Source organism: Lactuca virosa, chromosome 1 (assembly GCF_052849685.1).
Source record: "Lactuca virosa cultivar CGN04683 chromosome 1, Lactuca_virosa_CGN04683_v6, whole genome shotgun sequence".
Classification (NCBI taxonomy): Eukaryota; Viridiplantae; Streptophyta; class Magnoliopsida; order Asterales; family Asteraceae; genus Lactuca; species Lactuca virosa.
In genome coordinates, this window is record NC_136426.1 from 26,493,172 (window position 1) to 26,565,260 (window position 72,089).

A 72,089-nucleotide genomic window follows, 5' to 3' on the forward strand; every position below is an offset into this window, starting at 1 on the left:
TGTCATTCTAAAAATGACTTCGGGGAAAGAAGTGAAGCTTAGGGATGTATTGTATGTTCCTGAACTTCGTAAGAATCTAGTGTCGGGTGGTTTGTTGAACCAATTTGGTTTTAAGCTAGTGTTTGAGTCGGACAAGTTTGTTTTGTCCAAGAATGGTATGTTTGTGGGAAAAGGATATGCCTTGAATGGCATGTTCAAATTGAATGTAATGGTGACAAACAAAATGAATAATGAAAGTTCTAGTTCTGCTTATTTGCTTGAGTGTTCAAATGTTTGGCATGGTCGCTTAGGACATGTAAATTACAATTCAATTAAGCGATTAATTAAACTAGAATACATACCAAAACTTAATATTGACTCAAATCACAAATGCCCCACATGTGTTGAAGCCAAACAAACTAGATTGTCTTTCCAAACAATCAAAAGAAACACCGAACCTCTTGATTTAATTCACACTGATGTGTGTGATCTAAAGTCAATTCCTACTCAAGGTGGGAACAAATACTTCATTACATTCATCGATGATAGCACGAAATATTGCTACATATATTTACTTAAGAGTAAAGATGAAGCAATAGACAAGTTTGTCTTGTACAAAAATGAAGTTGAGAATCAACTCAACAAGAGAATTAAAGTGGTTAGAAGTGATAGGGGTGGGGAATATGTTTCTCCATATGCTGATTTTTGTGCTAAAAATGGAATTCGTCATGAATTCACATCACCCTATTCACCTCAATCCAATGGGATTGCTGAAAGAAAGAACCGTACCTTGAAAGAAATGGTCAATGCCATGATAATTAGTTCGGGTGTAAACCAGTCAATGTGGGGGGAAGCTATTTTGTCGGCTAACTATCTTTTAAATAAGATATCTCGCAAAGAAAAGAATGAAACACCGTATGAACTTTGGATGGGAAGAAAGCCATCGTATAAGTACTTACGAGTGTGGGGGTGCCTAGCTAAAGTTGTAGTGCCACCACCTAAGGTACAAAAGTTAGGGCCTAAAACAGTGGATTGTGTATTCATTGGGTATGCACAAAGTAGTAGTGCTTATCGGTTTCTTGTGCATGATTCTAAGAATCCTGAAATACACAAGAATACCATAATGGAATCAAGGAATGCTTCATTCTTTGAAGATGTGTTTCCCTGTTTGAACAAGGAAGTTGAAAGCCCATCTTTACCAAACAACGAAGCTGTTCGAGAGGAAGAACAAGCTCAATCCGAGGAGGAAGAGATAGAACCCAGAAGAAGTAAGAGGGCTAGAGTTGAAAAATCATTTGGTGATGATTTCTTCACCTATGTGGTGGAAAGTGAACCTAAAACCTACCAAGAGGCGGTAACTTCTTCTGAGGGACCTCAATGGAAAGAAGCCATCAAAAATGAGGTAGAATCTATCTTACAAAATCACACATGGGAACTAGTGGATCTACCTCCAGGTAGCAAGCCACTAGGTTACCGTTGGATTTTTAAGAGAAAGATGAAACCTGATGGCAGTATTGATAAATACAAGGCAAGACTAGTAATCAAAGGTTATAGACAAAAGGAAGGTCTAGACTACTTTGATACCTATTCGCCGGTAACGCGGATAACATCCATTAGATTAGTTCTTGCCATTGCAGCTATCAGAAACTTGCAAGTTCATCAAATGGATGTAAAAACGGCTTTCCTAAATGGGGAGTTGGAAAAAGAAATTTATATGGAGAAACCTGAGGGCTTCATTGCCTCGGGACAAGAGAACAAGGTTTGTAAACTTGTTAAGTCTCTATATGGATTAAAACAAGCTCCTAAACAATGGCATCAAAAGTTTGATCAAGTCATGATGGAAAGTGGCTTTAGAATCAATGAGTGTGATAAGTGTATCTATGTGAAAAACACCACTCATGGTTATGTCATCTTGTGTTTGTATGTCGATGATATGCTTATCATTGGTAGTGATGACAAGATAATAAGATCCACGAAGGATATGTTGAAATCCAGGTTCGACATGAAAGATATGGGTTTAGCAGATGTGATTCTTGGAGTGAAGATCACAATAACCCAAAGTGGTTTGATTTTAAGTCAAACACACTATGTGGATAAAATTCTTGAAAAATTTGCTAAGGGAGACACTAGCATAGCTAGAACTCCAATTGACACTAGTCAACATCTACGTAAAAATAGAGGTGATAGTGTTAATCAAGTGGAATATTCAAGAATTATTGGCAGTCTGATGTATCTAATGAGTTGTACCAGACCTGACTTAGCATATGCTGTGAGCAGACTAAGTAGATACACTAGTAAACCCAGTTCTGAACACTGGAAGAGTATTACTAGGTTGCTGAGGTATGTGAGATACACGCGAGAATATGGACTGCATTATGGCAGACATCCAGCAGTTATCGAAGGATACACAGATGTAAATTGGATATCTGACATAAAAGATTCCAGATCTACAAGTGGATATGTGTTTACACTTGGAGGTGCTGCTGTAGCATGGAAATCATCCAAGCAAACAGTTATATCTAGATCCACGATGGAATCTGAATTTATCGCCTTAGATATTTGTGCTGAAGAGGCGGAGTGGCTACGTCAATTCGTAGAGGACATTCCCGAATGGCCTAAGCCGGTAACGGCCATATGTATACATTGTGATAACCAATCGGCAATTGGTAGAGCTCAAAGTACAATGTATAATGGGAAATCAAGGCACATTAGACGTAGACATAAAACGATACGACAACTAATCTCTACGGGGGTTATCACGGTTGACTGGGTGAAGTCAAAGGATAACATTGCGGATCCGCTTACAAAAGGCTTAAGTAGAGATGTAGTTTATAAGTCGTCACGAGGAATGGGACTAAAGCCCATGAATGAATAAATTAATACAAAGGAAACCTTACCCAGAAGACTGGAGATCCCAAGATTTGGGTTCAAAAGGATAACCTAACTGTATGAGTGAGGCATGTCACTGCGGGGAGTTAACATGACTTCCTAGTCCATTCCTATATGTAGTGATAAAATTAGGCTAAACATATGGTTTTTAATGATTCTTGGAATCACCTATGTGAGAGAGAAGTGGGGTCGCTTCGAGGGGAATTATAGGGGCACAATTCCTAAAGCTCTTGCAGAACCAGGCTAGTGTTTATGACCAAAACGAACACGTCTATGAGGATATGACCTTGTCAGGGAGAATCCTGTGAGATTTACATTGTCGTCTACATAAATGGCAGCTTAGTTCAAAGACATCGAGATCTACTAACTGCTAGGAGATTAAGTGTAACTTCTTAAGGGAGGGTTCAAAGGGTAATACCTACCTATCCTATGCAGGATTCAACTGTTGAAAATTTCGTTTGGAAATTGGATGTGCAGAGATCGATCTCCATTCATGTGGGGGATTGTTGGAAATTTAGTATAAATTTGGACATATATAAATATATACATATGTTGTATATATAACGAACTCTAAGTGGGTTTGTGTTCTCCTCCATGAGGACTTCGAAACGATATATTATATGTCCAAAATAGAGTATAAGTGAATGAGATATCGATACTCAAAGATGGGTATTTGAGAATAAGTTTAGCAAAAGAGAGGAATGTGGGAATGAGTCCCACATTGGTAGAGAGACCAAACTCAACAAGGTTTATAAGCTTCATTGCATGGAAGGCTTACAAGCTTGTGTCTATGGTTATGCTACAATTCCTACCCGCGCGCAGGGGGGGTGCAAATCTTGGTTCCGTAGACCAAAAACACCGAACTCGTGCATGGGCGCGACCTGCGGACACGAATGCAGCTCCGAAAACTCGGGCGCGCGCTACCCTCGTTTTTGCTAAACTTGACAGTTTTGGTCCCTATTTTTGAATTCTGTAACAGATGCATTAATTGCGTAATTAATGACATTTATTGCCATTAAATGCTCAATCAATTAGTGATTTGTTTCCGTTTCAAGATTCAACTATAAAAGAAGACCTTGGCCGTCTCATTCAAACACACGGATGAAAATACTCTTCTTCTTCCTCCTTCTCTGTACTCCTGCTTCCGGCGATTCTTTCAGGCAAGTCGTCATATCCGGCAGTACACAATACTGCTAAGGTTGTTGTACCCTGGGAACAGACGGCGAATCTGTTTAAGGGAATCGAGTCCAACTCGAGCCTCAGCCACATCGTTTGCTGCTAATCTTTTCATTACAGGAACCATTCTTAAGAGGAAAACGAAGACCCTATATTAACATGCCACACTAAAAACACTACTTAATAACAAAAAATAATAATAATATGTGTACACCTTGACTCCGATCAACAACAAACACAACAGTTAATAAAGAAAGATAATAATGTTTTAAATAATTAACAAAAAAAACATAAAACCATTTCTAATAAAACATAATTTATCATGAATGCTTCAGAGATTTGATTACAAGAAGATGCCTTACTTATTTTTTGTAATCCAACAAAACCAAAGCCTTATTTGCATTGGTGGTCATAATGCAATAAGCATCGTTAGTCCAATATTAACTGCAATAAAAAACAAAACATTAATTCTACACCAAATAACATGAACATGTCAAAAAGTAATCACATCCATCTAAATTTATCTTTAAGAGAAATTTTATAAAACAACAAAATATTTGCAGATAAATTCAGAAAAAGTAATCTAAATTCGTTCCTTTTTATTCCTGATGAGCCACACATAGTAATAAGAAATATAACATGCTAACTTTTTACAAGTCATAACCTTATCTGTACTTCCACTTCATCTTCAAAGATACCTCTTCGTTGGTGATAACTGAACTCTAAAAAGAGATGAAATACAATAGTAGGTTTTTCAATTCCTTGAACACGCTTTGCGTGCCAAATAAACTTAAAATAAACAATAATAAATATTAACACAAAGGTCTTGAATCGAGCCTGATAATCCTATTAGACATAAAACCCAAGAAAGAATACCTCTTAGGTATTGCTCTCTAAATAACTCTGAAGATCAAAACATCATGTGATAAGGTATGTCCACGATGCAATAAGGTAGTTTTTACTAATCATATTTTTAAACATTTATATTCAAACTTAACTTTAAGATATGTATTAGAGACTCTCACATGTCCTCGATAAGGTATGTCCAGGATAATATACCCATTAATCTAAGCTGCAATACATCTATAGCAAAATCTTGAAGTTCCACATTTATTCCCAATCCCTTAATCCATTATTCTGTGAATAAAGAACTTCAGAACACACTGTTAGAACACACTGTTAAGGTCAAAGCTTTTTTCTAGCAAGAAGATATTAGCATTACATTAGCCTGAAGGAAAAAAGAAAAATGCTATTTTTTATAGTAATTATTTATGAAGGTGGAGTGAGAAATTCATGCTTGAAGTGGCTAAAACACGCCTTTAATAGTTTAAATAGTAATTTTTCCGAAAAATTGAATTTTATTGTACAATGCATTTGGTCGAACAGTTAGTGGGCATGAATTATGCACCGTTAGAAACAAAGATACATTACCTTCAACCCCATTCATTTGTTGCTTTTGTTTTGTCTTTTTCAATAGTCGTACGATGGTTGAGAAGGAAAGCAAATTAGAAGTAAGAGAGAGAGAGAGAGAAGGACATGACACAGACGGCAAAAGAAGGACATGTGACGGTGGAAGAGATGAGGTGATATTGGCTGCGGTGTTTTGGGTAATGGTTTAGATTAGCAGAGGCAGTGCTGGGTGTGTAGGTAAGGTGGTGGTTCCGTTAAATTTATAGGGTTTTCATTAAGATGGGATAGAGTAAATTGATGGGTGTAGAAGGGAAGTTGGTGGGCGTAGTGAAGACAAAAACGAAGATTATAGGCAGATGGTTGTTGATAACTTGATTTCAATCGTGATTTATTGATATTGGATTGAATTCGTTGAAGATAAATCATTCTTGATTTTGTGGTATAGATTGAAGATGTCCAATTTTAGAGATTGGAAAATAAGCATTAATAGGAATGATTGCTGATTATTTGGGATTCCGACTGATCTGATTATGAGTAAAGTGAGCGGGAAATCAATAAACAGTGTGAACCAAAAACTGCCACTTGTCAAACATAAGGTATAAAAAGATGCTATGTGGCAATTTTAGGATTCATTTATTAGAGAGGTATATATATATATATATATATATATATATATATATATATATATATATATATATATATATATATATATATATATATATATATATATAGGGGATAGTGAATATACATTACAGCCCCACCTAAGCTTAGGTACTAAACCTCTAAAATATATCGTTTTAACTAAGTAATTATACTCGATTTGGTTTTCACTTGGTAAATATATCGTCCCCAATAACAATTTTTCCCTCCATTATCGTTTTACCATCTTTGTTTTCTTTCCTCCATTATCGTTTATTACTTCACCCTAGTGAACATTATTGTTTTCCATCGTCACGAAGGAGGAAGATAATCAATGTTCTTGCTTCCTTATCAAAACTATTGTGTACATCATGAAACCACATCTTCAAGTGTTAATCGTGAATCCCCTAATCATAATCTTTATATAGTAAAACAATGTATTTTCATGAGGTTTAATACCTAAGCTTAGGTGGAGCTGTAATGTATATTCACTTTTCCCATATATATATATATATATATATATATATATATATATATATATATATATATATATATATATATATATATATATACTAGGTTACAACCCGTGGAAACCACGGGTAAGAAAGGAAAACAATATTGATAATAAAGAATGATAATGAAAAACATAAAATTTATAAAATTTTATTAAATTAATAAGATATAAGTTTTGGTTAGACATTTAATAAAATGATGATTATATAGAACATAATATAAATTTAAATAGCGTGTAAAAAAATTAAACATAAAAAAGTTTTCAAATAAACCAAAATCTCCATTAAATATTCAAAAATTACAAAGAAACAATAAATAAATTCATATTGAGAAATAAAACCAACACATAGAAAACTTGAAACAAAATTTGAACCACTAAAGTAGTCCAAGAAAAAATACGTCAACGTAAAATAGAAGTTCATAAGCAAAATATAATATAGGCTAAAAGAAACACAAACATATGATATAACCATTTTTTTAACTCCAAGAGAGTCGATGACTTCACACTGTCCCAGCCACATCCAAATATTATTCTCAATAGGATTTATAAGACCTGTCGAACAATAAGCAATCAATTATAATTATGGTTGTTATAAAAATGTTATAAGAGGGCTTTTGACAAAGTTGTAACAACATACTTATAATTGCCTGAAAATAAAAGAGAGAACCGGTCATTTGTGGCCCTTTTGATGTAGTTTTGTACAATCTACTGTTGTTCCTTTCAATTTTTGGCTGAAAATACAAGTATTAGTATAACACATGATTTAAGCTAAGAAAAATAGTAAAAATTATGAAACAAAGCTTTAAAAGAAATAAAAATAATCTATATGTTTCTGCCATCGTGTACAAATTATGAGAATTTGCCGATGGAATGGTTAAAAACTGCAGCAAGGTCATACATAAACAATTATTTAGTGGTAATTTAATTCATTCGGAAGAAAGAAAGAACTTTACCTATAAAAGAGTTTATTATTTTCAGAAACATCGTTGTCATGACAACATACTATAACAATAGATCATTAGTTTATATTCAAGAAGGGTTCATCAAATCAAACATAAGAGCATCCCATGTAAATGATAAAAGAATCTTCCCCTTTTGATTCTTATATTATGTTTTTAATGATCAAATGCAAATGATACGTTTCAGAGCTTCTTTTTTTCTTTATTTTATTCTCCTTTCAACCATTTGGTATAACAACCAAGCAACATGTATAGGATGACACATCAGCTTGTTCTTATAATGAAGAACCCAGACACACACAAAAATACAAACACACTCAATAAAATAAGGTACAATAACAATTTAAGACCAAAGATCCTAGTCTATCATACTGGAATTAGAACTAAAGATCTTGTCGAGAAAAGTATGATGTGGTTCTAACTACATACGCAATTGTAGCAAAAAAAAGTCCCAAATAAAGTTTTTGATGCGGAAGATGATGATCATAGAAATAAGAAAAAGTTTGGAATATTTTTCCCGTTTGAAAATAAGAATACAATCAGATTTCAAATCTCTTACCTCAAACTCTCAAATTCAACAGGGAAGGCACCAAATGCTTATCTATAACTTTCAACAAACAACACCAACCTAGCTAAAGATAAGACCTGAAAAGAAAACCATTACAAGTAATTAATCAAAAAAGAAACACATTACACAAACAGAGGGCCTTCTTATAGAATTCAATCCCAGTCAACTTGAAAAGAAAGCAAGAACCTTGTTTACCGACACAATCAGATGACCATTTTGCCCATATAAGACTTAAGAAAGAAAAAAAGAAACAGTTCCTTAGTTAAAATTTTCTTATTAAATGGTCTAAAATTCTCCCTAATCAAATCAATAAAATCTACTTCGAAGTATGAAGCTATTGCTCCAAATGAAACACAAATTGTCAATATTTAAAGAAAATTACAAAAATGGTCCCTATGATTTTTCTTTTTTACCAAGTTTGGTAAAAAATAAGAACCTTTTTCAATTATTATTCTTAATTCAAGTTTTCATATTGATTTTGGTTCCTAGAATCTTAAAATAAGGAACAAAACCCTAAAATAAGGCTAAATTCAAGTGGTCCAAGTGAATAAAATCGATATGATAAGGACCAAAAATGAAACCTGTTTTATTTTGGAATATGCAAAGTAAAAATGAAGAATCAAAAGGACCATTTTTGTAGTTTACTCTAATCTTAAGAGAATTAGTAGCATGATCTACAATCTCATCAAAATTGTCCCATTGAAATTGAGAAAGATAATGATTATAATTACACCAGTAAGAAAGACATATTTCTGGTGTTCAATATGCTTTTGGACCTTCAATTCCGCAATGAAAACGTTGTTATTGCTCTCTTCGACAACTCAATATAGGCTCCTAGTAAGAAAAAGAAAAATGAAACAGAAAATACATTTTAAAAAGATATAAAGCACATTCTTTTGGTAAATCAACTCATTCTTTTATTAAATCAACTGCAATACATTCTTCTATCTTACATTGAAAAATGAAAACCATGTTTCTAAAACCACCAAAAAAAACACAAAAGCCATTTTGATATGATTATCATCCCTTTATTGTTGCACAATCTTGGAATCTTTGGATGAGCCCTAACAAAATATATCAGAAAATCAAGATGCTCAAAATTTTCCATTGTCAAAACCTAGAAACATTAAAACATCATCAAAATTTCAAATCAAAATAACAAATAAGATAGAGGATTTAAGATGTAGTAACCATGAATTAAGATGTAGTAACCATGAACTAAGAGCTCCTATAAATAGAACTATAAATTCAAGGGAGGATTTTATATGTGGAAAAAAACCTGCAAATCGAACAGTTAACAAAACAACATATGCAAACCCAAATCGTTCCCAAAATCAATTCTTAATATCCTTAGCACTGAATCGGCGTATTCAAAATCCTTCAACAAAATGGTTAGAAATCGAGAGCTGTTCAAAACCACAGAACATGCAATTTGAAGTGATACTCAGACTTAGAAAATAATTTTAATAACGTACCTTGTAACCCACCGATTAGACATCGAGCGGATAGTAGACTATTAAAGTAGTTAGCGATAATGGTAATTAGGGTTTGAGAAAGAGATTAAAGATTGAGCAAGATAGTGGTGGTGAAGACCGTGCGATTTTGTGGGGATTCAAAATTTGGTAGATCAAGACATATCAAATTGAAATCGATTGATGACCATAAGGTTATGGTTTCCTTGATCTTATGCAATTCTGGTGGCGATGATGATTCTAGAGATGATGGGAGGCAGTAGGTTTTACGCAAGAAGTTTGGAGAGATTGACGAAAATCAGTTCTTGAAATTCAAACAATATAAACACGAATTTAAAGGATGGAGGGAAAATTTGGAAGTTCACTTTGTAAATTTCTAAACGAAGAAGATGACACGTGGACAGTAGGGATTCTTTTATTAGGTTAGATATATATATATATATATATATATATATATATATATATATATATATATATATATATATATATATATAGGCTTAGGTTATTCTATTCAAAGTAATTATTGTGTTATTGTATGCATAAATATGGGCCAATCAATTTTACTTATTTTAAGAAAGTGATTAATATATATTATTGAATTAAATATAATTGAAAAATATCATCTTAATTAATTAAAGGGTAAATTAGTCAAATAATATAGATTTAATAAAGGAAAATTGCATTTTTTAAGGGATCATAGATTCTATTAATTTTAAAAATCCGATTTTACGAATTATAATTCTTTTAATTCGGACATTCTGACAAAATATATTTATGAGTATATTCAAAAATAAAAATATTCTTGAACCATAAATAAAAAAAATATTCTTGAACCATAAATAATAAAAATATTCTTGAACCTATTTCTTGATCATGAATTTAAAAACTTCTTGTAGAATAACAAATTCTTGAACAATCAATTGAAGAATAAAAACAAAAAATACATTATTTCTTAGAGAATACGGGTAACAATTGTTAAGAATTACATTTATTGTTAAAGAATAAAACTAAAAAAACTTTCAAATCGGGAAAGAAAACATCAAAATCTAACAACAACTAAAACATTCAAAAAGAATAATGTTGCTTAGAATCACTTTCACTTTTATGGTCCGTTGTTCAAGCATCAACTTCTGTGATTCCAACAGAATTGGAATTCGTGATTCAATTCCAACAGAATTAGAATTCGTGATTCCATTCCAATAGAATTGGAATCTCACCAATATCATCCATTGAATCATCTACATAAACATAGTTGATACCTTTTCAGAATTCAACATTGTCAAGATCCTGCACTGTCCACATAAATGAAGTGTTAAATCAGAAAAAAAAAACATAAATTGAAATATGAATCAATTCATAAAATGCAGCCAAAAATCAAGTTAAAATCAAAACAAATCCTAAATTGTACACTAAAAATCTTGTCAAAATCAAATCGAATCTGAGGCGATCAGATTTTATATATAATTCGAAGTTAAATGTGCAATGAAAGACCTCCCCTCACCTATTTTTCTCTCGGTGAAGACAGAGAAGCCGCATCTCTCCTTCCTGAGGATCATTTTCGTTGCTCTCTTGTTCCTTCATTAATTGATGCTAGAAACTCCTCATTGGTGGTGTTGTTTTCTCTAACTGAACAAGGAGGCAGTAGCCTCGTGATTTATTCCCTCACATGTTCCTGTCGATCACCACATGGACAACCTTTCTCACCTCTAGTGGTTGCCTCTCCACCTGTCAAATATCGAAACCAAGCACCTTACCTTCCATTGATTCATGTCAAAAAAAAGAAGAAAAATCAGAAGCAACATGGAGGCTGCCGGAGAAGCCCCCATCCGCTCACCTCTTTCCACCATCGACGAGCAACAGACCTTTTTCCCTCACACTTTTCCCTTCCTTCCCCATCAACCATCGCTTCTGCCTACCTCCTCCCAAACCTTCTTCTGACCTCCTCCTCTTCTTACCTCACAGTCGGACAAGAGGGAACAAAAGCTCGTTGCTTCTTCCCTTCGTTGCTTCAGTCACGTCGACCCCGGAGACGCTTCCTTAGCCTGCAATCGATCGACATCCATTGGACCTTGCAACCGCTTCGTGCTTTCCTTCTCACCTTCATCGATGTACAAATACATGTGTCAACGCCCATGAAATCAGAAATCAAGAAATCGGACTTTCTTTCCCCTTCTTTCTTCATTCGAGCCCTAACTATGTGTGGGTGTGGGTGTATCGTTACTCTTAAATCAGAATTGCAGAAGAACATGTAGAGGCGATAATGGCTTGGTATTTTTTTGAAGACGGCGAAGAGATAAAGGGAATAATAGTTGGTGTTCAGTCAAAATCCAAACTTTGGAACGTGGTGGCTGAAAGCTTTCGATCGAATCCTACGGGGGGTTTTTCAAAGTGACATCGGTGGTAATTAAAAGGGGATAAATTAGGTTAAAATCAACTAGCATAATTATAGGAAAGTATTTGGGGAAGTTGTTTATAAAATTACCTAATTACCCTTATTTATTTATTTAATTATTTATTTATATTTTAAATTTTGATTGGCCCACATTTATGGATACAATAACACAATAAATACTTTAAACACCTGAACCTAGCTCTCTCTCTATATATATATATATATATATATATATATATATATATATATATATATATATATAGAGAGAGAGAGAGAGAGAGAGAGAGAGAGCTAGGTTCAGGTGTTTAAAGTATTTATTGTGTTATTGTATGCATTAATGTGGGCCAATTATTTCAAAAACTTAAATAAGGATATGTAATCTCACCTATTAATTAATTTTTGTTAACTAAATAAAAATTTAATTAATCCCTAAAATATTGGATTGCTTTCCTATAAATCCCTTCAAATTCGTTCAAGACGCAGACCCTAAAATCCTTTGAAGGCTCCTGCTTCACTCACCTGTCCATCCAACCGACGACTTAGCACTACCGTTGTACCACTGGAAGTTGTTGTCGCTCCTTCGCCGGTGTCGCACACCATCTGCCGACCATTCTTGCATCTCCATTTGACCCTATTCTCCTCATTGCTGCTCCTGCTTCACACCCCATCCCACCCAAATCTGGTAACATATCACCGCCCTCGCAACACCGGAAGCTGCCTTCTCTCCTCCTCAACGGTGTTGGGACCATCGTTTGGGTTCAGAGGCGGAATGGGTCGTGGTAGCCGGGTAAGATCCTGGGCCCCGATGAGCTCTCTGCTTCTCCTCTCATGTCTACCCAATCTGGAACTCCTGTCAAACTTCGTGGGTGGGAAGATGTCACTGTATAAGTCCTCTAATTCACTTCCTCGATTTCATTCTTATGCTTTATGTATCTCGGGTATATTTGCTGGAATGCTGAAAGAACAAAGACAATTGGTGCGGTTTTCATTTGTTGAGGAAGTAAAAAAGAATGATTGGGTTAAGAAATCTTAAAGAACACAAAAATAATTCTATGATAATATTGCACACCAGGTGTTTGTAGAAATGTCTGAAATAGAAATTGATGTTCAAATTCTTGGAGAACACAAAAATAATTTATGAGTTCGTTATTTGTGTTACTTGATTTTAACATGTAGTATGAGTTCTCTATGAATTACTAAAATTTGTTTTATTTTTGTCGTATAAAAACATTCTCACATAGTTTATTCTTACATAATTCAATTTCACGACAGTTATTCAAGCCCTATTATCTTCACTTGTTTTACAAACATAAAATATTCATTTAAATTACAGTAAGGTGTATTCGGGATTTTGCATTTTCAAAATAGATTATGAGTTTTGATTTGCTACTATAATAATAACTAATAAGTATTCTTCATAAGGCCTAATTGTCAAATTAGATACGTTGCTATTTTATTATTTAAAACAAATATATTCATCATTTTGGAAGTGTTTGCTTGTAATTTGTGAATTTGGTTTTAAGGATTGTCATACGATTTCATGGTAGTTATTCTTATAAAATGCTCAATTTCATAGCAGTTATTCTCATAGAATGCGTGAAGGAGACATGTTGATCAAGGGCGTGAACGTTGGATGATGGCACGTAAGATGAAGATGAATAATGCTCAATGGTCTTCACAAAAGCAAGCATTATTCATCGTTATATTCTGGCAGAATAGTCCATAATAAAATGATCAAGTGCATTCGTTCAAGAATTCTATATTTAAGAATTCTATGCATTTTAAAATCTTTATTTATTTTTTATGACATTCTGTTAGAATATGTGTAATTGTATTAAAATGTACAAGACTATTACTCTATAAGAATATGTATGAATCTATATTTACATTCATTGTCTATGAATATATATGAGAATCATGTTATTTTAAACTGATGGTTCAAAACTATTGTTTGTCTTCAAAATATTCATTCATTCAAAACATTTATTTTGTCACAATAGATAATCTGACATTCTCATAGAATATCATTCTAACAGAATTATCTTAGAATTATAATCTAATTAGTTAAAAAAATCAAAATTCAAAATCAAGAAAATCAAATATCTCTGAAAATTTGAAACTTTTTATTAATTAAAATTGTGTTTCCTAATTAGTAAATTTTTGGTAAATTAAGAAAGTGAATGTTACCTATTTATTAAATGGAAAACTTTTTCTTTTTCCTTTTTAATTTCTTTAACCACAATAATCACTTTCTTAATTTACCAAAAATGATTGGCCCACATTTATGCATACAATAACATAATAATTACTTTGAATAGAATAACCTAAACCTATATATATATATATATATATATATATATATATATATATATATATATATATATATATATATATATATATATATGATTCATGAAACTTTATTATTATTATTATTTTTGTTTTAAATAGAAACTTTCAAGTTCGTACTTATAAACAAACTTTTCTGTATTTGATAGCTTTTTTAAAAGCTAAAAACTATTAAAAAAATCATTGCAAAAAACATATCTTCTAATTAAAAAAAGGGAAAATGACTTATTAAGGTAATTAACTTTTCGGTATGTTTACATCTGGGTAACTATCTTTTTTTGTACACATTTAGGTAACAAACTTGTTGGAAGTGTTCACATATGACCATTATGACCTGCTATAACAGGTTAAATCCTAGATGTGAACACTTTCAACAAGTTTGTTATTTATATGTGTACAAAAAAAATAGTTACCCAAATATGAACAAAACGAAAAGTAAAAGTAAATTACACAAATGGTCCCTGTGGTTTGGGGGAATTTGTGTTTTTGGTCCCTAACTTATTTTTCTAACTCGGATGGTCCCTACGGTTTATTTTTGTTACGCGTTTAGTAGACCCCACATATCTGTATCTCCTCACCATCCCGTCTCTCATCCTCCTCAACTTTTATTTATTTTCCATCTTTAGTGATATCGACGTCTTCATCATCCCTTTTTTTTTGTCCTTCAACTTCGTCAAATCAACACCACAACCCACTAAAGATGAAGAGACAGTAAGGACCATCCGAATTAAAATTCTCAAATGTTGAAGTACCAAAAAAAGAAGGAAGGTGAAGACGTTGATGTTACTAAAGATGGAAAATTAATTAAAAAAATAAACAGTAGGGACCATCTGAATTAAATTTCTCAAATGTGGTTTGAGGTTTATGGTGAGGAGATACAGATATGTGAGGTCTATTAATTTTTTTGAATATATAAAAAATAAATACATAAATAAGAAAAATAATTAAAAAATAAGTTAATAACGGCACAATAGTCTTTTTAGGTAAGACAGAGACCAAACGCATAACAAAAATAAATAATTGGGACCATCCGAGTTAAAAAAATAAGTTAGGGACCAAAAACACAAATTCCCCCAAACCACAGGGACCATTCGTGTAATTTACTTTTACTTTTCGTTTTGTTCATATTTGGGTAACTATTTTTTTTGTACACATCTAGGTAAAGAACTTGTTGAAACTGTTCACATCTAGGATTAAACCTGCTATAGCAGGTCATAATGGTCATATGTGAACACTTCCAACAAGTTTGTTACTTAGATATGTACAAAAAAAAGATAGTTACCCAGATGTGAACATACCCAAAAGTTAATTACCTTAATAAGTCATTTTCCCTTAAAAAAAAACCCAATACCGTCTTATCTTTCTAAAATATAAATAATCTTTAAGACTTTAACGATAACTAAACGTGGGCCTAGGAGCCATTTTCACGAAAATAACCAAAAATAAAACCTTATATTACAAATTAAATATATTTTTAAGAAAAAAAAACAGCCAAAATCCTTAATTACATATTAGTATTTAGTCAAAAATTAGCGTTTATCCCAATCTAGTCATCAAAACCGTAAGCGAATGAAATAGTCTACTCTTTCGCCGAAATTGTCTACTCTTTCGCATATGTATATAAGGAAAAAAAATCATTTTTGAAAAACAAAATCGTAGACCATTTATGGCCTGCGGTTTCCTCTCGATGGTCTGTTTCCCAAACCGTAGACTAAAAATGGTCTACCGTTTCGGCCAAAAAGCTACTGTTTCGTTTATTTTTTATTTTTATTTTTTTTGTTGGTATTTAACTAGTATTCGTAGTTATTTTTTCTTATTACTTGTGTGGATGGTTATCAATATACAACATTTGCAAAACAACACTTTTTATATCAATTCATTGAAATTATTAATTATGTATATATATGATTACTAGGTGTGAGTTTATTTAAAAAAAATTAAATATGAAATTTTAACAATTTGAGAAGTTTGAATTTATAAGAAAAATGAGAAAAAAATTTAAATTATTAAAATTAATGAGGCTTTAATACATTGAATACGTTATATATATAAACTTTTTCTAATAAGTATCTTACATATATATTATCTTACATATTAAATGTGAAATTTTAATTTAATAAAATTAAAAATACAATAAAATGACAAGTGGAAAATAGAAAAATCAAAAATTTTAGAAAATGACATGTGTCCAAGTGAAGGAGAAGAGGACATGTGGCAAAAAAATTTTGATTTATTAGGGAGGATATGCATATTATTTCTTTCTAACTTTAGTGTGTGGTTGAATTTAACAATTCATCGAAAAGGTTAACATCATTGTTTATAACCCAATATTTGATAAGATGTCAAGATGAATCAACCACACACTAAAGTTAGAAAGAAATAATATACATATATACATACCACACTAGGCGAATCCCCGCGCGTTGCGCGAGAATAGAATTATATAGTTAAAATAATAACTTTTACCAAATTATTATTTAATATTTCTACTTTGAAACAAAATGTTAGTAGTAAAGCAAACATATAGTTAACATATTAGTTTCATTAAACATTATAGTTTAATTTTTAAGTCATTGTGATATATACAATTATTTGATAATTTTATAAACCGTTTAAAATTGTGTAAATTATATATCAAATGAATGATAATATAACGGGTAACAAAATGTATGAACAAAAATATGAACTGCAACTTTTAGTAACATAAAAATAGAAAAACATATATTATAACATTTGTATTAAAAAAGATATATATACAAAGAATAATAAAAAATATGAAAAATAAACACTATAACTTTTAATAACATAAAAACACTAAAACATCTATTATAAAATTTATATTAACTCTTCATATTTAAATCATAAATCTCTTCAAATACATTAATGTTTTTAATGAGCAAAACTTTACAACCTTATAAAAGAAAGGAAAATAAAAAGTTATTAGTGATTACTAATTAATAATCATAAGTTAAAAACTCTTGAGTTGTAACTAATAAATATACATAAATTAGAAAACTCTTGAGTTGTAGTGTGAGTTTCAAATGAATGCGGTACTTGAAAATGTGTATTTATTATTATTATTATTATTATTATTATTATTATTATTATTATTATATTCGTCTAAATAATTGGTTTTGATGCATCATTTTAATCCCTTCAATTATTAAACATAAAGATATTTAATTATAAATTTATAACATACATAGGTGCATATACATGTTAAACAAATCACATATAATATATATATATATATATATATATATATATATATATATATATATATATATATATATATATATATATATATTCGTAAATGTCATATGTAATTCTTGTCGTAGTAATATGGATAAATTACTTTCATATGAAGAACATATCATGATAAGTCTATCGTAATTACATATCAAATGTTAAAAATTATGTTATCTTTTAAATATTGTCTTTTAAATATGTTGTGTAGGATAACCCAACAAAAAAATAATAGAAAATAAACATAATCAAAATAGAAAAACTACAATCAAATAAATAAGAGCATTGAGTGGTTAAATATATAAATAAAGATGTTACATAAACATACATTTAAATCAAAAGAAAAAACTAACATTCGTCAACTTTGTTCACTAACCTGCAATCAAAATGTTTTTCTTGAAAAAGAAGAATCAGAAAGATATTCCAAGAAAAACATTGATGTTTGGAGAGTCACATTCAAGATTGAGTAATATACACAAAGCACATATAAAGATTAAATGAGAAACTGAATATAAAGAAAGAATAGAAAAGCTTTATTTGTTTTGGTTAAAAAAATCATATTACAATTACCATCGATGCGACATAACCCATTTCTTCTAATCATCATATTTTGATCGTGAATTCTTCAACTATAAAAAAACTTTTGAATTATAATATCTTCAACCAAATGACGATTTTTTGTAAGAAAAATGTACTAATATAACTACATATATAATAAGAGAATGCAAAAAAAGTATTGGAAATTTATAAATACTATAATGGTTTTAATTAAGGAATATAAAAAGTTATGTAGGTTTCAAATCAATATGGTTTGAGAAAACAAAATATCTCTAAACATATGATTTTGAATGGTATGGTTTGAGAAAACAAAATATCTCTAAACATATGATTTTGAATTGTCTTATTTATATTACTGGAAAAAAATATAACACGATCAAATTATGAGTAAAAAATGATACATTCATCCACAACCTTGACTTGTAGAGCTCTTTTAGGGACTCCATCACTGCAAATACGTTGTAAAAGAATTGTGCCTACTGGAAAATTTTCTTTTCATTTTCTTATGACATCCTTCTTACATGTAAGATTTTATATAACACGAAAGACACAAAAAATTGACATTTTTATAGTAAACTTTTCACTAAATGCTAATTAAACATAATATAAGTTATAAAACTTTTGAATGTTAAATCATAATTAAAAAACTTTTGAGTTGCATTAGTTAAAAAATGGGGTTTCAAATGAATGTGGTTTGAGGAAGTTAAAAAATGGGGTTTCAAATGAATGAGATTCAAGAAAAAATGCTAGCTTTATAAGTATGTATGATATGATAATTAATAATTTCAATGAATTGATATAAAAAGTGTTGTATTGAAAAAATAACATATTGATAACGATCCAAATAGTAGACTATTTTAAATCTACAGTTTTGTTTTACAAAAATGATTTATTTTCCTTATATACATATACGAAAGAGTAGACTATTTCGGCGAAAAAGTAGACCATTTCATTGCTCATAAAGCTTTGATGGCTAGTTTTGGATAAGTACTAATTTTTGGCTAGTTTTGTTATTTTCTCTATTTTTAACTTCTATCCTAAATTAAACTGATCATTTAATTTGTGAAAACACACTAGCTAATTAGACGACATGGTTTTCTTTTTCTAATAAAACATGTTAAAACTTTCCTCTCTCGTTTGATTTTATTTGGTCCATGGTACCTTCATCAATATCTCTTGTCCAAGGTTCAAAACCTAATTTTTGAGTTTTTAGTTGTCTATAAAGTAGAAATTAAAGTGGTACAGTTCAATACAATAAGTTGATTAATTATATTTCAAGTTTAAAATTGATTATATACAATTTGAAATAGGATTAATGACTTGTTAGAGTAACGAACTTTATTCCTTATACATATTTGGTCATTATTTTTTTTTCTTTATTAGTCTTACCATTGAATTTTTTTACATTGTTCACAAAATAGCATTGACCTGCTAACTGATCTTTTTTTTATACAAAGGGAAGGAACAAGGTTAACGGGGTTTTAATTCGTGTTGACTATATGTAGATGTCTCCCAAAAAAAAAAAAATACTCATCACTATAGGCTATATCACACATCCAAGGTAATACTTAAATTCCTAAATTTCCCAAGAATATAGGTCTAGCTTTCTAATAGTGATAAGGAAAATGAGTCTAAGAAAGAAAAAAGTAAGAGTATTCAACTATTACTGCAACAAAAGACCAAGGTTTTATATCTCTATATCCACATGGTGGTTCTGTAAACAATTTTTTTTTTTTTTTTTTGAAAAGGTAAATGTCACCCATTCCACAGAGCCTCCACCAATAAATTTGTTCCACAGATAAATCATAAATCATAATGTATTCTCATAAGTCTGTTCACTTACTGTTAAGGCATGTACTAAAATAGCACCACCCAAAATGTGATTTTGACCTTACTTATTCCGTGCTACAAAAGACTCCACGCTTTCCAACCATCGAATATACTCATTCTTACTTTTGTGTTGCATACATTTATGCAAGAAGAGAGCTAGTTCATCATTTATGCCCCTTATCTCCAGGAAATCATACAGTGAAGTTTGCAGTTCATCATCCAAATCACTGAAAGTTACCAAATTATAAATATGTTCAGAATCATAAATAACATTGAACCCCAGTTTGTTTGTTCCTCAATATCACGTTGAGAACAGTGTAAATAAAGCATCCCAGAACTGAAAGCAAAATAACAAAGATTTGGAACTTACTTGAAGGGAGGACCCAAGTAGGGTTTACCAGTCATTCCATCTTGGTCACGCATAAAAACTTTCTCAATCTCAATGCTGTCAGGCCATACATTGCACACAAACTCCAAAATACCATTTTCTTCATCCTTAAAGATGTCAATCACCATTGAAATGTAAAGCTCTAGATCGTTCTCTGTTGTAACACTACCTTCTTTTTCAGCAGGAGTAGAAACTCGGAACATGGTTACCTCTACTTTAATCTCTTCATCCTCTCCAAATTTCTTGTTCAATCTGATCCATTGCTCTCCTGGCCTCTCATCAACCGCAAAATATTTGAAATTTGGAACAAGCTGTACAAAATATGCACTAATAAGTCTGTAAACCAGGATCTACAGTTCTAGTTCAAAACATCTCACATGATGTAAGATGCTTTCAGGAAAAAAAAAAAAAAAAAAACAATCACAAATAATTACTACTCCTACATTCTTTCCGATTCAATAGCACTGCTCAAATATACCAAAGTCGCTATATTCCTAATGTCTAATTTCCTCTAATTAATGATTCTCAATCATTGAGGGCAGAATCGAGATATATGTTCGATGGGAGGAAGGATATTAATTAGGGTTTGTGTATGATATGATTTTTTTTTTCTTTTTATTGGAACGAGAAGAATGATACGAATTCCAATACCAAAGAGGAAACACGAAAATGAAAAGGGGGAAATTAGGGAAACATGAATACCTTGGTACGAGGAGATCGATCGAGTTCATATTGGATATCGTTGCGGATGAGTCTACGTATTCGGTCTTCGAAAGCTGATTTCCGCATCACTGATACGTTCCTTCTCGATTGTTGTGGGACGTAGTCTACATAGTTTTTTTCGTTTGAAGAACGACGGGCAAAAGGGTGTGCCATTAGGGTTATGTGACGATAAGAAGAGTGTTGAGGGAAGAAGGATGTTGGTCTTCTTCCGACGCGACCGACCAGCCGGAGTAACATTGTTGTGTGTGTTTGAACGGAAGTCTGCCCGGGAATCGTGTTTTTGTGCGGAGTTAGTCGCCGGTGATGTTCAAGTGCGGTGACAGGATTTAAGGAGGGTTTTGGACGACGAGTTCAGCATCCTAAAACCAACAGTCTTACTTTATGTTTATTCATCGTTCAAAGTCGATTTTATGTTTAATAAGGGTCTGTTTTGACTGGGTGCTGATCCGGTTCGGTCACACGTTTTCGGTTGACTCGGTCTACGTTTTCGGCTGACTCGGTCTGATCAAAGTGTTTGATTTGTATAGATTGGACATTTGACCCGGTCACGGTCCATAAAATTGGTCTAACTCGGTCTAGTAAAAAACTAACGTTGACCTAGACTTTAATTTCATTTGCCCTTCTCTTCATTTGTGTCGCTCCTCCCTCCTCTGAACCGACGTCGTTGTAAACCTCGATAATTTCCAAAGTATTTATAATAATTCGGGTTAATTATTTGTTATGATTTAGACCTTGATCCATTGGATCCTTTCTTATTGGGCTTAGGGGTGCAGTACGCGAGGCGTATCACCCTATGTACGTTGGGCGTACCGGTGAGGAATGAATGCGGGTGCCATACATGTACGCGCAGCGTACGTGGCCAGTCCCCAAAACCCTAATATTTAGGGTTTGAGCATTATTTAAAAAACATTATGACCTAAGGATCTTCTTTACCAGCCTCCACGAAACCCTAACCCCATTGTTGAGTGTTCTTGAGCTTGAAAGGTCTTTTGAGTGCATTTTGATGTGTTTTGTCTCATTTTCAAGAAAGAGAAGGTTGGAGCAAGGTGATGGTTCAAGGAGAAGCTTGTAGATCCGGATCTTCTGCTTCATTTCTAGCTTAAGCAAGGTATAAAGTCTTGATCTTGATCTTTAGAAGCTTAGATCTCCATGTTTTAGCTTTTGGACCCTTTTGGTCCCATAGATGAGCTCTTGTGGATTACTTTTGTTTCTAAAGCTTAGAGTTGATACTCTTGGTGTTCTTTGGGTCCTAGAGTCATAAGGTTGCAACCTTTGAAGCTTTAATCCAACCATGCATGAGTAATGGCCATTTCCATGGAAGTAGATTGTCATATTTCGAGTTTGGGCCCATTTGGGGCATGCAAAGCCACCAAGATGTCGACTTTATGGGTTAATATGTTGTATATGATTCAGATCTGTGTCTAGGACTCCTGGACTTAAGTGGTTAAGGACTTAATGGAGAAAAGGCTTAATGGGTGAGTGCGTTGGGCGTACAAGCTCGTACGCGCAGCGTACAAGCCATGCTGCGTGTACGCGTAGCGTACAGCCGAGTAAGCCCCGCGTACTCTGGCAGTTGGGCTTGGCGTTGTTTGGACCTCAGGTTGGGCCATTTTCTTGGAACTTGTTGCTTTGGGCTATAGTGGGCCATCTGAAATCAAGTTTTTGGACTATGGATATGATTGGGCTTTAGGGTAAGGCCCATTTTGAGGGTTTTGGGCCTAATTTGGAAAATTGGTCCATAAGTGGGCCATTAGTGGGCCTTGGAAGATTATTTAGTGTTGGGCCTTTTATATGGTGGAGTTGGGCCTTAGTAATGGATTAAATTAGGACAAGGGTAAAAAGGTCATTTTACCCAAGAATGGATTATTGGATATTAATTGGAACCCAAGTATTGATTGGGTGTTATCTTGAACTGATAGCTCGAGGAGTCGTCAGGGCAGCAACTAAAGATTTCTTTTTGTGAGATTCAACATTTGAGGTGAGTTTCCTCACTGGGCTATAGCGGGTCTAAGACACCAATGCCGACCCTTATTGGTTATGCTAGGATGCTAGGAGTTTGTGTGACCCTTGCATGTGTTATATGTGCTATGTATACCGAGCGGGGCTCGATGCCAGGCGAGGCCTGAAGACTGGAACATATGCTAGAGTTTATGATCATTATGTGTATTAGCATGATTATGTGATATTGATTGTATGTGTATAGCGGGCGAGGCCCAATGATAGGCGAGGCCTGAGAATAACATATATGTAAACCGAGCGGGGCTCGATGTCGTGCGAGGCCCGATGTCGGGCGGGGGCCCAGTATGTGATTTATTACGTATTGGTATGGGGTAGTTTGGGAAACTCACTAAGCTTGTGCTTACTGTTTTCAGTTTATGTTTCAGGTACTTCCGGTTGCAAAGCGAAGAGCTCGGGATGAATGCATCGCACACACTATTAGGATTTCGCATATGATGTTTTACTCTGATTTTATATGATACTTGATACATTGGTTATTTGAGATGTATGGATGATATTTGGAAATACTATTTTATCTATTTTTTTTTAAATGAAAATTTTGGGACCATATTTTGGGATGTTACAGTCGTCATCTATGTGTGTGCTGGCTCTGTATAGAAAACGGTGTCACCATCTTCCTCCTTCCCTTAATAAGCAACAACATGTCATCTTCTATTCTTCCTGATTTCATCTTCGATTTTTGAAGCAGCAACAAGAGGTAAGTTAAGGGTATCGTCCTTGATTTTGCTTTAATCAATCAATTCCTTGGTTTTGTTTAAATACTCCTTTGAATTATGTTCTTAATCAATAATTTTATTCTGTGGGTGCGTTTGACGATATTGCCCCTAGGATTCTTTCTTGTCATTAGGGGTGTTCATGGATGGTTAATCGAATCGAAAACATATTTCAGAAGGTTAACCAAGACTATCTGTTCGTTCATTTCTTGAACCTAAACCTAAACCGGAAAATCAGGTTAACTAGTATTCTGTTAACCAATTAACCATTACAAATTAATAAAAATATGTTAAGATTACCGAACCCCATAACAAATTTCCTAAAAAATAATGAATGAGAATGAATAATTCATATAACTTGTTTAATTATATTGTTGCTTCTATTAATAATTAAATTAATAATGAATTATCAAATATCCATGGAATACGGAAAATAATGTCAACAAATAAAAAAAATATTTTTTTAATTAATATATAAAAGATAGTCAAATATTTAATTATTTATGTGAAATGGTGGTGAAATGCAAATGACAATTTTAATCTATATCAACCTATGTATATTTATTACAAATGTTAATGATGATAATTATTGGTTTAAAATGGAAAATGTAAATAATATGATGATTATTAATTGTAATTGGAAATTTCTAAGAAATAATTTGATATTAACTTAAACGACTAAACATAAACGATATTTAAAAAAAATAAAAAAATAAAATTTCGACTTTTCGGTTAACCGTTCGTAGCAAAAAACATGAACCGTAACCGAAGATTTTACTGGTTCCGTTATCCAAACTGAAAAATTCAAAATTATCGATTTGGTTAACCTGAAAATCGGTACGGTTTTTAGGTTTTAAGGTTTGGTTTTTCGGTTTTCGGATATTTTGAACACTCATACCTATAATAATCTTATGTATGTGAGGAAGCTTATTGATATTTGCAGCTTTATGTCATCTGATGTGGGTAGGTTTGTTTATGATGTTGGGATAATGATCTATAGAGCTGGTATAGGAAGGACTTGAATTAATTGCTACAAAAATGACTTGGATTAATTAATTGCAATGTACATGATTAGAGAAATGCTTATTTCGGGTCATAAAGCAAATTCCATAACTTAAAATATTTTGTTAAGTTCGTTTTGTAATAATGTAGAGGATATAATCCATTGTGAACAGATTCATTGCTCAATCGTAAACCAAGGGTTAGATTCAAATGTTTATTTAGCAGTGAGGCCATCAGATAATAAGACCAACCTTATAAGCAGAAAAACTAATGTATTATTATTGATTCATCCTAACATGTGTTCCGTATTTACTTCCATTATGTAATGTCCGTGTTTCTAGGCTAGGCATTAATATTGACATTATAGTCTAGGTTAACCTTTGTAACTCATTTTGAAGAAATGAAAAGGAATTATGTGAATTATGTGTTTTATGCTTAATTATTAGGGTTTAATTAATTAAGAATAAAAATGAGCGTCAAAAATAAATATTAGATAAAACCGATATTCATTAAGAAACTTGTAGTGAGTGTGACAAGGATTACAGATATATAAAGAATGCCGAAATCCGAGTTATAACGAAGAAGTTATGATCTGTCGAAGTTTCGCGACAAAACCGACACGGTGCCGAATGTCGTAAAAAGTGAGTTTTCGATAAACTACTTTTTGGCCTTAGTGATCTAAACGAAACTCGTAGTGTTCGTTAAACCGAGAGTAGGTATAAAAAAACGCCCAAATCTGACTTCGTATGAGCAAGTTATGATTTTTCGAAGTTTCAGCTTAGCAGTAGACAGCTAAAAACTCGAATTTTAGATCAATTTTTAACGGATTTCCTGTCCCGGTCTTTTAAAAATAATTATATAAAAAATAAAGTCAAAATTAGCCGACGAAGTCTAAACGAAAGTTGTAGAGCGTAATTTTACCTACGCGTGCATATAAAGAACGTCAAAAACGGAGCTCGTATGCGAAAGTTATGGATTTTAGAAGTTTTGGCGCGAAAACCGAAAAATTTCGCATAGGTGGCTTCGGCCACGTCACCTTCGCTTAGAACATGCCACATGTCCGAAATATGGCTGAGTCATCCGAGCTGCTGAGTCATCCGAAGTGGTCCACTAGGAGTCCGACACATGTCCCATTCCTCGTGTCTGAGTCTCGCAGGAGGAGCCACGTCCGAAGCCTCGGACTAGACCGCGGTCCAAGCAGAGGCCGACACCGAGCCCCTTGCACGCGCAGCCCATGTGCGAGCCACCTGCGCACCCTCGCCCAGCAGCTGCCACGCACCCTCGCCTGCTGACTCCTCCCTTCTAAGCCGACCTTCGGACCCCTATAAATAAGAGGGCATGCGAGCCTTCTCGGCTACATTTGGGAAATTGCCACTTTTAGCCCATTTTCTTCATATTTTCTTCATTTTAACATCCCCCAAAGCCCCGGTATCGATTATAACCCCCGGAATACGCCACGAAGAGCCCGAGAAGCCCGAAAAATTTATCTTTTCGGTTTCGAAGCCCGACCCTCGTAGAGCCCGGTTTCTAAATAAAACTCCCGGTTTTATTAGAAACGAACGTTTTAGGAAACGAATTGCTGCCCGATTATCATCAAATCAAGTGAGTATATAGTCACTTTCACTTTACACATAGATACGAAGTATTTACCTTAAAATACGTGGTATATGTAAATATATTAATTGTTTATTTGAGGTGACTGTTGAGTCGATGTTTTATACAAGCTTTAAACTGTATATGTATTTTTATCTACAAATATGTTGGGTAAAACATGGGTAGATAGTTGATGTGTGATGAAATAAAGTGATGAGAGGCCTCGATGTGATTTGTGATCCAGTCATCTAGCGTAGTTTGGATGACGACCACGAACTTTCTAGACAGTCCAGTGGAAACGCTAGCAGGCCCGCAACCTGTAGGTGTTAATGAACTTGGGCGTTCATTCGTTGTACTCCATCCCCCTCATGGTTGCCTTTAGGACATGTATGGCTGAGGAAACCCCTTAGCAGTAGTGTCCATCCCGATGATATTCTTTAGGCTAGGTCCCTTGTGATAAGTGTTTAGGGACGTAAAGTGAGGATAACGGGAAATGGATAATCAGGGTTATTGTTGATTGATGAACTTAATAAGTTTATTATTACTGTGGGTTGAAAACCCTATATGCTCACCATGCTCCCAAGCCTGACCCACTCAGCTTTTTATGTTACAGGTAGTGGACCCCGAGCATAGTCGGAGGACGATGAGAGATTTTTGGATTATAGGCCAGTAGTTGTAAATAACTTTTGAAAGGCTTATATTGTCTTGTTTATGCTTTTGATCTGTATCGGAACATGACATCCCGAGGTTTTGATATGAAATGAAATTATATATTTCTTTAAGAAAGGTTTTGACAAACTTTTATCATATTTTGTATTGGGGACCAATTCCGCAACATCTTTTAAAAAGATTTCTCTGATTTTATTTTAAAAAGCATAAATTAAATCGGTCTTTTCTGGCCGAGAAATTAGGGGATGTCACACATTATGAGTCAACATGCACAAGAAGTATTATATTTTACTACCCTACTAATTGATTTAACCTGCAGTTTGTATTATTCATGACAAATACTTTATTGTGACAACACTTAATAAGAAAAAACTTCTAAATTGATGTTGCAGGGAAAGATTATTCGTTCAAGAAGCATGAGTCCCACCGCCACACTAGAAGTATTAAAAAATGGTAATATGGTTATTTTCATCATTTATGACAGTCAATCAGATGTAAAATCAAATAATCAAGTTTAATTTAGAAGTAGACTTAGCTTCTAACTCAATCAACTCTGACTCAATCAGCAATTATCAAATAACCCCAAAATTTATATAGAGAATTTGATTTTGATATTGTGTTATTTTCTTTTCAATTCGGGTATGTTTTTTTTCAATTTGTTTTAATATTGACAATTTATCCGGTCACCCAGTGGTCAGATGATGTGGCAGCTGACATGACATGTTGACGTGTCATTCTTTTGGTGACATCACATTATGGATGTCAAAACTGAATAAAAAATTGTAGTGACTTTTGTGATAGTTATCTCAATTTTAGTGACCTCTATGTAATTTGGTATTATCATTTTCAAAATTAAACTTTTGCACTCATATATTAAACCTTATATAACTTTTTAAAATATAAACTGAACTAATGCGTTTTGAGACTATCAAACACGACCAATAAAGTGTGAACAAAAAGATAGCCTTAGTTTATATATTCACAAGTAATCAAATCTTTAACCTTGATATTCATTGTAACATCCCAAAAATCATGGAAAAAAATTTATTTTTCAAATAAAGTAAAATCATTATCCCAATCAAAACTCAAGTCATAAAACCAAGTATCAGATACAATTATACCAAAATCATAGTATCATAAAATCTCAAAGCATATCACTGAAGGATGTGTACGATCACGCATTCGCCTTACCCTTGTCCTTAGACGAACCTGAAACCATAACAATCAAATTGTAAGCCAAAGCTTAGTGAGTTCCTCCAAAGTACCATACACAACCAAACAGATAACAACATGAATATATGAGCCTTCAGCCTGACTGTACCGTCTCGCAGGGCCTACAGCCTATATGGACTGCTGTTCGGGCCTTCGGTCTGACTAGACCACCTTGTAGGCCTTCAGTCTATCCGGACCGCCCCGGGTATATTAGTCTTCAACACAAAACAGGACTGCCTCAACCCAACAAACCATAACATGTCGACATATAAAATAACAATCAATAATCAACAAACACAGGTAATCATACAGATCTACCAGTCTAACACATATCTATTGAACACACGTAATCACACAGATCTACCATTCTAACACATATCCAGTGAACAAAGGTAATCATACAGATCTATTAGTTTATCATATAACCAACATAACATCATCCAATATACCAGGATACATAATCCAGTAGGCCGACATTGGTGCCTTCAACCCATAAGTACAGTGAAGAAAAACTCACCTCAGTGATAGAAAGATAGTAGAATTGAAATATGCTCCAACTACCGGCTCTACGGGTCACCTGTACAACACCCAGGGACCAAGCCTCAATCTGCTACTCAAAATATGCCAAATGACCTAAAGTCAAACTTGGTCAAAGTCAACAGTCAACGGTCAAAGTCAAAAGTCACTCCAGCTGATCGCCATGTCATAGCCACCCTTGGCCACGTCGTAGCCACTAAGTGACAAAACAGACGAGTCTTAGACCAGTCTCCACGCCGTGGAGACCTAGGTCACGTCGTGGGTACTAGGTTCCCAACAGCTTAATGGGTTAAGCGGTCTTCTTCAATTCTAAGGGCTCCAAAACTCAGATCTTGTCCATACCATGCTCTAAGTGGATAAAGTTTCCAACTTTATCCCTTTAGACTCCCCAAGAGGTAAGGGTTTCACTTGTAGGTCCAAAAAGGGCAAAACACAACTTGGTTTAATTCATTAAGCACTTAATCTTGAAGGCTTCTAGTTCAACATTTCCATAAATGTTTCTAGCATCATAAAACAACATAAAAACCCTTACTATCCATACATTGAAACATCCCAAAAATACGGTCGAAAAATTTTATTTTTTAATCATTGATAAAACCATAGTTCTCTAAACATCATATAAACCATAGATTACGTATCTCAAAATATCATAAGTATCTGTCTAACATATCAGAGTAAAAACATCCCAGGCTAAACAAATGGTGTGTGCACCACAATCATCACGAGCTCTTCCCCTTGCTATCGGAAGTACCTGAAACCAAAACTGTAAACTGAAAGCACGAAGCTTAGTGAGTCTCCTCAAACTACCACATACCATACACATAACATGTAACTAGGAGATACGACCCCCGCCCACACTCAATGAGATAAGGCCTCGCCCACACTTAGCTACTATGAGATACGGGCCCCGCCCACACTCAGCTAGTCATGAAAATACCTTACAAGTATCGCACAGACAACAAGTATAACTAAGCATATAAATCTATACCATATCATGCCATCTATGAGATACGGCCCCTGCCCACACTCAGCTACTAAACATATCACATATACGGGCCGACCTTGGTGCCGTAGACCCGTTCCTACTAAAGCAAACTCACCTCGCAAAGCTGACTGTGAAATCTCGCGGTGGGGAATCTTTGACAGCTGCTACAACGACTCTACTTAATCAAAATCTGATAATCCTTATTAGGGTAAAATGACCATTTTACCCCTGTTCAAGGTCAACATTCTGGTCCAAGTCAACACTCTGGGTTGACTCAACTCGCCGAGTTGACTCATCAACTCGCCGAGTTCTATAAATCAAAAACCCTGAAGTCGCGATCCAACTCGTCGAGTCATCCCCCTGACTCGGTGAGTTCCCCGGCTACTCATAGTCGTGATTTGGCGAATCAACTCGTCGAGTCCCTTCACTGACTCGTCGAGTTCTAACTTAAACTGAATCGGGACAACACGACTCAACTCGTCGAGTCCTACTATGGACTCGCCGAGTTCCTCATTTTGTTTGGGCCATCTTAAGGGATTAAGCCCCTACTCTTCAGATCCAAGCTTCTTGTTCCTCCTATGCACTGAATATGTCCTTTTAGGGGTAAGGTTTCCAACTTTACCCGTTAATAGCCCTTCCTAAAGGGTTTAGCTAAAACCCTAATTCTCTAGGACATAGATCTTGATCCAAAAGCCATGACTCTCCAAAATAAAGCATACAAGCATATATCAAGGCCTTAGACATCATTTGAACACATAAAGCTCCTAACTTTCCTTCCATGCATGCCCTTTTGGGGCTTAAAAGGCCATAATACCACCTTAAAGCTTACATGGGGCTTCCATTGTCATAAAGTTTGCACCTTTATGCCATGAAACCCCTTCTAGACCCTAGATCTGGAAGGTAGAACACTTGGGACGTCCATTTGCCAAGGACTAAGCTTCTTGGACCAAAAACCCCATAAAATGGTAAAGAAGAGATCTAACAAGCTACCAAGCAAGGTTGAGACTTGATTACCAGAAAATGAAGAGGATGAGATGTTACTTTTGGTTCTACAATCTTCTCCTGGAATCCTCTAGCTTCTTCTTCTTCTACAAGCTTCAAATCACACAAAGTTCACTCAAGAATGGCTCACAAGTTCACACAAAGGTCTAGGGTTTCGTGGATTAGGGTTTGGGACTTGGAGGCTGGAAATGAGGCCAGCAAGTGGGGATTAAGATGCTTAAATAGGGTGCAAAACCCCAAAATCAGGGTTTCATTCTGGCAGACCTACTCGTCGATTCGAGGCTCTCAACTCGTCAAGTAGGCGACTTAAAATCCCGCGGCCAAACTCGTTTCTACTCGACGAGTATGGGGATCCCAACTCGTCGAGTAGCCCTTCAAAAGTGAATAAATTATAATTAAATGCGTACCAGGAATCAGGCGTTACATACATGCATGTCTAATGCATGTCTTGGGCTCTTATTAGGTCAAAATGAGGATTTTTGACCAAAAATCCATGCATCATACCAAAACTCACTACAAATCCAGATCCAAAACACCCTAAATAACCTCGAGATTCATAAAGTCGTAAAATTTATGAGATCTCACTACTCCAACAATCAAGAACATGAAAATTTAGGGACAAAACTCAAGATCTAGCAACCTATCATGATAAAAATTGAGTATTGGACACTTACAAAGGTCCAGAAGAATGCTACCATAAAGGAGGAGGTCTTGCTTGTTGGATCTTAACTCACTTCTTCTTCTCTCTTCATTTAATGGCTTCAAAGAACACCAAAACAAGGCTTAAACAAATGAGGAGGGGATTAGGGTTTTCTCATATCTTAAAGAGGCTGATGAAGGTTGAGGTTGAGCAAACCCTAGCCTCATCATTCCTTTAAATAGGGAGCAAAACCCGGAAATAGGGTTTTGGTCATTTGCTAGCGGCCACGCCGTGGCCATATGTTGTCACACCATGGCGGCTTAAAATGAACTTGTGATGCTTCTTGATTTTCCACGTCGTGTTGCCTCCCCCACGCCGTGGCAAACCTTAAAATGCCGAAAATTGTAATTTGAATTACCTCGGGATCCAGGTGTTAAATTCATGCATCTCATCATAATATTATCACTACAAAATGGCTTAAGGTCTTTCAAATCTTTTGCCATAACCATATATTCTAGACTTGTACAATAATTTTATGCATTTCATGGGAAAATCCATTGCCTTTATATATTTCACATGAGATCCTTGATAGGCTACACTATGCACATTTTTGAACGGGTTGAATAACCTGGATCGTGTGGCTAAATAAGTCGTGTATCTAAACTTAATCACATCATCTCTCTTCCCCACAACAAGCTCATGGATTAGTCTAGCGATAGCATCCGAACCAAATAGCATATAACCCAAATTCAAACCTCTATGAAAGTCTAAAAACTTATTTGTCCAATCTACATTTTTAAAATATGTATATGGTTTAAAATATGATTGCAGAAGTTTAATTTTGAAAGTGATAATACGAAATTGCATAAAAGTCATTGTGTTTTTGGATAATTATCACAAAAAGCACTACATTTTATTTTATTTTTTTCAATTTTGACACCCAGAATATGATGTCACATTGAAATAAATTGGAAAAAGAAATGTAGGAAAAAAATAACGCAGTGTCAAAATTGAATTTTCGTGTAAAATTAATGACTTTTGTGGAATTTGTCCTTATTTATTTAGGTAATCAACTAATTCTTTTTATCATTTTGGTTATGAAATTAATATTTACTCTACTAAAATTATCATTACGTAGAAAAATTTAACTGTTCTTTCTATCTATTTTTCAAGATTTAAGTTGTGACATCCTCAAATTTATGGCCATTTTAAAACATTTTATTTATGTTTATTTAAAACAGAGTTTATTTATAAATACGAAATTTGGTCCCGTAAAAGTAATTCTGAAGAAATATATTTCATTGATTTATAAAAGCTTGGGATGTCATAATTGATACAAAATTTAAGCATAAACAGACCCTACACTATCTTAGGCTATCAGTCTATATCTCCTTGAATCTTTCAGCATTCATGTACCTTTGTCCCGTTACCTGTGATACAAGGAAACTGAGTGGGTCAGGTTGGGAAACCTGGTAAGTATATAGGGTTTTTAACCCACAATAATATAGTTAATTTTGTTTAATGTATTTATTTTGTATCAAACAATCAACCCGATTACCCATCCTAGTATCTCCTATCTTAAGTACCATCATTGTAATTATCGTGGTTGCCATTTATATTCTATTAGATAACTACATCGTTAGTACAACAGTATTGGTTCCTACATCGTTAGTACAATAGTATTAGTTCCTACATCGTTAGTACAATAGTACTAATTTCTACATCATTAGTACAATAGTACTAGTTCCTACATCGTTAGTATAGTAATACTATTAAAGTCGTGACATCCTATCGCCATTTTCCTCTTTCATCGTACTATAGAATCTTATCGTTTTTACCTTTCTTTACCTTCATTACCCAATATATTATATTCATAAAAAATACATATACGGTATAAATCATATAAATTTATCTTTATAACATTTCATCTAACATACAACATCTCTGCACATAAGCACATATAGAATTCAATTATCTAAACACTTCATATCTATGTGTAAGATGAAAGTAACTATGCACTCGCTTGATAAAAGTAGATGCCTCGGAATTTGAGTAGAACTTCATATTGGTACTTATCTTTTCCTTTGACGTGACATAGGTTCACATTACTAAGTCTTAGTTTTATGTTCCTAACGACTAATGATAGTCTAGATTCCTCACTAATGCCAATGTCTATATCAAGATCTATCAAGTAAGGAACAACCAGGTAGGATCATATCAGAGGTAGGGACCGTTTGGTATATAGGGTATACTGTTTGGAAATCTCACTTTAAACACTTCATTAAATTCAGCTTAGACATCATCCTCATAAGAAGATAAATCAGTATAATGACTTGGAATCACATATAAATATTAATTATAGGCTCATAATAACAACTATGACTTTAATTAAAAGTTACACTTTAATAAAATAAGTGTAGCTTAACTTACAGAGCTTTGAGCGAAAACCGAGAATTATGTGGGCAAAACTCTAATCTAGGAGCTTCTATTCCCCGGCTATTTGACACCGCAGGATTTCGCCGAAGTGGTCGGGAACTAGAGAGCAATGAGCTAGAGATACAAGAGAAGTTTAGAGAGAATTTGGATGAAAGGGTGAGAAATGAGGCTGCAAAACGCAATTTATATAGGGCTGAAAGGCAGAAGCGTGCCAACCACTCTGTCGGGGGCGTCGTACAAATTGTCGGAGTGCTGACATGGCGTCATCTGGGTGGTGACACGTGTCAAAATTCTATGGTGGGTCAGAAGCGTGTCGCGCCTCTTATCTGTGCGCGTGACTGCGTGCGAAAAATCTTATTTTCTAAAGAATTCATATCATCTTCATATGAGCTCCATTTTTGACGTATGTTATATCCATACATATCTATCGACAAAATCTACAACTTTCATTTAAACTCCGTCGGCTAATTTGACTTTATTTTTAAAGTTATATTTTTAACAGGCTTAGACTGTTAAAGACTGTATAAAAATCATAACTTTCTCATACAATATCCGTTCTCGACTGTCTTTATATCGACACATAGGTAATAACGAGATCTTTTACTCTTGTTAAGATCGTTTTTCCTAACAATCGACCGATCTTAATTTAAGTTTATGTGTCGCATACTGCTGTGTTGAAACTTTGAAAAAATCATAACTTCTTCCTACGAAGTTAGATTTCAGGGTTCTTTATATATACAGAATCTTTGTTACGTATACTATAACTTTCATCAAAATTATTTGTCCTAAATAACATTCTATCAAAAGTCGTTTTATTGCTTATTAAACCTTGACTGTCCAACCCGAAGTTGTGGGCGTTACATAAATAAAAATCAAAGCATGAATAGAAATAACAGTAATTTCATAGAGGTCATTCATAATACTTACGAAAGCACAAAAATAATATACATTTAAGGCATTTTCGAAGGTACAAGATCAATTTTGCATATTTGGTGAGACTCACGTTTCTTGATGTATAAAAACCTTCATATTCTTTTTTTTTTTCATTTTTAAAGGATATTTTAGTGAAAACTCTTGAAAAATTCAAAAACATAAATTAAAAAAACAAAAACAATGCACTTGTTTTGTTATGAAATTGGATAGTGAATATTCCAACAACATTCCTTTACAAAGAGTCAACCAGTGTATTGTGACGTCTAAATCATCTATTTATATAGAAATCTAGTGTGATATCAATGAACAAAACACATTGAAATATACATACACTTTGTCCTAAGCATTTCTACAGTAATACGGTTTGTCACTGGCCAATACACAAGTTAGATATCAAATATACATTCATTCACGATGACCTTCATGAAACACAATATACATGCATCAACCACCTTTCTTCAATCCTTCTTGTCTTAGACATGTTTGTAAGCTTCATAAGTCCCTTTTTACAACTTAAAGCATGCCCAACGGGCTTGGTATCAACAGTTTACCCAACATCTACTCAAACTTGGCTTTACTTGTATGAAGTGTGACATGTCCTTTTTCATATACAGACGACAGACGTAGTTCAAAACTTGTTTATCTCCTCATATGGCAACGACATCGTTTTCACAGCCTCATCACAAACCCTTAAAGACAAGATCATCGATGCTCTCTAGATATAATTTGAAATGACAGATTTAATGTCCGTTGCTTACTTCTTAGATATCTTGGTTACTCGTATGGCCAAAAGCATGTTTCTTAGTAAACACAAGTATGCTGAAGATATAAAAGAATAGGCCAAAATGCAAAAAATACAAACATGTTGCCATCCTGATAGACACTAACTCCAAACTAAGTGTGAATATTAGAGATTCGATGGATGATATGTCCATCTATCAGAGTTTAGTTGGCGCTTTAGAATACCTCATCCTCACTAGACCGTACATACCCTATGTGATACAACAAATCTACTTGTTTATATATACACGCCCTACATGAACAACATTATCATGTATTAAAACGTAGTATTAAGTACCTTAAGGGAACACTTGAACTCCGCTTACATGTTTACCCATCCATCCATACTTAACTAATTATATGATTGACCAACGCTAGTGAGGTGGCTGCCTCAACACCCGACGATCTATTTCTGGATATTGTGTCTTCTTGGGTGATAACTTTATCATGTGATCAGCCAAAATGTCAACATAGCCCCCGCAATGGGAGCCCAATGGTTGAAGAGTGGAATTACATACAGGGGGGCCTAGGGTTCAAACCATGACACAACCAAAATATTACTAGTATCTTATTATTGACCTCTCACGTCGGTCTTGGGACGGGGTGACGTGGGCCGCTCAAATGATGTGTTTTACTTTTTTTTCAAAATGTCAACCTTCCCTCTCACAGTGTAGTGTCAAATCCAAGTACCGAGGGTGGAAATGTAGTCCCCAAAACTTATTGGCAAATAAACCTTGTCCTCAAACCACACATTCCTTTACAAAGAGCCAATTGGTGTACTGTGATAACTTCTCAACCATCTTTTTGTTTGGAAATCTTGTCTAATACCATTGAACAAAACGCATTGAAATTGACATACATTTTGTTCGCAAAAGGTAGCTCTCGGTTATGTTCGAGTGTTACATATACCTTCCATATACTCATATGTTGATATCTTCACTAATGGTCTACCACGACAATTTTTTCTTGAACTTTAATTTGAACATTTTAAACCCTGGGGGTGTATTGGGGGAAGATATTGATTTGTTATGATTATTATTTGTAGATAATCATCCCTCAATTATCGGGGTTCGAATTGTACTCTCTTATATATCTTGTGTTATCAATGAAAACAGGCAACCGTTTATACCAATTATTAATTTGATGTACATAAATGATAAATAAATAAAGTTACTCCAGACCATATTAGTGTGAAGGTGTATGTTGACGTCTTGGGCTATGATATCTTGTGAGACACGGTAAAAGCGGTACATCATAATTCAGATGTCATATTCATGAAGTACTTGTTTGGCCTACAAATGATGGATGAGAGCACAACATAATGACAATACTGAATTATCTTTCTGCTCCTCACCAATTCAATGGTCATGCATGGGTCACTCCCATGTTGTTCAATGCTATGTAGTAAATAGTAATACTCTTTTGAGGTATTAGTTGAAAATGTATAACTAAACTTAAGGAACTTCATCTATACTCCATTTAATTAAGGTTGTAAACGAACCGAACGAATACGAACGGGGCTTGTTCATGTTCGTTCGTTTAAGTTATCCGAACAAATAAACGAACACGAACGGATAAACGAACGAGTTTCCTTGTTCGTGTTCGTTCGTTTAATAAATTACATGGTTCATGTTCGTGAACATGCTAAACGAACATAAACAAACGACCATAAATAAACAAAGATAAAAAAACATAATTGAAGATATATGAACATAAATTAACATATAATATACTAATGTAATCAAACACAATTAGGCATATGTGAATATAAAATGAACTTATATGAACGAATGTAAACGAAAAACATAAACGAACGTTCACGAACATAATTGAACGAACGAGACCATTGTTCATGTTCGTTCGTTTAACTAAACGAACGATAATTTGTGTTCATGTTCGTTCGTTTATTAAATAAACGAACATAAACGAACTTCCCGCCGAACGGTTCACGAACAGTTCGTTGAACGTTCAGTTCGTTTACAGCCCTACATTTAATATTATGTCAACTTCAAATCTTTATATAAATTGGTATTTGGAAAAATTTAGTGTGTTACAGTCACGTCCACAAAAACTTCCTCCAACAGTAACATGTACATACTGTAATATATATAGAGAGAGGAATGATGGAAGGTGAGTCTGCATTAAATACCCAAAATAAATATATAATCAAAATGCTACTAAATAGAGGTTGGACGACGAGGAAAGATTATGATCCATCAACTCTCTTTTCTACACCCAATCCCATTGAGCCGTGTTTAATGGACCATCAAGCTTACTTAACGGCAAACTGTCATTGATTTAGTGTCATTGATTTAGTCCCCTAAACATCCTCCAAAGGTTCAAGTTTTTGCACCTTTAAAAAATCATTTTCTAGTGTTCCAGTGTCAAGAATCGTCTCCGTTTGCTAGCTGTTTCTTTTCCCTGCACAAACATAATTACAGTTGGATTTACAGTCTATCGCGTGATAGGACAGTGTACAGAACAAAACAGTTTGTGCTGTGTCTGACATGACATGCATTGGACCAAGACCAGGACCGATATCAAGGGACAAAAATTTGTCCTGCTCAAAAAGGTGGAACAAGATGGGACAGCAAAAAACGTAAATGCTGTTTGTCAAAAATAGCCCTAGAAAGCTCCATGAGTTTTTACCTCTTTGGAACCATGATCTTCGAACCGCTTGGCGAATCTGGCGTTCATGTCTCTCCAAAAGTTCATCAATTCGGTGTGATTGAGTCAATAAAGGTCCCGAAAACTCGACCTTCTCTTCTTGATCTTGATAAGCCTGTCACATCACACAACATTTAAAACATTCAAATCTCATATACCAAATGAAACCTCAAAAAAAAAAAATCCTTTTGGACTTACCATATTCATTCTCTTCACAAACCCATCCGACCCGGCATCGTAAGAATTGGGCTGGTCCAATTGGCTCCAGTTCTTAATAACCAGCCCACGGGCCCCTGTCTCATTGGACTCATCACACTTGGACTCGAAGTTTTTCAAATGTGTAGTGGCTGAAGGTTCAGAAATCAGGCTTCTTGAGCTGGATCGGCTGCGTGATTGTATCGATAACGAATCATCCAATCGCCTGCGGGCCCACGCAAAACCACTCGAGCCCGGAACTTGTAAAGGGCCCGAATACGGAATGTCTCCTTGAGACGCGTGTTTTGTGTGTGAACTGTCGTCTGTTGTGTTTACAGATGGCTTTCTTACCTCAAAACCCAAGATTATGTCTCCTCCTTTTTTAGTATCTAAACTATTTCCATTGATTTTAACTCGGGTTTGAGTTTTTTCCGGCAGACTCTGTAGAAAATGTTCAATTTGTTGATAAGATTATGAAAATATGATGTTGTAATAGAAAAAAACTCAAGTAGGATGATATAGACATACCTCCTCAGGTGCCAATTTAGTCGAGCCATTCTGTTTTCTGGCTAACCTTCTTGAGACTTCAGGTCCACGAGTTCTCCCAACCGGCTTTTTACTAAAAAAAGACAAGAATTTTTTCTCAATTTCATATGATAATTTGGATCAAATACAAAAAGGGTTATGTTCCGATTTCAGTATATGTAACCCACATGAAAACAAATTGAAATCAAGATTACAGACTTGTGAACATTTTATGTAGAATCAAAATGGCAAGTATGCAATGTGATCAGAATGAGAAAGTTACCTTCTTGAGTCTTCACGATGTTTTGCATCGATCTCTTTGTTGGGTGGGTATTTTGGTAAACTTGATGGATCACATGCATGTGGCTTTGTCTTGAAATACTGTAGTCATCAAAGATTGTTGCAAAATAAGTCTTAGCATATTGACTTGCATTTACCAAACGTATAGCCGCTAGCTACATACTCTTCTTTCATACTTTTATACTAATTTTAGTAAACTTTAATCTACTAATAGAATTTTTCATGAAAAGTTAAACACATCACATCGATTGAGAAACTGGATGTTGTTTGTTTGACTTTGAAAGTCAAAAGAAGCCAACAGTACCTCAGTTGCAAGAGCAGAAGAGGCAGTCCCACGCTTATATGGCTCCACAGACAGCAATGTTTGGATTAGATCCACAGCACATTTAGGCAACTCTTTGAAAGTTTCAAGTAAACAGCTTTCATATGGATGCTGTGGTTTAAACATGGTGGCATGAGGAAGTTTTGACTTTTTCCAGTAGTCTTCTGGTGGCGAACCACAAAGCTTAAAGATTTTGTGCAATTGTTCAACCTGCAAACATTTCCTATCATCATCATCAACCTAAGACTCCATTTGTTACACAGCACATGATATGACATATTGTACTATGTCTGGGCAAAAGACGTAAATGCCCTCTCCACGATCATCATCAAAATTCGAAACTAGCCTTAAAAAGCTTTTCGACAATGGAACATATGACTTTTCCATCTAAGTGGACTATCTTGAGAGTCAAACATGGAATGGAACTTTATAAACTTAAATTTGTCACAAAGCTTTTAATCTTTTTAGCAAAATGTTTTTTGATGATGGGGACTGGTTATATTCCTTACTTTACCTATATCATGTTTTTTTCCCCTTCAAAATCAAAAACTGGAAGTTGAAAGTGAAAGGTAGTTGTTTGACTTTGGAAAGTCAAAGGGAGTGAAAATACCTCGGTTCTTCCTTGAAGAATAGGTGAACCAAGAAGAAGCTCTGCAAATACGCACCCAATACTCCATAGATCCACAGAAGCTTCATAATCCGTTGAACCCAACAAAAGTTCCGGTGGCCGATACCATAAAGTCACAACTCTGCTCGTCAATGGCTGTTTTTTGTCACCGGCGGTATTACAGAAATTGGCCAACCCAAAATCGCCAATTTTCATAATTCCTTCATTATTTACCAAAAGATTCGCCCCTTTAATGTCGCGATGCATTACACCACGCGAATGACAATGCTCGAGCCCAGATAACAATTGTTTCATGTAGCATTTAATCTGATTCACGATTGAAACCAAAAAAAATGTCAACCTCTTTGCCTCTATGATCTTTGAAGTTATAAATAATTTTTAAAAAAAAAATTAAGAACCTGAGATTCTGTGAATTTGATGTCGGGGCAAGAAAGAAGACCGGAGATATCGTGTTCCATGTACTCAAAAACGAGGTATATGCTACAAGATAACCGGGAGGTTATGATCCCATCTAGTTTCATAACGTTTGGATGATCGAGCCTTCGAAGAATCACTATTTCTCTTGCCATAAATCGAACACTTTCAGGTTCGAAATTGTCAAATCGAACCTTCTTCAGGGCAACTATCCTCCCCGTTTCTAGCTCACGAGCACGAAAAACACTGCTGTATGTACCTTGTCCGACCTGTTAAAGCAAAATCATTATCAGCAATATTGAAGAATATGATGAAAGAAGAGGAGATGCTAATTTGGGAACACATAGTGTGTGTGTGTGTGTGAAATCGGAAATGGACCTTTTCTAATTTCTCATAGGATTCGGCTCTGAGAGGAACCCAGCCATGAATGGCTTCGCCGGCAACCGCACTGAGCCACGCAGGCCAACCGGCGGCAACTTGCTCTGCTTCCACATATTTGAGTAAATTCCCCAACCTAAAACTAACCGAGTCACCACCACCACCAGTTGTGGAACTCGCTCTCCCTGAGTCACCCAACTCGCTCCCAATCCCACTCAACCCTGACTCGCTCCTCTTATTCTTCTTCTTGCTCTTGCTTTTGCTCTTGCTTTTCTCCAGTTCCGCAACCACATCATTACCATTACCACCTAAGCTCCGGCCAGAACCCACCGCTGCATTGTCCCGGAAAATCCCAGAATGATCAACCGCCGGCGTCACAGACACTGCCTGCTTCGATGTCACACAACCCATTTCTCACACCACTTTAACAACCCGAAACCATTGAAAAAACAATTTGAAATTTTCAGTCGAACCCAGATCAAGAATCAGGCGAATCTCAATAGGGTCATGCTTAATTCTTTCAACAGGTTTGTCTTTGTATATAAGTATAATAGATCACGGAAGGCTAAGAATTGCTATTCCTTTTATATACATGTGTTTCCTGAGCATTAAAACTGACTCTCTTTTTTCTTTCAACCCCTCTCTAGAAATCTAATCTACGCGTCAATTGCGGTAATGTGACAAAATGGGGATTTTAATGGGATGCAAACTTGCTCCATCAACGGGGAAGGTAAGTTGCACAGAATTTATTAGTTTTGTTTGGTTTTCAAAAACTTATAAGAATGAAAATTTTGGTGTTGTATTGATCACAAGTCAAAAAAAAGGGATAATGGATGGGCCCCGAATAGCCAAATATGTCGCCTACCCTAATTTCAAGTCTTTTGGATGAGAACTGAACTTGTTTGGTGGGTTTGGTGAGATTATTTGACTAGGTTTTATTCTTATACTCTTTAGTCTTTTCCCATTCATGAATTATATATATATATATATATATATATATATATATATATATATATATATATATATATATATATATCTCTGCTTTGTTTTGTTTGATTTTATTGTATGTAATGATTGAAATCACATTCTATAAACATATTTAGCCATCAAATGTGACAAAATGAAAGGATCAAAACAATCAATGTTTACACAGGTCAAACAAAAGGTCCAATATCCTATAGACTATGTCATGAAAGGCAATTTGTCCCTTCTGTAATTTTATTTACATGTTGTTGGTTCTGTACTATTAAGATAAAGTTGTAAAACTGTCAAAATAAGTTTGAATAGAGTAACCATTGTGTCTTACATGTCTAAATTGAAAGAATATTTTCGTAGAAAAAAGCATTGCATGTAGCTAAGGCTCGTTGTGATAGAACAAGAGATAGTATCATAAACATGTATAATTCAAAGTTTTTATGTTTTCACCAATAAAATGATGCTTGAAGGCCTAGCATTCTCGAAGATCCAAACTATCTATAAAACTTGTTAACAAAAACATGTTTCCAAGAAAGAAAACTAAAGTACCAAAATGTCATTATAGAAAGTAAGATGGACGAAATGTAAATAACACCTTAGACACAAATTTGTTTTCTACTTGTCTCGTCTTCTCTTAAGTATGAACAATTTGTTTTGGACTTTACGGTAGAAGTCAACAAAAAAGTGGGAAAGATAGTTATTGGGTCTACATTTGAAATATTCTTGTGAGCTAAATATACACAAACATAAATATGATATATATTGTAGACGATTTAGTCGACCAAATATTTATTAGAAAAGTATTCCTTTTTAATTTGAATATTTAATCGTTATAATTTTTGTTAGGTTATTAGCAACTCAACCTAATCTGAATTTTTATTAGAATATTAATATTTCAAAATCATTTTTATTATTTTTATTATTTTATAAAAGATAAATTAACAGAGAATCTCAAATAAAATGAGAATGTAAGAACAAATTTGAACTTCAATATCAAAATATTTGATAATTATAATTGATTGATATATTTTAAGTAATTACTAATTAAAATAAGGGAAATTGAGAAATCTAACTCATATAAACGAGTATTTTAATAATAATAATCAAAATTTTGTTTTTGAAAAATGATCACTTTCTTCGAAATATTATATTCTGGAGTAGTTACTGTCATTCCGGACTTGCGGTCATTTGAATGTATCGGGTTCAGAATCTGACAATCGTACGTTCCGGACTGACACAATGGATTCTGTAACACTCGTTTTCCAGAATGGTTCAATGTAGGACTTTAGGAGATAAAGGCATGGTTTTTGGGAAAAACCATGAGTTATGACGTGACCTTGAGGATGTCACGACGTGACAAGTAAAGAATGAGAACGTGTAGCTGGAGGCTTGTCACGACGTGGCATGTGTATGGTCACGACGTGACAAGGGCAGCAGCCCAAACCCATGATCTTTTATGATTTCCTTCGTATTTAAGCCCCTAATCTCGGATTTAGGGATTCGTTTCTAGCCTCCATCACCCTCTAGAGCTTTGATCAAACCATAATAGCCTCCTCTTCATTTTAGAGCATATTCTTGAAGTTCTGGTGTCCTTAGAAAGAATAAGAAGGCCCTTGTGATGTTGAAGACCTATTGGCAAGCTTGGAGTTTGAGTTTGATCCATTTTCGGAGCATTGTAAGTATTCAATATCCAAACTTTATGATGCTAGCTTCTATATCTAGGCTTATTGTTCCTTTTTCTTCATATTGTGGAGGTTTGGATGGGAATAAAGTTGGCAACTTTATGGGTCCTTATGGTGTAACATCCGGATTCCTAGGTATATTATTTTATCATTTAATTTGAGATTTGTGGGGTGACTCGACGAGTTGGTGCCTCAACTCGTCGAGTAGAATCGCGACTAGTGACGTGGATTAATGAATGGACTCGGCGAGTCTGTGAGGCGACTCGCCGAGTCAGCGCTGCTGAAGGAAACCCTAAATTCTCGGGCTTGCGACCTATTTAAGGGCACTTATAGCCTCCATTTCATCTCACCAGAACCCTTACACCCTTGAGAGAAACCCTAACGTCCATAGTGAGCTAGAGTGGTGAGGATAGCTAATCTTGTGTTCATTTTGGCTCATTTCCTTGAAGAGGAAGGAAGGTCCATCAAAGATCAAGAAGGGAGGGCCAGTAGATCTGTTTCTTCTTCATCTCAAGCTTCAGATCAAGGTAAAAAGCTTTTACCTTTCTTGTAGGATGATTGGATCTCATGTTCTTGAGATTTAGGGCTTGTAACACCTTCTTAATGGGGCTATGGATGCATCAAGCCCCTTTTCGAGTTTAGACTTCAGATCTGGACCTTGAGAGGTCCAGAGAGTCCAAAAGTTTAGAGCCTTAGTGAATCAACCAAGGAGTTTTGTGTTTTGGAAGCATTAATGGAGTAGTGATGGCATATAGAGCAATATATGTCATGCATGGTCATCAAGATCAAACCTTTACGTGACTTTTGGGTATTAGGAGGCTAGATCTAGAGGTTGGAGTTGCAGATCTGACCTCAGGTGCCCAAATGAGAATTTGAATGAGTCAACTCGCCAAGTCTATGAGATGACTCGACGAGTCGGATCGGGTTGCCCCAGCGTTCTGGACCCAGTGATAACTCGTCGAGTTGGGGGTCAACTCGACGAGCTCAGTGAAACCCTAGGAAGAGCTCTGAGGATACGAGTGGACTCGTCGAGTCACAAGAGTGCACTCGGCGAGTTAGGTCAACTTTGACTGTTGACTCGTATTGACTTCTGTTGACTTATGGTTGGGTCAAGTATGAGCATTTGAGACAAGGGAGGGATAAAATGGTCTTTTACCCATTCCAAGGGTTAGAAAGAGTGTAAGAGAACTTTTGGTGTATTTGAGTAAGAGTGGGATATTGATTAGAGATGCTTATTTAATATGTTAGGCGGAGGCTAGTTCGAGATTTCCGTGTACGTGTCTATTACTTCGTAGCTACGAGGTGAGTCTCCTCACTATAATTTACCTGGTGTGGTAATTATGTGTAACCAGAGGGTCTTATGTGTTTACTTGAGTTATGCATGTTATGTGTGATATGAACTGTGTACTATATTATGTGATAGTTAGACCGGACCGGAGGGTCCAACGAACTATGAGGCCGAAGGGTTCTCACTTAGACCGGACCAGAGGGTCCAACGAGCCGTGGGACTGGAGGGTCCCACTGAGACACATTGACCAGAGGGTCTTCCAGAGCTATAGCCTCGAGTGACTAATTATTTGTGCGTGGTATTTTGGGGAACTCACTAAGCTTTATGCTTACCGTGTTATGTGTTATGTGTTTCAGGTACTTCCGAGGATCGCGGGAAGGCACCGGCGTGATTGTACACACCTATTCGAGATTATGTTGAGGATTCTGGGATTTGACTTTTGTTGTGGATTTATGTTGACTTTGAGACACTTATGATTTTTATGAAATATAATATATGATTTTTATGTGTTTTAAAAATGAAATTTTGGTTTGAAAAATTACGTCGTTACAAGTTGGTATCAGAGCCTTGGTTTGAGGGATTCGGATGCACCTTCGGGTATGTCTGGACTCAAACTGAGGATTTGAGAAATTTTTCCAAGAGAAACAATTTTTCTAAAACGAGTAAGAGTTTCTAAGAGAAAAACGAGAAAGAGCAGTGTGTACAATCAGCCAGCGCCCGAACGGTGATTTTCCCAAAATACCCTTACTTTCAGTATTATGAGATATTTATGGGATGTTATGAGATATATTATGATGCTAGAGAGTAGGCTAGGTATTTCATATTTAGGACTAGAGTGGCCTGATTTGTGATGCCTTAGCCTAGGGGTTACTGCTATCTGTGATTCGCTTTGAGTACGAGTATGTAGCAGAGATGAGCTTATGAGAGGTCTACTAAGAGAGTAGTATGTGTTTGATGAGATATAGAGTACTTGTGATCTAGAATCCTAGGAGGAAGACTTGGGATGAACATGGATGCAGTGTGGAAGGTAGTGTTGGGCCCGTACTACTAGAAATATCGGATCAGTGAACAGTCCAAGTAAGAATCTTAGGGTGCTAAGGAACAAGTAGGGGCGAGTGATCAAGTGTGAGTATACTCGAGCGAGTCTCTAATTATTTTATGTTGTGTTTCAGAGACATCATGGTGGTTACGCGCCACAACCCAGGGGGCAGCGGTACCAGTGGTACAAGTGACGAGGAGATTCGCAGGATGATCCACAAGGAGGTGGCCGCAGCTATTCGAGAGGCGATACCGGAGATGTTTGGGTCTATTAAGACCACATTGATTGAGACGTTTGACGAGCGATATGTTGCTGTTACTGAGGCGGCTGCTGCTAGGCCACAGGGGGGTGACTCGTTGATGTACCGGGAGTTCAGCAACACGAAGCCACCAGAGTTTGACGGAACTCAGGATCTGATTGTCGTGATGAGATGGATCTCTGACATCGAGGGGTGTTTCTACACTTGTTCCTGTCCAGAACATTTGAGGGTACCGTTCGCGCTGAACTAGCTTCGCTTGGGAGCGAAGGACTGGTGGAAGTTTGTGACAGCCAGTTTCACTTCTGCAGATCTCACTGCAGTGTCATGGGAGAGGTTTACTGCTATGTTTCGAGATGAGTATGTTCCCCCGGTGGAGAGGGATAGGTTGGCCCAAGATTTTCTGTCCCTCAAGTAGAGGACAGAGTCAGTGACAGTGATTACGAGGATGTTCCATGAGAGGGCGTTGTTCTGCCCTGAGCACGTGTCTACCGAGCAGGCACGTATGAGTCGGTATCTGAGCATTCTGAGGAGGGAAATTTGCGATTTCGTAGCGAACTCGACTTACCGGACATTTGTTGAGCTCCAGGAAAATGCCCGGAAGAGGGAGATAGAGCTGGAGACTCAGGCCAGGGAGGAGGCGGAGTCTCAGGGGAGGGATCGGCGGCCGGCACAGTCTCAACCGGCAGCCAAGCGGGAAAAGCCCGCTGATTCGAGATCTGGAGGCCATAAGGGTCGCACTTGTGGGAAGTGCGACAAGAGTCATGACTCATGATGGGGTTTGTAGAGCGGGTGTGTGCTACAAGTGTGGTAAGGAGGGGCATATCGTGAGGGATTTCCCCAAGGGGTTTGCAGTTTGCTTTCACTGCAACCAGACCGGCCATCGGAAAGTCGAGTGCCCACAGCTGCTTCAGGGATCAGCACAGGGATCAGCCCCTGCTGCTACACGAGCTACAGAGAGCCGGCCAGTGAAGGCCAAGGCGCCGAAGGTTCATGGGAGAGCCTTCCAGCTGACAGCGGAGGAGGTCCGCGCAGCACCTGATGTCGTGGCCGGAATGTATTCCTTTGTTTATTCTATTCTGAGTTATTTGTGCTTATATTGTAATTTGCGTAGGTACTTTTCTTGTGAGTTCTGTACCTGCCTTAGTGTTATTTGACTCGGGTGCGAGTCGATCTTTCGTATCATTAGCGTTTAGTCGTCACATCAGTATCAGACATGAGTCGTTGAGTCGACCTCTGAGAGTTTCCATAGCCGATGAGCATGCGGTGTTTGCCACTGATGTGATCCCGGGACGTATGCTCGAGATTTTTGGTGTTGAGTTTCCGATAGATCTGGTACCGATCGCCATGGGTAATGCCTGTGTCATTGTGGGTATAGACTGGTTGAGCCGATTTGGAGCTGTAATCGACTGCGAGCGTCAGTTGGTGACCATAAGAGACCCTAGTGGGGGGTGCTCATAGTGTATGGCGAGGGTACCCGATCTGGGGCAGCTTTCTGTTCGGCTACTAGAGCGAGACAGAGTCTACAACAGGGTTGCAGGGGTTTTTTTAGCGTATGTGATGGATACGCGAGTTGCTGCTGAGAGACCTAGTTCCATCACGGAGGTCCCCATAGTGAGTGAGTTTCCAGATGTTTTTTCTGAGGAGTTGTCGGGTGTGCCTCCCGAGAGGCAAGTGGAGTTCTGGATTGATTTAGTTCCAGGAGCAGCGCCTATCTCCAAGGCACCTTATCGCCTTGCGCCGCCTGAGATGCAGGAGTTATCCTCACAGCTCCAGGAGCTGTTGGGGAAGGGCTTTATCCGACCAAGTAGCTCGCCATGGGGAGCACCGATCCTTTTTGTCAAGAAAAAGGATGGTTCACACCGGATGTGCATTGATTACCGGGAGTTGAACAAGCTGATGGTCAAGAACCGTTATCCACTTCCGAGGATCGACGATCTGTTCGATCAGTTGCAGGGTGCGTCTTGGTTTTCCAAGATCGATTTGAGGTATGGATATCATCATATGAAAGTTCGTGAAGAGGATACCCAGAAGACGGCCTTTAGAACTCCTTATGGGCATTACGAGTTCGTGGTGCTGCCTTTTGGACACACCAACGCACCGGCGGCGTTCATGGATCTCATGAACCGGGTGTGCAGGCCTATGTTGGATCGATCAGTGATCGTGTTCATCGACGATATTTTGGTGTACTCGAGATCTAGAGAGCAACATGAGGAGCATTTGAGAGAGATTCTTGGAGTATTGAGGTCGGAGAGGCTTTATGCCAAATTCTCCAAGTGTGATTTCTGGTTACGAGAGGTCCAGTTCCTGGGACACTTCGTTAATCAGAATGGGATTTTGGTTGATCCGGCCAAGATTGAGGCAGTCATGCATTGGGAGGTGTCGAGATCCCCATTCGAGATCAGGAGTTTTCTGGGATTGGCCGGCTACTATCGGAGATTTATCAGATATTTCTCCAAGATCGCCGTCGTCCTCACCAGGTTGACCCGGAAGGGTGTTACTTTTATTTGGGGTCCCGAGCAGCAGACCTCATTTGAGACCCTTCGCCAGAGATTGTGTGAAGCCCCAGTGTTAGCCCTTCCCGAGGGAGTGGAGGACTTTGTGGTTTTCTGCGATGCATCCGTATCCGGGTTGGGTGCGGTATTGATGGAGAGAGGGCATGTGATAGCATACACATCGAGGCAGTTGAAGCCTCATGAGTCGAGGTATCCCACCCATGATCTGGAGTTACGGGCGGTGGTGTTCGCCCTCAAGATCTGGCGCCACTATTTGTACGAGGTTCGGTGTATCATATACACGGACCATAAGAGCCTGAAGTATCTCATGGATCAGCCCAATCTAAATATGAGGCAGAGGAGATGGTTGGATGTGGTGAAAGACTATGACTGCGAGATCTTGTATCATCCAGGCAAGGCTAATGTGGTATCCGACGCCCTAAGCCGCAAGGCAGAGAGTGCTCCAATCCGGGATGTGTGTATGAGGATGACGGTGATGACTCCGATCTTAGATACCATCCGAGAGGCCCAAGCGGAGGCCGTGAAACCGGAGAACCGCAAGAGGGAACGAGTGATTGGGCAGGTGTCCGAGTTTGTGACGGATAGCCGAGGACTTATGACTTTCCGAGGGCGGATTTGGGTGCCTTATACGGGCGAAGCTCGACGTATACTGATGGAGGAGGCGCATAGATCGAGGTTATCGATCCATCTCGGGGCTACTAAGATGTATTTAGACCTGAATAGAGACTATTGGTGGCCCTGTATGAAGAGGGATGTTGCTTGGGTAGTAGAGAGGTGCTTGACCTGCTGTCGGGTCAAGGCAGAGCACCAACGTCCACATGGTCCATTGCAGCCTCTTGAGATTCCCCAGTGGAAGTGGGAACAGATCTCGATGGACTTCATCACCAAGTTGCCGAGGACTGCGCGTGGAGTTGACGCGATTTGGGTGATTGTGGACCAACTGACGAAGAGTGCTCACTTCCTTGCTATTAGTGAGAGCTCTTCTACGGAGAGATTGGCTGAGATCTATGTGAAAGAAGTGGTAGCGCGTCATGGTGTACCGGTCTCGATAGTGTCGGATCGAGACGTGCGTTTTACTTCCAGGTTTTGGAAGAAGTTTCATGAGGAGTTGGGCACGCGCTTGCATTTCAGTACTTCGTATCACCCACAGACAGACGGCCAGAGCGAGCGGACGATCCAGACGCTTGAGGACATGATGCGTGCATGTGTCATGGACTTCGGAGGAAGTTGGGACACCTACATACCACTAGCTAAGTTTTCCTACAACAACAACTATCATTAGAGTATTGGTATTCCCCCCTTTGAGCTTCTGTATGGGAGAAGGTGTCGGACCCCCATTTGCTGGGGAGAAGTGGTACAGAGAGTGATGAGTGGCACGAAGATAGTGCTAAAAACATCCGAGCAGATTCAGAAGGTCAGACAGAGGTTACTGACGGCACAGAGTCGCCTGAAGAGTTATGCGGACAGGCGACGATCCGAGCTAGAATTTCAGGTCGGAGATCTTGTGCTCCTGAAGGTATCCCCATGGAAAGGGGTGATCCGATTTAGGAAGCGGGGTAAGCTGGGACCCCGATACATCGGTCCTTTCAGAGTGACCGCCAGAGTGGCTAGAGTATCATACCAATTGGAGATACCTGCGGAGTTGAGTCAGATCCATAACACCTTCCACGTGTCCCAGTTGAGGAAGTGTGTAGCCGATGAGATGGCAGTGGTACCACTGGAGGACATTCAGGTAGATGCGAGCTTGGATTATATTGAGAGGCTAATAGCGATCTTGGATCGAAAGGTGAAGGTTCTGAGAAACAAGGAAGTGTCCCTGGTTCAGGTTCAGTGGCAGCACCGGAGAGGGTCCGATTTGACTTGGGAGCATAAGTCAGAGATGCGGGAGTAGCATCCTGAGCTATTCGCTGAGCATGACTTCGAGGGCGAAGTCTGATTCTAGTGGGGGAGAACTGTAACATCCAGATTCCTAGGTATATTATTTTATCATTTAATTTGAGATTTGTGGAGTGACTCGACGAGTTGGTGCCTCAACTCGTCGAGTAGAATCGCGACTAGTGACGTGGATTAATGAATGGACCCGACGAGTCTGTGAGGCGACTCGCCGAGTCAGCGCTGCTGAAGAAAACCCTAAATTCTCGGGCCTGCGGCCTATTTAAGGGCACTTATAGCCTCCATTTCATCTCACCAGAACCCTTACACCCTTGAGAGAAACCCTAACGTCCATAGTGAGCTAGAGTGGTGAGGATAGCTAATCTTGTGTTCATTTTGGCTCATTTCCTTGAAGAGGAAGGAAGGTCCATCAAAGATCAAGAAGGGAGGGCCAGTAGATATGTTTCTTCTTCATCTCAAGCTTCAGATCAAGGTAAAAAGCTTTTACCTTTCTTGTAGGATGATTAGATCTCATGTTCTTGAGATTTAGGGCTTGTAACACCTTCTTGATGGGGCTATGTATGCATCAAGCCCCTTTTCGAGTTTATACTTCAGATCTAGACCTTGAGAGGTCCAGAGAGTCCAAAAGTTTAGAGCCTTAGTGAATCAACTAAGGAGTTTTGTGTTTTGGAAGCATTAATGGAGTAGTGATGGCATATAGAGCAATATATGCCATGCATGGTCATCAAGATCAAACCTTTACGTGGCTTTTGGGTATTAGGAGGCTAGATCTAGAGGTTGGAGTTGCAGATCTGACCTCAGGTGCCCAAATGAGAATTCGAATGAGTCAACTCGTCGAGTCTATGAGATGACTCGACGAGTCGGATCGGGTTGCCCCAGCGTTCTAGACCCAGTGATAACTCATCGAGTTGGGGGTCAACTCGACGAGCTGAGTGAAACCCTAGGAAGAGCTCTGAGGATACGAGTGGACTCGGTGAGTCACAAGAGTGCACTCGGCGAGTCAGGTCAACTTTGACTGTTGACTCGTATTGACTTCTGTTGATTTATGGTTAGGTCAAGTATGAACATTTGAGACAAGGGAGGGGTAAAATGGTCTTTTACCCATTCCAAGGTTTAGAAAGAGTGTAAGAGAACTTTTGGTGTATTTGAGTAAGAGTGGGATATTGATTAGAGATGCTTATCTAATATGTTAGGCGGAGGCTAGTTCGAGTGTAACATCCCAAAATTCAAAGCCAAAAATTTCGTTTTGATTAATTAGAACCGCTTAATAAATTTTGCCCAATCATTTAATAACATTCTTAATCAAACAATTATCAGAGTTTTAAATCCCAAAGATCATCTAGTGCGGAAAACATGGTGTGACGCGCTGCGATCGCCCCGAGCTCCTTCTTTGGAAAAACATTAATACCTGAAACAAAAAGCTGAAAACCGTAAGCACGAAGCTTAGTGAGTTCCCCAGATACCACATACCATACATATCAACTGATCCATACATGCCATACGTAACCATGAGCCATACATAACAAACATATCCATAATCAAGTAAGGTGCTATGTGCCAAACATAGTCGTGCTGTTTTGCCACGGGCCGCACGTGGTCTTTCTTGTCAGGCCTGGGGCCACTCCCTGGGTCTTACAGACAAGTGCGAAGGGCCACCCCCTGGTCTTCCATGCAAGCATCACAAAGACAACTATACATACTACTCTACTAGGCTACTCAGCATACAGTATGCCAGGAGCCACCTCCTGGTCTTTCATTCATAATAGCATACAGTGTGCCAGGAGCCACCTCCTGGTCTTTCATACATGTTGCCTAGGGCTAACCCCCGGGTCTTCCTACCATACATAATAACATACTGTGTGCCTGGAGCCTCCTCCTGGTCTTTCATGCATAATGCCTAGGGCTAACCCCCGGGTCTTCTTACCATACATAAACTAAATGGGCCGGCATTGTGGCCGTAGACCCATACAAACAGTGAGGAGACTCACCTCGTACTGCTGTACTGCTGATAACCCTCTGGCTGCTAACCAACAACTCTCCGAACTGCTGCTCCTCTGGCTCCCCGATCTACCAATACCAAATAATAGTAACACTTAGCCTAACTGTCCTCAAGAAGCCAACTAAGTCAACTCTGGTCAAAGTCCTTCTCAAGGTCAAAGTCAACCTTCAAGTTGACTCGACTCGTCGAGTTGTTCTGCCAACTCGCCAAGTCCATGCTCCTCAAATCCCAAAACAACCCCGACTCCACTCGTCGAGTCTAGCGAGAACTCGACGAGTTCTCCTTCATCTAACACTTCGGGACTATCTTTAACCGACTCGCCGAGTTCATTCTTGAACTCGTCGAGTTCATCATCATCGTATGAATATCTAGGCCATGACTCGCCGAGTTGTATGAACAACTCGTCGAGTTCATCTTCATAACTAAGAAGATTGTCTTGGACTCGCCGAGTCTGTTCATACATTCGCCGAGTCCTATGATTTCCAGGTCCAAGACAAACCCCTAGCAGGCTGAGTGTTCCTTCCACTCAATCTAAACCATTTCTAGAAGACGTTTTGGGGGAAAAAGCGTCCCGACTCGCCGAGTCATCCAAGTGACTCGCCGAGTCCCTCTTTTTCCAAAACTATGCAGTCGATTACAATAGGTCTCAATGCATCAAAACCATAGATCTGACCTCCTAGGGTCCATTTCATACGTAAAGTTCCAATCTTGACGTCCATGCATGGGGTTTTTGGCTCAAAAGCCATAAAAGAGGTATATATATGAAGCATGGGTCTCCCATGGTCATAAAGTTGGCACCTTTATGCCATGGGAACCCTCAATGGTTCCAGATCTGAAGTACAAACCCACTTATGCACACAATTCCGACTATAGCTTCACTAAGGCTTAGGAAAAGGTAGAAAATAGCCCCAAATCAAGATCTAAGCAAAGAATAGTCAAGGTTTCAGCTTTATACCTCAAGTGAGCTGGAATTAGGGCACAACCTCTGGATCTACTAACTTTCACTTGAACTTCCAAGTTTCCTTCTTCTTCTTCAACTTCAAATACACACAAAAGGCACCAAAAGTCTCAAGAACACTCAATAATGGCTTAGGGTTTTGAGTTAGGGTTTCTCTGGGTTGGGAGGAACGATGGAGGCTGGGTTGAGGCAAGAAAAGTTGTTTAAATAGGGTGCAAACCCTGAACATTAGGGTTTTGTCCAGACAGCTCCTACTCGTCGAGTCGGTCCCCCGACTCGTCGAGTAGGTTACTAAAACTCCCGCATAATGTCGAGTCTACTCGACGAGTTGGGCCTCCAACTCGCCGAGTCCTAGAGTAATACCAAATTTCTCGAATTTAAATACGTACCAAGAACCGGGTGCTACATCGAGATTTCCATGTACGTGTCTATTACTTCCTAGCTACGAGGTGAGTCTCCTCACTATACTTTACCTAGTGTGGTAATTATGTGTGACCAGAGGGTCTTATGTGTTTACTTGAGTTATGCATGTTATGTGTGATATGAACTGTGTACTATATTATGTGATACTTAGACCGGACCGGAGGGTCCAACGAACTATGAGGCCGGAGGGTTCTCACTTAGACCGGACCAGAGGGTCCAACGAGCCGTGGGACTGGAGGGTCCCACTGAGACACATTGACTAGAGGGTCTTCCAGAGCTATAGCCTCGAGTGGCTAATTGTTTGTGTGTGGTATTTTGGGGAACTCACTAAGCTTTATGCTTACCGTGTTATGTGTTATGTGTTTCAGGTACTTCCGAGGATCGCAGGAAGACACCAACGTGATTGTACACACCTGTTCGAGATTATGTTGAGGATTCTGGGATTTGACTTTTGTTGTGGATTTATGTTGACTTTGAGAAACTTATGATTTTTATGAAATATAATATATGAGTTTTATGTGTTTTAAAAATGAAAAATTGGTTTGAAAAATTACGTCGTTACATATGGTCCCTTGAAGGTTGTATTCAATGGATCTGAGGTTTAGCTGAGTTAAACATATAACACTCATCATACAAATGTGCTTGGCTCCCTTGGAATGTTAGGAAGCCTAGTTGGCCTCCACTAGGCATGGGGTAATTGCCTGAATGCATATCAAGGTCAATACACCCGAGGTGATCATGGTTATCAAACCATCATACTTGAAGTTGTGGCCTCATAGGATTCATGCATATCAAGTTCAATACACCCGAAGTGATCATGGTGATCAAACCTACCAGTTGGATTTACCAAAGGAGCTCTATCGGATTCATAGCATGTTTCATGTCTCACAACTTTGGAAGTGCTTAGTGGATAATGCAACTGTGGTCCCGTTAGATGACATCCAGGTTAACGAGTGCTTGAATTACGTGGAAAGACCAGTGACAATTATTGATAGGAAAACAAAGGCCTTGCGTAAAAAGGTGGTGCCCTTGGTTAAGGTTCAGTGGCAACATCGAAGGGGCTCAAAGTGTTAGGAGCCCGAGGCAGAGATGCGCGAGCACTACCTAGATCTGCTTTCGATTGAGGATTTCGAGGACGAAATCTAGTTCAAGTGAGGGAGACTTGTAACACCAATCCCATTTATATATTTCTTTTGTGTTCATAGCAACTAAGATTTCAAAAAATGGAATTTTGGGTGGCTATGACGTGGTGGTGAAGACACCACAACATGGACTCACCCGAAAAGAAGCGCACATTCTTTTGGACACCACGACACAGCAATGTCCTGGACACGACGTGGTGGCGGCCATTATGTATAACCCTAATTTCCGGGGTAGTGCCCCTATTTAAGGGATGTGATGGCTATGTTTTCTCACTATCAGCCTCCATCACTCCCTCCTGACTTAGAACAAACCCTAACCTCCTTGGTTATATCTTGAAGCTTTTTGGTGGTTTTTTGTGGTTTTTAAGCAAGAAGAAGGTGTTCTTAGTCCAAGATTCAACAAGCAAGCTCCTCACCATATTCTTACACATATTTTGGATCTTTTTAAGTCCTCAATATCATAAATTTTGTGTGTAACCTTTCTAGATCTAGGATTTTAAGCACTTTTCTCCATGTTTAAGGATGTTTGAGTGGATGGATTCCATAAAGTTGGCAACATTATAGATCCTTGATGTAACACCCCGTTTATTAAATAAATTAATAAACAAATTAACAAATGAATAGTAGCCCTAAAATCAATAATAATTTAGCAAGGTGTTGGTTTCGAGGAGTTAATTGTCATTTTTAGAAGTTGGGGGTTAAAAGTGTAAGTTCCGAGATTAATTTGTAAATATTTTTAGAAGACAGGGGGTGTTTGGTAAGTATGGGGCTTATTATGAAAGGATTTTTGAAGGCAAGGGCTAAAGAGTAAATTCTGGACCTAAGCTGAAAATGATTTTGTAGAGGAGGGGCCATTTGGTAACATAAGGACTTGATTTGTAAGGGATTTCAGAAGGTGGGGTTTAAATGGTAAATATTGGGCTTAAGTTGGAAAAGATCCAATGGGGAGGGACCAGTCATGTTAATTGTACAAAAGTTGTTGGAATCGGGACTTTAACCCGTCACTCCTCCCTCTCATCTCTTTGGAGACATGAAACCCTAACCCTAAATATCTTATTGCAGCCGCCACCCTCAAGGAGCTCCCTAGTCACCGCTTCACTTCTGAGCCCGTTGCCGCCACTAACTCACCATCAGAACGCCACCACGGTTGTTGGACGTTGGGAGCAACGTTGAAACGTCACATGGATCGTCGGAAGGCCGCTAATGGAGTCGAAGCTGTGAACGTCGCCGCCTCCCTCCGGTAACGGCGCAACCCGTCATTCTTCTTCCCTCTTCGTTTCTACCATTTCTACCCCCCACACCGGTCACTGTCGCCGCTCCGGCGGCTGTCCCATCGCCACTCACGTCCGGCAGTCGCATGCCACCGTGAATGGGTGGCTGCGTTGTGTGTGTGTGCGATTCTATACGATTGGTGTACGTGTTTCAGTGTATATCGACGTGTATGGGTGTCGTTAGCCCGGAAAAAACCCGAAGAAAACCCCTACCACCACCGTGAGGTGGTGGCTGCCACCTCATGCTGCTGTTTTGCCGCCACCAGCCGCCACTTTGGGTGGCTGTGTGTACATGTGGGTGTGTTTGGACGTGTGTTTGGAATATTTTTCACTGTTTTGGCCTAAAAATCGTAACCACCACCACCGTGAGGTGGTGGCTGCCGCCTTGGACAGCCGCCGACCACCACTGCCCAAGGTGGTAGTGGGTGGTGTCCGATTAATTAATAGTTAATTAATCTAGAAGCTTCACAAATTGACTAATTGGGATGTGATGAGATTGGAAACCCTAATTAGAGTTTAGAAAACCCTAATTATGTATATGTTAATTTGGAATTTGTCGGGACCCGCGAGTTTAGACCATTGGAGATGTATTTTTCAAGTTTTAACCTATTATTATTAACTAAATGATTAATTGATGGATAAATTTTTTTTTATGTTTTAAACTAATTTTGGTTGGTTCTTACGATCACGGTTTTATAAAACAGAAAATATTTCGATATTGACAACCTTGATTTCACATATGTTATCTGTGAAATTAATACATATTCTGCTGATTGAGCTAATGTTAGAGTATTTTTAAAAAATATTAGGATTAAACATATTTATCTTGTCCACCTTAATTATAATAGATGTAAATTGAAAAATATATACTTGTCCATATCAAATTAATGAAATAATAATACATAATCAATTAGATAATAAAAAAATTACATAAAGGGTAAAGTTATTTTTCATTGGTCAAAAACCAAAAACGCAAGCCATGGGCCTTTTCATGCAAGAAATTCAAAATTTGGACTAAAGTTGTAATTTTTGCTATACCATAATGATCATTTTTATTAAAATATTTTTATATGAGTAGTAAGATAAAGAAGAACAAAATGTAAGAGAATATTTAATTTTTCTTTTTTAATATATATGCTTTTTTTTCAAAATTTATATATAAATGATCAGAATTTGAAAATTGTTCATTTTAAAACAAAACCTAAACCAATCTTCAAAAGGTCAAATTGCATACTATGACCCTTTATTAAAAGTACGATTCCTAAAATGGACAAATTTCATACTGTGGCCCTTTTTAAATGTACGGGTTCTAAAATGGATCTCAAAACCCAGCAATTTTTAAACTATAATATCCTCTATATATGTATGTTTCAAAGTATGGTTCATAATAAACTAGATTCAAAGTGATGCTTGTTACTTTGATTTAAAGTACCTCTTATTTTTTAAGACATTTGCCAAAAAAAATGAAGAGCAAAAAGACAAATGTAATAAATATTCCCTTTCTCACTTTTGCCCATGCAAACCAAAATCTTTTGCATTTTGACCCCACAAGTCATGCCAATAATATCAAAAGCCATTACCTAAAAGCAAAAAGGAAAAAAAGAAAACACAACCTAAGCTATTTTTACATTGGTGGGTGACCACAAATTTTGGCACTTGCTTTTCCTTTTCAACCATTTAATATATAATTTATATATTATTATCAATAAAGTAAACATAGATGATGTAATTGTCGCCTCATAAATTATTACAAATAATTTATCAAACTTATATGTTTTAATGCATGTTTGGCTTGTGAAACAAGTATTTTATCATGTATCTAACTAGTCTGTTACAGAAAGATATTAGAACTACCATAGCTGTTAGCCCTTTACTGCGTCAAACATGAGAAGTGAAGTTTAATGAAAAAACTAATTATATGAAACAATAATTGTTTAGTGCCCTTTACATCTATGGATGGAGAGGAGATAAATTACGGGGATGATCGTGAAAATATCATATGATTATTGAAAATAAAGATGGATGATTATATATTTTGCGATTTCCTGAAATGACATTATTTTTCAAATAGACTCGTTTAAAATTTTAGTATCTGTATAATATGTCGTATTTTTTATTTGAATCAAACATTAATAAAAGAAAAAGAAAAAATTCTTAAATTGTCACTCATGTCTTCCAATGTGGTAAACTTGTTTACTTTGTTGATTACACATCAAAATGTAGGATTTTGTAGTCCGAAATGGTGCTTTTTTACATTTTCATACAAGAAACATTTACATATATTTGTATGTTTGTTGTACTTCATGGGTTGGCCTAGTATACTTTATGCACACAATATAGATTACGAAAATGTTTTACGGATTTTGGATTTCGGATTTCATAAATGTTCTTCAAATTTCAGATTTCGGACATATTCAACTTGTATGTTGTCGAATTAACATGTTTATACATAAAAACATTACATATGTTTGTATGTTTGTTATACTTCGTAGAGCTAACCCACAATAGTGATTTTAAGTATTTTTTTTACATGTCCACAATATGGCTCCTAGAAATGTTCTTCAGTTTTGGAATTTGTACATTTGTTTCCTATTTTTGACTTGTTTATATTGCTTGCAAAAATGTAATAGCACAAGGAATTGGACACGCTTTGTATTTCGTTTTGTGTGTAAATGCCAATAATAGTTGAAATATAAGTTTTTTTTTTTAAATCACCGTTTACCATAAAATGATCTAAAAGAGTTGTAACATGGGAAAGCACCAACTTAACAAACTTGGGAAAGCACCAACTTCACAAACTTGGCGCGCATCCTTAGGTGCTTTCATGCAGCATCCGGTTTAAAGGTGAATTTTCACAAGTCTAAAGTTTATGGAGTCGGAGTCTCGCATAGGGAAATCGCCAATTGTGCTCGTCTTCTCAGTTGTGATGCATCAAACTTTCCTTTTAAATTTATGTGTGTTCCAGTAGGAGCTAATATGGCTCTTAAGAGGAATTGACAGTTGGTCATCGAGAGAGTTCAAAGGCGTCTTTCCTCCTGGAAAGCCAAAACTTCATCGTTTGGAGGTCGGGTTACTCTTGCTAAGGCGGTCCTTGGCAGTTTGCCCCTTTATTTTTTTCTCGATTTTCAAGGCGCTCATCTCTGTTATTAATCTGTTAGAGAAGTTGCAAAGAAGATTTCTTTGGGGGTGGCAATGAAGAAAAAAACAAGATCCATCGGGTGGCTTGGAAGATTGCTTTAGGGCCAAAAGAAAAGGGAGGGCTTGGAATCAGGTCGTTGATTTCCCTTAATTGGGATTTGTTGGTTAAGTGGATATGACGCTTTAAATCAGACCCAAATGCCCTTTGGTGTAGGGTTATTTGTGGGACTCACAATCTTGACAGGAAGCTGATGTCAAATCTCTAAAAAAAATCCATTACAGGCGTGTGGCTGACTATTACTAAGATAATTGCCACCCTCTAAGACATATGTATCTGCCTATCATCTTTTTTTTTTGTATAAAAAATTAGGTCTGCCAGGAACACTCTTTTCTGGCTTGACAACTGGATGGGCGATGGGGACTTTGCTTCACAATTTCCTCATATTTTTGAGCTGGATCGGAGAAAATCTTGTTTTATTGTTGATAGGCTATGTAACTCAAATGAGGGTTGGGCTTGGAAGAGACAACCGAAGACGCGAGTTGTTAACGCATCCCTATAGGAATACATCAAAGATAACGAGACGGTTATCCAAAAGACGACCTAGTTAACGGTCGATACCCAGAGTAATTGCTAGGTCCGGGCCATCGCCCTCGCAGCCTCGCACTTAAACCCCGACGCTCTAGCGCCAAGGTCCAACTCAGAGTATGAGGCTCTGGTCCATAACAAGCCAAAACAATACCAACCACTCCCAGAGCGACACGTGGAGCGCTCAGAGCGCTGCTTTTTGGTGGTTCTGCACCAATAACAGGTAACCGCTAGTGGTGCACGCTCCGCCAATGGGACGCCTCCACGTCCTGGAAGTCCAAACAAGACAAAAAGTATTGTCGGGGACATGCTCCTACGACGACATGTATAAAGGAAGTCCTTCTTCTCCAGAAGGAGGGATCGTCTCTTTCCCTATTTCAAGCTAAACTCTAATTCTCTCATCAAATTACTAACTTGACCGTCAGAGCCTCGTTCTGGGACCCCCTCTCCGACGACGACTGACGTCGATTCTTTCTTTGTTGTGATTCTCAGGCTTAACTTAGGAGAAACCACCTTAAATGGTGTTAAGCTTAAAGCAGATACCACAACATTTAGCGCCATCCGGGTGTGTACTTAGAGTTACACAACCTCAAAACGACCCTAGACGGCGGCAATGATGGGAAAGGAACCTGCAGCGTCTGATGGAGGAGAAACGAGTCCGCTCAGACCAATGCCTTTACTTGACGACACACAACCATCAACTTCAGACGTATAAGCCTCCACGCCCACGCCAACAACACAAACATCAGGTTCGATAACCGGAACCACTGCGGTAGTGATCGCCACCCTATGGCGACCTTCACCCGTCACAACAGAGCAACCGGTTACAATGACGACCACAACACCTCAGTCGACAACGACACAATAGTTGTAACCACCGACCCAACACTCACAACTGTCGACTCAGCAGTCGCGACCGGCGGTTTCTCAGTCGCAATCACTACCGCAAGTTGCGACTATGGTTGGCACATAACAATCTCTATTGTATGTATGGTATGTGGTATTTTGGGAAACTCATTAAGATTTGTGCTTATGGTTTAATGTTTATGGTTTCAGGTACTTCTGGTACGAAAGGGAAGGGCTCGGCGTGACTGCACAACATCCACTAGAGTTTTATGCATTGGCAATTTATGATCTTTACTCTGATGTTTAAATAATATATATTCACTTTGATCGGTTTTGGAACAACTTGTTTGTATGGTTTATTGTTTTAAAAAATGAAAATTTTACTATGAAATTTTGGGACGTTACACCACACAAGGCAAACCCTAAGTCTACCTTCTAAAATAGAAATTTGACTTAAAGTTAACCCATGCCAAAACTCAACGGTCAAAGTCAACGGCTAAATGTTGAATTTAGTCAACCGCCATTTCATGGCCATCCACGACCATGTCGTGGCCCTAATACAATCGAACAGTCGAGCATTTCCTAGTCGCCACACCGTGGAGACCTATGGCCATGCCGTGGGCGCTGGGTTTCCAACAGCTTAATGGATTAAGCCATTTTTTTCAATTCCAATAGCCCTAAAGCTCATATTTGGTCCATTCTATGGTCTAAATGGATAAAGTTTCCAACTTTATCCATTAAGACACCCAAAGAGATTAAGATCTCCAACCCTAGGTCCAAATAGAGCCAAATTCCACAATGACTTAATCGTTGAACCCTTAATCTGAAAAGGTCCTTAGCCCAACCGCTCCATAAGGGTTTATAATACCAAATATATCATAAAGGTGGAAGCTTTATAGACATGCATATCCAAAACATGTCTAGAATCCATTGTAGGTCATAATAAGCTAAAAATTCCCAAAAACTCATGTAATGATAAGAACTCCAACCAAAGTCTAGATCCACAACATATGTTGCTCATGCGACTCAGGAGAGTCATAAAGTTTCCATCTTTATGAGTTCCTTCCTTCCAAACTTGCTCAAACGTGAAGAACATGGGACAATATCTTAGATCTAACCACTCTAAGCCATAAAGTTTGAGCCTTTGACACTTACAAAGGTCCAAAAGCTATGTAAGATATTGATGATGTTGGTTCCTTGCAAGTTTCACTAATGGAGCACCTTCTTCTACTTCTTCTCTTCTTACCCAAACCAACAATTCTCCAAAAAGGCCACAAATCACCAAGGGAATAAGAGCTAGGGTTTCTATGAGGTATAAGGGAGATGGTAATGAACCCTAAACATGGATTAGAGGAGTTTAAATAGGAAGCAAACCCAAAAAGAATCATGGGCTTGGGACAGAACAACTGTCATGTCGTGGTAATCCTTGGCCACATCGTGGTGGTCCACTAATACACGCGATCCATCTAATCATTGCCACATCGTGGGCATCCTTACACCACATCATGTCACATATTTTCCTCTAAAACTTCATCTTTGGTCCTTGATAAAAGTAAGATTAACCAATCTGGAACACATGTGTTACAAAAATATAATACAAGGATTAGGGTTACATACCTTTGATTTGTTGTAGTAAACAAATCACTTCAATCCTTCATTTGAAGAGCTTGGAAAGCTAGCACCAAAAGGATGATGCCTCTAATGGTTCACACCCAAACCCTAGAACTAGAATACAATTTTGGAGAGAGGAGTAGAAGGAAATTTCGTTCATATACTTTTAGAAAAGAATAATCATGAAAATCCTAGGCCAATGGGTCCTAAACATAGTTTAGGTAACTTAGGGACAAGTCAAGATTTGAATGGATTTAATCCCAATTCAAATCTTTTCCTTATATGCAATAAAGAAGCTCCTGGAAACCCCGAGCACGCTCCCAAAATCGTGCTCCCTTGGATGGTTCTAGAATTGTCTATTTTGTTCAAACTATTGAACAATTACAATTCACCCCTTGCACCTTTAATTAATTACAATTAATCCCGAATTAATTCCATATTAATTCTGATTAATAATTAATCAGTTCTAATTGGTTTCATATTAATTTATTAATCATATAAATTAACAAATCAATTATTTAACAATTGATCTCATATTGATTTATTAATCACATAATAAATTAACATACCAATTATCTATTTCCAGTTAATATATTAATCACATAATATATTAACAAATCATTTCCTCATAATTTTCAATTATTTTATTAATCATATAATAATCTAATAAATTATCCTCTCTCTACAAATGTCATTCTAACCAAGTTCTAGTTATGAGGGCAACCCAAAAGGACTTTGGTTCTAATTATAAGAATATACTGATTTAGTTACTGGTTTAGACACCTTAATCCAACATCTTTTGTCATTTGTTGGAATATAATATTTCCTCCCTTTTTCAACTAAAACGCTAATTATAAATTTTTAGGAGGATTAATTCGAGTATTGGGATTGATATTCCTTACTCAAAATGAGTTGATCCTCATGTAACCCACTAGACATTTCATTGTCTAACTTATTTTGGATGTATGTTCAGCTTGAGAGGCTTGGTGCTTAGGAGATATCATGGATTTTAGAAGACCCTGGGAACTTAAACCTTTGTTATGATACCTAATGAACAACCTTGCTCCTTGAAACTTTTTATTTAACTTTTGGGGACCACTGAACTTTTCCGCATCAATTTGAAACTTTTAAACTTAAAAGTGTTTAAATTTTGTTTGAAAATGATTTTACAACTGGGCCCTAGAGAGGGGTGTTTCAAGTGATAGAGCTTGAAGTAAGAAGTTGAAGAAGATGTTCCTATTGTTCTGCAGAAATGGTAGGCGTGAAAACAGTAGTGACATTTTGGACTACAGATTTGACATCATCCTTCTTTGTTTTAGTAAACTCGAAGTTGGATGGGAATCCATTTAGTCTGTAACATTGTGCTTTAGTATGTCCATTCTTTTTTGCAGTGAGTACACACAAGAGATTTCTTGGAAACATTTGTGTGATTTTCATTTGAAGCATACATAACAACATCATCTGGATGAAAATTTGATGAAGAAGATATACCTCTTTGCCTTTCTTCTTGAATGACCATTGTATAAACTGTGGAAATGGGTGGAACTTGGAAGAGGTCTCATCATCAAGATTGGACCACAGAGACTCTTATAAGAATTATTTAATCCCATCAACAATTGAATTAAACGTTGATCTTTTAAGAACTTGTTGATAGCCATACTTGCATTGCATGAACAAGTAGGAATACTCTGAACAACCCTAAGTTCATCCCAAATTGTGCTTAATTTGGTGAAATAGGAAGAAAAATCATCGGAACCTTGTGTAATCAAGTACAAATTTTGTTGAATTTGATATAGTAATGCACCATCTGATTGCTCATATATATAATTCAATTCAGTCAAAATTTCTCTAGCAGTTTGAAGAAATAAGAGATTATCGACAATGTTCTTACGTAAAGAATTAAGAATCCAACTGATTACCATTGTATTTGCTCGAAACCATGCATAATATGTTGAGTCGGTAATTACAGGTGCAATGGAGCCATCCACAAAGCCAAGCTTGTTCTTAGCAGCAAGTGAGATCATTATTGATCGTTTCCAAGAATTGAAGCTAATTCCATTAAAAGGAGTAGAAATTAAAATCAATCATGGATTATCAGATGGAGCTATGAAATATGGACTTGAATTATTGAGATCGAATGAATTGTTGTTCGAATTGGATGAAGACATTTTGAACAAACAATGATATGATAAAGAGAATCAATGAAATCAAAACAACTTATTTTAATAATCAATGAAGAAAAGATGATCGAGAGCGAATTTTAGATCGAAACAACTGAGTCTGATACCATGTTGTGAGATGATCCAAGAAATGAGAAAGAAAAGATTGATGAAGAACTCAAATCTTTTCATTAATTTAGAAATGAAGAAGATTACAATAATATATACACTACTGATCTCATCTAACAACTTCTAAACTAACATTTACAATGAAAAAACGAAAATGCCGTTATGGTTAAAACGAACATAACAGTTAGCTAACTATCTTTAACTAACTTCTCTAACAAATATAAGGTGAAAATTAATTTGGTTGATTGATTTCAAAACTCAATTATAACTATCATATTTGTATAAATTTGTCTCAGTAGCTTGTTATTTGTCAACCATAAAATAATTCGCAGAACCTTGAAACAACAAAATGGTCCCAAAACTGTGAGAGTGAACATCGAACAACATTTATTGAACATATATTAAAGTTTACCATACAGAATTCATCCGACTTTTTTTAAGAAATTTAAAAATACTATGTTATGATTCAGAATTCGTGTCTTGAAAAATAAATAAATATTCGCATGTGCCATTCTAGCTTTACATATTGTTCCAACATGAATTTTTACCAAAAGTCTTAAATTGGAAGTAAATTGTAGCTTAAATAAAATTGAATACCATCATGTATATGACACTACAATTTCTGTGGGACACTTTCATTTATGCCTCATCAATGCATCTTAAATTCTAAGCATAGCCATGCATGTCTCTACTTGCTTCTTATATTTTCTTCGGTTACCAATTCAATTTTTAAACTAATATTTCTTCAAAATAAATGAATACCAAAGAAGAAAATGGTTTGTAGGCAATACCCAAATTAAAATCAGTTTTTGCGAAAATAAAAATAAAAATTGTGCACTTTTCAGATTTTTTGGATCCGTTATTAGATTTTAGACAAACAGAAAATATGTGGATGAAAAAGTTTTTTTTTTTTTTTTTTTTACAACAATTTATAGAGTTAATCTCAAAAAAGACAATATGTTTTTGTATTTTTTTCTAGATTAAATCTCAAATTTACTTTTTTCCTGAAAAAAAAGGCCTTGTATTGTTTTATTTTTTTCAATTTGGTTATTTTAGTCATTTTTTGCCAAATGAAAATTTGTAAAATATGAAAGTTTTTTCGAGAAAAAATTTAAAAAAATGGAGAGTTTATTTGGAAACATTTAGAAGGTTGAGGGGTTTTTTCGGAAAAAAAAAATACAAAGTTGAGGGCTTTTTCAGAAATAAATAAAAAAATACAAAACTTTTTTCAATAAAAAATAAATTTGAGGTTTAATCTAAAAAACCATAAAATATATTTTTTTTTGAAATTAGCCCTAATTTATATATCATCAAATTAATTTTGTAATTTTACATTTTCCATATTGAATGTAGAGCGGCTTGATAAAAGTCAATATTTTTCTACCAAAAGTATGGATATAATGATTATAATCCCAATTGACTGGTTAGGTGGACTTGTCAACTTTAGGGTAACATGCAATTTGTAAAACAAAATGCGAATTAGGTATCTTTGCATCAACCAAGTAAAATTTTAATACCCAATGAAAACTTGGTCTTGTGTTAGTAGCATTGATGGACTGACGGTGTTCTCACTCTTTTATTTATTTATTTATTTATTTATTTTGCTATTGCTGTGAATAATTTTTATAAATGAATTCTGGCTAATTAAAATAATTTTGAGACCGAAAGAAATGATCTCATATTTTTTGTAGCGTATTGTAATTTTTTTTATTATTTTAATAATCTTTTATATAACTTCTTTGGTATTGGAGTTAATACTTTTATAATAGTTATCTCAATAACTTATTAAGATTATCTTTGACCTGCTACAACAAATTATTTTATGAGTTTTATTTTTTTAGCATTTTCTAAATTGTCATATTTGACTTTTTCAAACTATTTAGGTTATATGTAGAGCTGACAAAAATGAACCCAACCCGAAACCAATCCAAAATTAGCGGGTTGGGTTGATATTTTCAACTCATTTAACTTAAATGTGTCAACTCGTTTAACCAATTTAATTAAATAGGTTGGATTGGGTAAAAATTATCAACCCGTTTTCAACCCGTCAACCCATTTAACTTTAATATATATATTTAATTTAATAATTATTTGAATATTGTCATGTATTAATCAAAGTATTAATTTGTAAATTATAATGTTGCATTATTATTATCTATGTTTAATAAAATTCAATCCTATATTTCATCCTTTTTTTAGCGCCGATAATACTGGTCACTCTCAAAAATCACTATGAAACTAAACATTTTAAATGTTATTCGAACAATTTATTTGTATTTATGAATTAGGATTGTGCTTTTGTCATAATTATGAAGTTTTATTTACGTTTTATAATTTAAGTGGTATAATATTTAATTATATAATTTATTTAATTGATTTTAAATGGGTTAACTCAAGTTTAACCCATTTATTTAATAGGTTGGGTCGGTAACTACATAAACAGGTCAACCTGGTGACAACCCATTTATCTAAAAGGTTGGGATAGGTAGCTCGATCTCTATTTCGAGTTTTTAGCTCGATCTCTATTTCGAGTTTTTAGCTGTCTACTGCTATATCCGAAACTTAGAAAAATCATAACTTCCTCATATGAAGTCAGATTTGGACGTTCTTTTTATGTACGTTTACGGTTTAATGATATCTACGACTTTCATTTAGATACCTAAGGCTAAAAAGTATTTTATTGAAATTTCGCGTTTTATGCTTAACAGTGTTTTACCGGATTTGGCGTGGATCTTTGATTGGTCATAACTTCTTCGTTATAACTCGGATTTTAGTGTTCTTTATATTTCCGAAAACCTTGCTAAGATATCTACTACTTTATTCATCCCGAATAATATTTTAGAAAAGTTTAATTTTGACCTAAATTTGACTGGTGTTACATTATCCCCCCGTTAGAGAGAATTTCGTTCCGAAATTTACATTTTGACTGGGACATCAATGGTTGAGGAAATATGTGTGTACTTCTGTTTCATTTGATCTCCTTGTTCTCTAGTGAATCCAGATCCTAGCGTGGGTGTTCCAGCGGACCTTCATTATCCTGTCTGTTGTTTTGATCGGTATAGGTCGTGTGGATTTGGGTTTATTTGCCTATGTTCATCTAAATGTTAGCATGTTCACTCGTAGTATAGGGCAGCTTTGTCTTGAAGTTCATGGTTGAATTCATACCTGGTTCATCTATCACCGTCTTGTGTATACAAGTCGTATATACACTTTGTAGTGATAGGTTAACCGTATTCAATCCTAGCCTCTGTGTTTGATCTTGACTCGTTGTATGCGTGCTATTCTTAAATGGTCTGTCGGTAATACTTCGGGAAGGTTACAAAAGATATTGCACTCTTCACATAAGTACTTCGGGATTTTGAAACGAGAGACGATTTAGGAGTTGTGTCGGGTTTGTCGTTTATAGGTTGAAAGAGTTTCGTTAGTCGACGGTTAAAGCGAAGGGTCTTTCCGTAGCACATGGAGCTGGTATAGTGAGGACCAAGCCAATCCATTTCTAATAGCTACTTGGGAACTTCTTATCGTAACGGGCGTTAAATCGATTGTTTAGAGTGATAGCATCTTCTATGTATGTGTCTTTAGTGCCTTCTGTTTTATTCTTGTTATTACTGTTGCGAATATTTGTACCACATTTAGCTAGTATAGGTAGTAGGACTACTTTGGTAATTACTGGTGATATCTCGTAATATGATCCCTACAAAGTCCCTCTATAATCGTTTAGTGTATACAAGTCATGTATAATTAACGTTGGGAAGACAGTCGACTGAGTGACTCTGCCCTAAATCCACAACCAGACAAGGAACAGAAAATGAGGCGGATCACTCTAAGCCCACAAAATCTTAATTATAAATGACCCTGATGTACACCCGAAACCATCATAGCTCACCCGCAAGGATCCTTAATTCTTATATGAATGATGCGATTTGTTCAGACGAGAAAGTAATTTATAATTACTTTTTATTTGGTGCTAATTTTAGTAGAAAGTTAGCTTTGTATATATATTTTATTGGGAAAAACATACCGTTGTTCACAGGGGTTCCGGAATAGTCTCTTCTGCGGTGATCATCAGTATTCTTCCATCTCCGCCAGAGTTCCTTGTTATTGGACAATCTCTCTGGAAGTGTCCAGTTTCGCCACACCTGTAACAGCCAGGAATCTGAGAGGTTGGTTGTGCCGGTGCTCTACAGAAACGAGCAGTGTGTCCCTTCCTATTGCAGTTCTTGCAATACATCCTCCGACAAGCTCGCATATGATGAAAGTTACACTTATTACATTTCGGAAGGTTTCCAGCATACCGACTAGTAGGTGCTGGAGTGGCAGGTGTTGTGGCAGTATGAACAACAACTATTTGTTGTCTTTTCGAGGCCTCTTGTGTTGGTTGTCCCTTTTCCTTACTCCATGACTTTCGCTTATAGTCGTCCATTTTTGTTAGCTCAGGAGTGGGGGTCATCACGCCTTGGCGGACTCCATGGTCGACGAGTCTTTGGGCCAAGCATTTGGCGCTATCGAAAGTAGTTGGGTTTGAAGCTAATACATGTCCTTGAATCTGAGGGGATAATCCCTAGATGTATCTCTCTACTTTCTTGTTCTCCGGGGTAACCATCCCGGGGCATAGTGCCGCTAGATCACTGAATCTATCCATATAGGCCACTATATTAGAGCCTGTCACAGTAAGGTTCCACAGTTCCTACTCTAGCTTCTGTACCTCGCCCCTTGGGCAGTACTCTTCTATCATCATTGCTTTCAGACTCTCCCAGCCCATTGAATTCGCCACCGTGAGTGTTAGTGACTTGACATGGCCATTCCACCATGTAAGGGCCCTGCCAGAGAAGGTGCAGGCAACAAACTTAACTTTGCTTCCTTCCGGGCATGTGCATATCTCGAATACCGATTCTGTTTTCTCGAACCATTGCATTAGATCAATGACTCCCCCGCTTCCACTAAAGGATTTGGGTTTGCAGTTCATGAAGTCTTTGTATGTACACTCCCTTGGGTGTCCGTGGCTATTTCCGAAGTTAAAGTTGTTAGTACCACTTCCCGCCCCACTAGCACCATTCACATGAATTTGAGTTATGACGGCTGCTACGGCGGCAGTTATCACAGCCTGAAATGCAACAGGATCAAACTGTGGTGGAGGCGGTGGTGGATTTGTTGGCGTGTTGTTGTTACGCCTGATATACCTACGAGGCGGCATCTTTCTGCCTTACTGATTAAAGATGAAAGGTGAGTAAGATATCGGTAGCGATTATAAATCGAATTTCATAAGAACTAGTTTATCTTAGCTTTGGATGTATCATGATCCGAAAGTGTTTTGTAAACAATTCATAACGGAGGTTTATTTAAAATAAACTTATGAATTTTTAAATAGTAACATCCTCAATTGAAATTCCGTGACTCGATTTACTGTTATTTGTCGCGACGAAAAAAGCGATAAGCCTAACACATAGTGTGATTAGTGTAATCACCAACTCATTATGTAATATCAATTATTAGTTATTAGTATGACGCATCAGGTTCTCTACCACCTCGCATGTATCACGAGTGGTTTCCTCTGTTATCTGTCCTATTCTTGGTGGTAATGATTTGTTATCTCCTGGTATCTATATGGTGTCCTTGATCTTCTCAGGCATGTTGAATCTCCGTTCTGTCATGCTTCAGGTTTTGGACACTGATCCCCATTACTTCATAATGGAGGGTTTGAATTTGAATGCTTAAGCGAGCTTCTCAAATCTGCTCTTGATAGGTTAAAGGTCCTTGATGATTTCTCTATTTCTTTGATCCTCATCTGTTTCCTTCTTGGAATTCTCCTTATGAATTTCTTTTCGATCTTCCTTGACTCCTCTGTTGGCTGATGTAGTGGAGTGGTTATATCTAACTATGTTGGCGTGCGAAAATGGGGATGTCTAAAGAATATTAAAAGTTTTTATGGTGATCCTTATTGGGTCCGCCTATAATTATGCAGTGTATACAAGTTGTATGTAATTGAGATTAGATAGACCTTCGAATAAGTGATCCTACTCTAAAACCACAACCAGACAAGGAACAGGTAGTAGAACGAAGATCACAAATTCTAAGTCTATGAAGTATTGAAGTCTTAATCATATATAACCTTGGGACATACACTCCGCATGTATAGATCTTCCAGTAAGGGTCTTTTAGTTTTCACATAAGTTATTTTATAGCACTTAAAATACTCCTATAGTATTCTAACTTTATATTTGGCTCTAGGGTTTCTTGGTATACGAAGTTGATAAGCTTTTAGACTTGTTGTTATTGTATTGTATCCTAAAATACTCCTATAGTATTTTAAATCACGACCATTCCTGGGCAACACCACGACCATTCCTGGGCATATGCTAATCACCTCTCGAATAAATATAGTTGATCAGGCTATATTCATCCCATACCTGATTATATATCCCAAGGCCTACTCGTGCTATTCAACAATCTTAATACTTTTGTTTTGTTTTAATTATGATACTATCCTTGTATATATGTACGTGTGTATACTTATATAAAAATATTTTTATATTTAAAAGTATAACTCTTTGTCAGAGTGTTTTAGTCCCATTGTATTTATAGTTGTAGGAAATGAGGCGGAAATCACACATTCCACTATCTATCAAATCTTCATTGTATATAACCCAAACATATCCACTAAGTAATCACACCAATATGTAACTATTTGTATATGTTTCCAGAAAATCCGATATTTCCTATGAAATGAGTTATGATTCGTTGTGTCTAAAATGAATGTATTAGATTCGGAAAATCCTATATTTTCCCTAATAATGTATTTGTAGAACTGTTTACTTGTAAAGTGATATCGTTTAACCCGGAAAATCCTATATTTTCCATGAAGCTGGAGTGTAGTCTAATTATTCCAAGACCGAAGTGTAAGTAAATATGTCATACTTAGTTTGATAACTTGTAGTTTTGTTATTAAGTAAAACTAGTTGAAGATGTGTTTACCCTGAATTCTGAATGTGTTGATAATACCCTATCTTGATTTCTTAGTACGTACAAGTTATATATAATTAAAATCGAACCGACAGTCGATTGGGTCATTCTGCCCTAAGTCCACAACCAAACAAGGAACAGGAAATGAAGCGGAAGTCACACATTCCACTGTCTATCGA

General features: G+C 36.6%; 2 protein-coding genes and 1 long non-coding RNA gene across 3 annotated transcripts; 1 reads left to right on the forward strand and 2 right to left on the reverse strand.

Annotated features, from left to right (window-relative positions):
- Positions 1-19,780: 19,780 nt before the first annotated feature.
- Positions 19,781-21,462, reverse strand: LOC145156914 (Mitochondrial glycoprotein family protein). The gene is made up of 3 exons (XM_079076150.1): positions 21,069-21,462; positions 20,349-20,677; positions 19,781-20,205 (listed from the first exon to the last, which is right to left on the reverse strand). Exons 1-3 carry the CDS (start codon positions 21,324-21,326, stop codon positions 20,040-20,042), a joined length of 753 nt encoding a protein of 250 aa, XP_078932276.1. The 5' UTR covers positions 21,327-21,462; the 3' UTR covers positions 19,781-20,039.
- Positions 21,463-37,617: 16,155 nt separating this feature from the next.
- On the reverse strand, positions 37,618-41,767 carry LOC145157023 (protein IMPAIRED IN BABA-INDUCED STERILITY 1-like). The gene is made up of 9 exons (XM_079076208.1): positions 41,040-41,767; positions 40,646-40,930; positions 40,230-40,553; positions 39,602-39,829; positions 39,281-39,378; positions 39,001-39,091; positions 38,476-38,913; positions 38,260-38,392; positions 37,618-38,031 (listed from the first exon to the last, which is right to left on the reverse strand). Exons 1-9 carry the CDS (start codon positions 41,448-41,450, stop codon positions 38,015-38,017), a joined length of 2,025 nt encoding a protein of 674 aa, XP_078932334.1. The 5' UTR covers positions 41,451-41,767; the 3' UTR covers positions 37,618-38,014.
- Positions 41,476-41,812, forward strand: LOC145157137 (uncharacterized). Its single transcript, XR_013737140.1, has 2 exons — positions 41,476-41,566; positions 41,687-41,812. It is a non-coding gene; the product is annotated as an uncharacterized LOC145157137 (long non-coding RNA).
- The last annotated feature ends 30,277 nt before the right edge of the window (positions 41,813-72,089 follow it).

Coding starts and splice junctions, on each gene's coding strand:
- LOC145156914 (XM_079076150.1), bottom strand. CDS start 21,326: ATGTTACTCCGGCTGGTCGGTCGCGTCGGAAGAAGACCAACATCCTTC. Junction 20,678..21,068: donor ATCGATCTCCTCGTACCAAG/GTATTCATGTTT, acceptor TATTTTGTACAG/CTTGTTCCAAATTTCAAATA. Junction 20,206..20,348: donor TACTTGGGTCCTCCCTTCAA/GTAAGTTCCAAA, acceptor GGTAACTTTCAG/TGATTTGGATGATGAACTGC.
- LOC145157023 (XM_079076208.1), bottom strand. CDS start 41,450: ATGGGTTGTGTGACATCGAAGCAGGCAGTGTCTGTGACGCCGGCGGTT. Junction 39,379..39,601: donor CTTCTGCTCTTGCAACTGAG/GTACTGTTGGCT, acceptor TGATGACTACAG/TATTTCAAGACAAAGCCACA. Junction 38,914..39,000: donor CTAAATTGGCACCTGAGGAG/GTATGTCTATAT, acceptor CATTTTCTACAG/AGTCTGCCGGAAAAAACTCA.